General features: G+C 39.9%; 5 protein-coding genes and 1 long non-coding RNA gene across 6 annotated transcripts; 1 reads left to right on the plus strand and 5 right to left on the minus strand.

Moving 5' to 3' along the window:
- Window positions 1-7177: 7177 nt before the first annotated feature.
- KRT40 (keratin 40) lies at window positions 7178-13162 on the minus strand. Its single transcript, XM_004450121.3, has 7 exons — window positions 12703-13162; window positions 12059-12141; window positions 11659-11815; window positions 9456-9617; window positions 9251-9376; window positions 7773-7993; window positions 7178-7277 (listed from the first exon to the last, which is right to left on the minus strand). Exons 1-7 carry the CDS (start codon window positions 13144-13146, stop codon window positions 7178-7180), a joined length of 1293 nt encoding a protein of 430 aa, XP_004450178.2. The 5' UTR covers window positions 13147-13162.
- On the plus strand, window positions 9084-15658 carry LOC139437263 (uncharacterized). Its single transcript, XR_011647001.1, has 3 exons — window positions 9084-9632; window positions 12823-12990; window positions 14636-15658. It is a non-coding gene; the product is annotated as an uncharacterized lncRNA (long non-coding RNA).
- A 4970-nt stretch (window positions 15659-20628) lies between these two features.
- LOC139437247 (keratin-associated protein 3-3) lies at window positions 20629-20925 on the minus strand. Its single transcript, XM_071210900.1, has one exon. The coding sequence runs from the start codon at window positions 20923-20925 to the stop codon at window positions 20629-20631; it is 297 nt and encodes a 98-aa protein (XP_071067001.1).
- Window positions 20926-27671: 6746 nt separating this feature from the next.
- LOC101415615 (keratin-associated protein 3-3) lies at window positions 27672-27968 on the minus strand. Its single transcript, XM_004450123.4, has one exon. The coding sequence runs from the start codon at window positions 27966-27968 to the stop codon at window positions 27672-27674; it is 297 nt and encodes a 98-aa protein (XP_004450180.1).
- A 15149-nt stretch (window positions 27969-43117) lies between these two features.
- LOC101418973 (keratin-associated protein 3-1) lies at window positions 43118-43420 on the minus strand. The gene has a single exon (XM_004451267.1). The coding sequence runs from the start codon at window positions 43418-43420 to the stop codon at window positions 43118-43120; it is 303 nt and encodes a 100-aa protein (XP_004451324.1).
- A 19038-nt stretch (window positions 43421-62458) lies between these two features.
- LOC101440088 (keratin-associated protein 1-1-like) lies at window positions 62459-67993 on the minus strand. The gene is made up of 3 exons (XM_012530275.1): window positions 67932-67993; window positions 67656-67730; window positions 62459-62804 (listed from the first exon to the last, which is right to left on the minus strand). The coding sequence occupies exons 1-3, from the start codon at window positions 67991-67993 to the stop codon at window positions 62459-62461; spliced, it is 483 nt and encodes a 160-aa protein (XP_012385729.1).
- Window positions 67994-71541: the final 3548 nt, after the last annotated feature.

Genomic DNA, 71541 nt, shown 5'->3' on the forward strand with positions numbered 1-71541 from the left:
CCATATCAACAACCTCTTTCATCAGTGTGGCACATTCATTGTATTTGATGAATACATTTTGGAGCACTGCAACACTGCATGGATTATAGTTTACACTGTAGTTTACACTCTCCCAGTCCATTCAGTGGATTACGGCAGGATATATAATGTCTTGCATCTGTCCCTGCAATATCATTCAGGACAACTCCATGTCCTGAAAATGTCCCTATATCACACCTCTTCTTTCCTCTCCCTGCAACTCCGGTGGCCATTGTCTCCACATCAATGATACAATTTTTTCCATTGCTAGAGTCACAATAGTTCTATAGTAGAATACCAGTAATCCACTCTAATTCGTACCTAAAGAATTCTTAATGTGACAAAAAACAAACTGAACTTTTAGGGGAAAAAAACCATTATCTTACATAAACTCTGTTTCACATTTTTAAGGATTTATCTAAGCCTAATATCAAACAGCTTATTTTTTTGGTAGGTCTGTGGGCTTGACTTTTCTCTAAAAATTATAACTGGAGCTCTTCCAGAGATTAACTTTGTTCTGCTTTCCCATGGCTAATGTCTGTGCCATTAGAAGAGAGAAGATTAGAAAACTAGGTAAGTTATTTCTTATATCTGAGTACTTCAAACTGATCATTTTTGTTGTATATGTGGCCCATTTATAAAGAAGACAGCATTAGAATTAAAATCAGTATTAAAATTCAGAAGATGAATCTAACCTACAACCCAGAACCTCAAAACACTAAAGTACAAGCACAAATAGTATCTTGAAATTTCTCTCTCTCTTTTTTTTTTAAGATTTATTTATTTATTTAATTCCCCCCCTCCCCCGGTTGTCTGCTCTCTGTGTCTATCTGCCGCGTCTTGTTCCTTTGTCTGCTTCTGTTGTCATCAGCGGGACGGGAAGTGTGGGCGGCACCATTCCTGGGCAGGCTGCACTTTCTTTCGCGCTGGGCGGCTTTCCTTATGGGGCGCACTCCTTGTGTGTGGGGCTCCCCTACGCGGGGGACACCCCTGCGTGGCAGGGCACTCCTTGCATGCATCAGGACTGCGCATGGGCCAGCTCCACACGGGTCAAGGAGGCCTGGGGTTTGAACCGCGGACCTCCCATGTGGTAGACGGACGCCCTAACCACTGGGCCAAGTCCGTTTCCCTGAAATTTCTCTTTATAAACATATTTATTAAACAATGAAAGAAACAAAATGTTCAGGAGCAAATTTCAGTGATTAACTAAAAAAATGATCTATTTTAAATTTTATAATGATCAGGTTTTTTAAAGGATTGCATAAATGATTATTATAAATCAGTAACTGATCTGAAGTCCCAGTATTAAACACATTATCACAAATTAAACATTTATACCATCCAATTTATGTTCAATTTATTTTATTGTTTAATAAAAACTAAAATAATTACTGACTATTTATAAAAGATTTTTTCTAGTTGGTATTGTTTTGATTACCTAAGAGTACTTAGTGGAAGGCTAATGTTCCAAGTAAAGCAATACCTTAAAGATATGAAAAGGTATATAAATTCAGTTTCCTTATTAGAACATACCTTGTAAGCTATATGTTTCAGAATGTGTAACTGGGAAAGTATTAAAGTTCTATCTTTGAAATTATTTCATAATAAAAGTGATTCACATAAGTGGATGGATGATTTCTCTAACCTTTTATCAGCTTAAGGGAAAAAAAAGCAAAAGGCTATGTATGTAACTCAGCTCTGCCAAAGGTTATATTACAGCTCTGGGCAAATACCTATTCTGAAATTGTTTATTTCTGATATAAATCGTATAATTTGTAAGGTTACTTCTAACTCTAAAATTTCATGACACTTTGCATTTCATTAGGTCCATGCTACTTGATTTCTTTGCATTCACTTGCATTTTAGCTATCTAAATGGATCAGGTAAGATACACAGTAGAGCAAACCAAAATGCCTTAGTTGGACTAACAAGCAGAAAAGGAATACACATGCACATACAAACATTTTAGGACTATATATTTTAAAAGGATTCAATTAACCTAAATCAAAGTATGGCTACAGAAGGAGAGGAAGTATCTAAGCTATGGTCAACACATGTTTACCTAAGGCCTTATATTTTTACTTGTACACATACCATATCACAATGTAGAAATATACCCCCATCTAGCTCTATTAAGGTACAAATTAAATCAGATTAATATATACTTCTTGAGTGGTATCATCTCTGGATGTTTGTATACTGGGTTTGAGTATAGATTCCAGGTTTCCTTGGGTCCCTTTCAAGGGATCTCCTTTCTCTTTAGTATTTTTATTTAAAGAACTACCAATCTTAATAGTTAAATACTCGTTTTCATTACTTGATCATGTCAGTTCTTTGAAATGTTATTGCCATGAACCATGACATGCATTATTTATAACAGAAGTAGAAGCTTAAAAGATGTAGATATCACATATTTTAATTCAATGGTTATTTTAAAAGTAGAAAAAAATGATAAAAATCCAATTGCGAGGAGCAGATGTAACTCAAGCAGTTGAGTGCTTGCCTCCCACATGGGAGATCATGGGAGGTCCTGGGTTCCGTTTCTGGTGCCTCTTGAAAAAACAAAGACAGACAACAAGCAAAACAAATGAAAAAGCCAACTCAGGGAAGCCAGTGTGGCTCAGCAGTTGAGTGCTACCTTCCCACATATGAGGTCCTGGTTTCAATCCTTGGCACCTCTAGATATCATGAAATTTCCTATTTAATAACCATAGTCTGAAATTTATTTCTCACTCAAGAAAACAGATTTATTTCTAAACATTTATTATACCTTTTGCTGGAAACAGAAGAAATAATTTTTTCCTTGACAAAATTGTTCCAGGAGAACAAAACTGATGTTCCAAATTAGAGGAGGGGTCTTCCTGAAATGTCAGTATGTGATAATTAGGATATAACAACAGTCTTTTAGTTAAAGGTTCATAAAAGCTATTGTTCAGACAGTGGTTTAGGCTGTTTTGCAGATGCTTCATCTGAGTTAGTTCTGTTATCAATGTTATTTTCATCTTCTTCATCACGTTAATCACCGTCCAAGACCCTGTTTTGAGCTGCCGCCACCCGATCCTGCGCTTCCCGCCGTACCAGGGGCCAAGCAGGTTGGCTCGCCCCCTCATTTGGGCCACACCAGACAACAGATCCTGGAAAGGGTCAGCGTCTATGTGGGCTTCACAGGACAGGCGGAGCTGCTGCAGCTGCCCGTCTGGCCCGAAGTTATCTCCCAGCGTCATCAGGACTGCTCGATCCTCATGCATGCGCCACAGAGAAGCACCACCGGAAGCAGAAGACAGACTGTGTGTATACCTATACATACATATATAGAGGTATATATATTCATAATTTACTGGTGTATATGGTTATGTATATATTTACTGGTGTCAACATTTTATCAGTCTGAATGAAGTATAGAAATGTACCTGTCTTTGTCATCTCGTCTCTCCCGTTTTTTATTTATTTATTTATTTCTCTCCCCTCCTCCCCACGCCAGTTGTCTGTTCTGTGTCTATTTGCTGCGTCTCCTTTGTCTGCTTCTGTTGTCAGCGGCACGGGAGTCTGTGCTTCTTTTTGCTGCATCATCTTGTTGTGTCATTTCTCCGTGTGGGTGGCACCATTTCTGGGCAGGCTGCACTTTCTTTGGCGCTGGGCGGCTCTCCTTATGGGGCACACTCCTTGCGCGTGGGGCTCCCCTACACAGGGATACCCCTGCATGGCACAGCACTCCTTGCGCACATCAGCACTGCGCATGGGCCAGCTCCACAAGGGTCAAGGAGGCCCGGGGTTTGAACCGGGGACCTCCCATGTGGTAGACTAACGCCCTAACCACTGGGCCAAGTCCGCTTCCCTCTCCCGTTTTTCAAAAAGCAGTTTTATTGAGATATATTCACATACCAAAGTATGTAATCAATGGCTGTTAGTGTAATCACAATGTTGTGCATTCATCACCACAAAAAAATTTTAGAACAATTTCATTACTCCAAAAAGAAAAACTCCACACCACTTAGCAGTCACCTCTCAAATCCTTTATCCTTCCCCATTTCCCATTTTGATACAATTGTCTTAAATCTTTTCTCCACATACAGTGAGAATCACATCAGATGGTGTTACAATTTTTGCTTCAACCATGACACATAATTTAGAAATCTGAAAAGGAGAAGGATATTTATTGTATTTATCCTTATTTCTACTTTTTTTGTTGTCCTTCTTTCCTGATATTCCAAAAAATCCTTATTTTGTCATTTATTTTCTGTTTAGAAGCTGCCTTTTAGTCATTCTTTTAGGGCAGGTCTCATGGTGACAATGTTCCTAAATTTTCCTTCATATGAGAATGCCTTGATTTCCCCTTCATTATTGAAGAATATTTTACTAGATATAGAATTCTGGATTGATAATTATTTTCCTTTTAACACTTGAAAACTGTTGTACCACTTCCTGGTTTTCATGGTTTCTGATATTAAATATGCTGTCATTCAAATTTTTTTCTCCTTTAGAGAAAGAGCATGGTACCATTTCTCTCTAGCTACTTTCATGATATTTTTCTTTTTCTTTCATTTTTAGAAGTTTGACTCTGATTTGTCTTGTCATGAATTTTTTTTTTTTTTTTTGTATGTTGTATTGGGTTCATCTAGCTTCTTCAATCTGTAGGTTTATTTGTTTGCCAATTTGGGAAATTTTCAGCTACTATTTCTTTGAATACCTTTTCAGTCCTTCTCTCTTTATCCTCCCTCTCCTTATGGGACTCTGATGACATCAATGTTAGATCTTTTAATGTAGCACCATAATTCCTTGAGGAACTATTTTTTAAAAATGTATTAATCTGTCTTTTTATTTACAGTCTATTATCTCTTTGCTGTTTAAATTGGGTGATTTCTATTGTTCTACAAGTTTTCTGACTTTTTCCTCTGTCCTGTTCATTCTGATTTTGAGCCAATCCACAAGTATATATTTCAGTTTCAATGTATTTTTCAGTTCTAAAATTTCCATTTGGTTCTTTATATTTTCTATTTCTTTGCTGACATTCTATTTTTTTTCCATTTATTTCTAGAGTGCTTGTTAAAGCATTGCTCATTGAAGCATTTTTGTGATGTCTGCTTTAAAATCCTTGTCAGATAATTCTAACGTCCTTGTCATCTTCTCATTGCCATCTGTTGTCTTTTCCCATTCGAGTTGTACTTCCTGGTTCTTGGTAGGAGAAATGATTTTTGATTGAAATCTGGACAGTTTGGGTATTATATTATGAGACTCAGGATCTTATTTTAATTTTATGTTTTGAGCAGGTCTCCTCTACATCTCTTTGGAGGGGGAAGGGTAATGCTGATTCATTTCTGCCAGGTGGGGGTGGAAGTCCAGTGGCCACATTTTGTCTCCACTGACACCCACACCCAGGGAGGGTGGGAATATTGGGAGTTCAGTCTCCTTACCTGGCCTCTGCTGATACCACCCGGGCTGGGAGAGACAGGGGTGCTCCCCAAGTGACTTCCACTGACTGTGTAGGGCTTAGCTTTGTTACTGCTGGGCAGAGCGATGGAAGTCCTGACCAGGCCTCCTCTGACACCTGCCAGGTTAGGTATCAGTCCAGCCTCCCCATGAGGTCTCCCCTGACACTGAGGTAGTGGTGGTGGAGGGCCTCATTATCTCATGGTGGGAATGAAAGGCCCAGATCCCCCATTTAGCCTTTTCTGATCTGCTGCAATGTAGAGGTTCAGGTGTCTTGCTATGCTCTGGAGATGAGGAAAGTCTAGGCTCCCCACCTGGCCTTTACTGGCGAGGGTTGGGGATGGGGAGCACATCTCTTCTGTGGTATTTGGCTGAGTAGAGAGGTTGGTTTCTATGTTGCTGGGATGCCCCTTTTCTGATCCTTTAACTAGAGAGAACAAACTTTTCTTGGAGCTTTTTATTTTTTGTCTGCAACGGTTGGTATTTCTGGGTTGCTGTCTTCTCTAGCACATACTCTGGGATGTGTGGGAGATAAAGAAAACACAGGCATGAAAACTTGCTGAGTAAGAGCGGCAAGGCACATAAGGACAAATACTGTGTGACTTCACTTTTATGAGCTATCTAGAAACAGAAAATTTGTAGAGACAGAAAGTAGATGAGAGGTCTAATCTAGAAGAGGTAGAAGGAGGGGGGAAAGTAGGTGGTTGGTTAATGGGTATTAGCGTGTTTGTAAATTTTGGACATTTTTAAATTTAAAAAAAGAAAACATAGTGAACCCATGATCATGTTTTTCCTTGGGTTTCGAGGATCTTACTTGGTCCACCATCTTTCAGAGTCTTATGTTTGTTTTATACATAATGTTCAGAGATTTTAGCTAAACTTTGTAGGAGGAATAGGGAGACACATGTCAATTTCATCTTTTTGAAAGTGGAAATTCTATTCTTTGCTTTTTAAAATGTGTACGCGCAATTATTCTTATAACCTAAATGTCCACTATCAGACCATTGTACCGGTAATATTATGCAGCGATGGTTGCAAAACAATATTGTGCTTTTTTTAGGACTGAAAATGTTTAGATGACAAAAATGAAAAAAAAAATAGGTTATGTAACTGTATATAAATATGACTATAACTATATGGAAAAAATCTATCTATAAGAAAGAAAATTGGAAATTCCCAAAAATATTGACAATGGATGTTTCAGGGATGGAATTAGGAATGGTATTTTCCCCTTCCTGTACCAAATTAAAAAAAGAGAATCTAGTACTTTCATAATTAAAATACAACACAAGAAAATTTATTTTACTTTTTTCCTGTTCTCAGGAAGATACACACAGTTATTTTCCATTATATATGACATTTTGCATGGATTAGTTAAATTTTGCTTTTGAGGAGCTAAATTATTTTCAACCTGGGCTTATGCAAAATCAATATATGAGCGTTGGTTTTGACAAATTCCTGGGATTAAATGGCTGTTGGCAAAATAGATTTGCAAAGCTATATTTACCATGCTAAGGAATAAAAGTTGCAGATTAGCAAGAAAGCTTTATGGACCTCTAGAATACCCTGAATAAACAGGTAGCAGAGGAAATGAAGCAAAATATAATGAGGATGCTTAGAGGACAATTTTAGCATGCATTTCAGCTTTGTTCATCTCTGGTTGAAGCCCTATCTGTTTTCTAGGGCACTGCTGATTTCCACTCATCCATTAGCTGTGTTGAGTGTTTAACAGTCACACACAGCAGTTTCCAACTGTGCAAATGAAATAGGTGGCGCATGGCTCACAGGTGTTGCTTGATGTGCAAGTTGTAGAACCCGGGTTACAGGGAAGTCTGGGGGAAAAATTTCAACTAGGCTTAATAAGGGAAATCTTGATAAATTATCAACTGGGAAAAATTATGAAAATTTTTGCCTTACAAATTATGTTCTGAAGGGAACTCTCTGCAGAATAACACTTTAAGTCTATTTCATCCCTGGACCCGGAATTGTCACTTCAGAAGTGACATTGAATAATATTTTATATATTTTCTTCATTTTGCATATGCCATTTTGTGTATGTTCCTGATTTCCCTTTAGAAGAAAACAAGAGCAAAAGTAGAGCCGAGCATGAAATGTTACGTATGGTATTTATTCTGCTTTAGAATATTTCAGAACATTTCTATTGTCACGTGCTTAGCCTTAGCTGCTCTGCATCCCTCTTTTAAGAAGTTCCCTTAACCATCTTAGGGAGATTTGACCTTGGGGTAAGCAGGATTCTCTGATATCAGCCCTTCACTTTCAATCTCTTCGTGACTGAGAGAATTCATGACCAGTTGTGTTGTACTTGCCTGCTGTCCTCATTCTCAAGGAGGCCCTGGTATGTGCCAATCTCACCCTCCAGCCGGGCTTTCATGTCCAGCAGCACCTGGTACTCCTGGTTCTGCCGCTCCAGGTCACAGCGGATCTCCGCCAGCTGGTCCTCCACGTTATTGATCAGGCACTGCATCTGGGCCAGCTGGGAGCCGTACTGGGCCTCTGTCTCTGCCACAGTGCATTCTAGAGATTCTGTCTGTGGGAGAAAAATAAAAGGTAAACAGGACAGTGTAGCCCAGACCACAGGACCAGGATGCCTGTTTTCAGGCCCTGGCCCTGCCTTTTTCTAGTTAGGTGACCTTGGGAAAATTACTTAGCTTCTCTGAGCCTCAGTTTTATCATATATAAAATGGAGAATGCAAAGTATTTATCCCATGGGTGGTTGTGAGGACTAAATGAGTTAATATGTGTAACACTCTTAGAAGAGTGCCTGGAAAGTTTTTAGGGGCAATTTATGACGCTTTTCCCTGTTCAGCTTAGTTTAAAATTGCTTTTCCCCAGGCTTCCTTGAAATCCATGTTCTACAACCTGCATGTTAGCACCACCACTGCGACGACGGCAACCTACGGCCTACTTCTGCTGCTTAAGGAGGATCACCAGCCCTTGAGAGGAAATGTCGAGTTTGGGCTCCCAGCAGGGAGGGGCATCACAGTGTGGTTAAGAGAAGGGCTCTTCTCTCAACCAACCATTGGTTCCAGCTTCCACATTTGCCTCTTAAAGTTGCATGACCCCCTGCAGTTTGCTTAATCTGACATCAGTTTTTCTCATGTGTACCATGGAGGTATAGATGAAAGGTATCTACCCCACAGGGTTATTGTAAGGATTAAATCAGCATGGTGCCTCTCACGACACTCATGCTCAGCTATTAGTCACCACCTAGCATGGTGTGCACGTGGTGTTTAGAAGTGGCTGCCATACCTTTTTGAATGCATGGTGTTCTTGTTGCTTGATTGGGGTGGAGGTACATTGAAGGGTCAGGTGGAGATGTGAATCCTAGGGAACTTGAGGATAGTTGTAGGCTGAAAGAGCCTGAAAAGTCTTTTTTTTTTCCACTTTAGATAGGATGGTCATGTGGAAAATTGTTCTGAATCAAAAGCACTGGAATTCCTGAGAGCCTTTGGCTGAGAGGGTTCCCCCCACCCCCACTCCTGCCCTCTCCCTCTTTCTGTCTCTGGAAGTTGCTGCAAGATCATGTCCAAGCTTGGGAGCCAGGGGTGTGTGGCCAAAGCATCCTGTGGGGATAGCACAGGCTGTTGACCTTTCACTCCTGCTTCTAACTGTCTGAAAAGTGTGCTAAAGGCAAGAAACGCAGTCCTTGCAAACTGGAAATTCAGGTATTTTGCTGTGTGAACTGTTTCTCCCTTGGGTTATGGAAGAGAGGACAATATTCCCTGGGCTGTCTCAGGGCCTGATTCATCAGTGACAAAACAGGAGCTGTCTTTGCCTTACACACCAGACTTTGCTGAGCTTGGAGCTCAATCTCCAGACTGCTAGCCATACGTTTCAGTTCCAGGATCTCTGTCTGGCAGCCCTGCAGCTGCTCTGCGCTGGACAGTTGCTGCTGATTCAGCTCCTCCATCTGAAACACAGGCACGGATTAGAGAACACAAAGAAGGCAGAAGGCTGGAAGCCTGCCATTCTCCGGCTGCCGGGCCCACCTGAGCAGCTAACCATTCTTCCATATCTCTGCGGTTGTTGGTGAGCACTGTTTCATACTGACAGCGCATCTCATCCAGGACGCTGTTGAGGTCGATGGTGGGGGCAGTGTCTAGCTCCACACTGAGTCGGTCACCAAGCTGTTCATGAAGCAAGGCCACCTCCTGGAAGCGTAATGGGTAAGGAATGTCACAGAGTATTGGGAGAGAAAACCAACTGGAGAGGGTCTTATCCCAATGACATCCCCTTCTTGTTTTTTGGAGTTGTAGTTAAAAGTGTGGGATTTACATTCTGATCACCTGGCTTGAATCTCTTTTCATTACTTGTAACTGTCTTCGTTTCTTCATTTGCAATATGGGTATAATAATTGTACCTTTTCCAAAGTGTAAATGTGGGCTATATGAGTACTCATAGTCATTCAAAGAACTTATAAAAGTTCTGGCACATAGTAAGATCTCTCAGTAAATGTTAGCTATTATTCCCATCAACAAATGTGCTTTTTTCAGAGGGAAAATATGCTTTGTTACATCATTTTTCAACTTCGTCAATACAGGATAAATGCAGAACATTGACAAATATTGACCCAAATATTGCATGAGTCTTTATCCCCTTTTGAAGTGGATTTCATAGCCTGAATTTTGTAGGTTGGAGCTGGCATAAAGCCTCCAAGGAGAGCCTTTATAAAGTTGCTCACCTCCTCCACAAAAAACAATGGCACAAACTCAGCTTATAAATGCACTATCTTCCCCCCAGTATGGGACATGACTCCCGGGATGATCCTTCCTGGCACTGAGGGATTATTACCAAGTGCCAAATAGCTATGCATCTGGAAAAAGACCTTGTCCAAAAGGGGGAACTATTAAATACAAATGAGTTTTTATGGCTAAGAGATTTCAAAGTGAGTTGGGAGGTCATTCCAGAGGTTTTGCTTATGCATATCTCAGCAGGGTCTCATTGGCTGCCACAGTAAACAGTGCCTCAAACAGTGGGGCTCCTCAGGGCTTTAGAGATATCTAGACACTATAAGCAGGGAAGACAATTTCAGGAGTTTGGCACCATGTCAGTGGGCCTTACTTTGGAATTTATGCTCCCCAGTGCAACAGAGTTAGATTCATTTATAATTTCCCTACACAGGGCTCTTCTGTCCCTTTTATTTGAACCTATAATTAGCACTATACTCATTAAATGTATGTCCTGGAGACTTACATCTTCAGTCTGTTCATATGCTGGTTGAGCCCTGAATCTCAGCAGAGTTGCAACACCTGCTCTCCAGTTCTTTGAACTCACCCAGGACAACTAACAAAATGATAATGATGAATAATGCCCATCCCAAAAAACAGAGTATCTACAACTGCAAACAAGACAGTTCCATCCATCTGCTCCATGGGATCTTAGCCCCCTCTCAATCAGAAACAGAATGGGCATCACCATCTCAAAATCTTCAAGATTGAAGAATGAACAAACATAAGGGGGGAATGCAACTATGCACTAAAATAGACTTATTCTAGCAATGGAAGAACTTGTATCATTGATATAAAGACAGTGGTCACTAGAGGTTCTGAGGGGAGGGAGAGAGAATAGGTATAACAAGGGGGCATTTTGGGGACATTAGAATTGTCCTGCATGGCATTGCAATGATGGATACAGGCCATTATACATTTTGTCAAAACCTATAAAATCACATGAGGCAAAGTTTAAACTGTAATGCAAACTGTAGTCCATGGTTAGTAGCAGTGCTTCAATATGTGTTCATCAATTGTAACAAATGTACCACACTCATGAAAGATGTTGTTAATGTGGTAGAGGGAGGGGGTGGAGTATATGGGAAGCCCCTATATATTTGATGTAATATTTTTATGCAATCTAAAGCTGCTTTATAAACAAACAAACAAACAAACAAACAAATAAATAGCTTGCAGTATTGTAGCCAATGAGGTTTATCTGAGGCACACTTATTGATAACTGAAAAAGGAATGGCAAGAGGAGAGTTTGGATCCTTCATCTGGCACAGGCCAGGGACTATTTCATGTCCACATTCAGAGTCAAACTGGAATGATCAGACTGCATAGTAATAGTGCCCTTGAGTAATTTGGTTCCAGTTTAAGCCGCATCAACTCATGATCAATTTATACACTTTAACATGAAATCTATCAGTTCAACTTTGTCTCTCTCAGAGCCCTTCAGCCATTTTGCCACTTTCCTCACCTCTTCATGGTTTTTCTTAAGGCAAAAGAGATCCTCCTTCAGAGACTCCACCTGGGCCTCCAGGCCGGGTTTGCACAGGGTCAGCTCGTCCAGGATCCTGCGCAGGACACTGATGTCAGTCTCTACTAGCTGGTGAAGAGACAGCTCAGCCTCGTACCTGTTATAACCAAAGAGATGCAGATCCAGTGCTACCATGCTAGGACTGTGCAAAGTACTGGGGGCATAATGATGAATCACATGTGGACTCAAGGGAGCCACTTCCGTGATTTCCTTTATATCCCAAATAACTAAAAAGTCCAGCTTTGCTAACTTAAAAATATTATATAGAAAATATTGGTGCTGAATGTGTGTTTGTGTAAGAGAGAATCATAAATTAATTTCAAATTCAAATTAAACTTACTTTGACCTAAAGTCATCAGCAGCCAGTTTGCAGTTGTCGAGCTGTACAGCAAGTCTAGAATGCTCTGCCTTCATGCACAAGATCTGGAAAGTAAGTTATCATGTAATAAATGATTATTTGCAAGAAACCTATCTATTCATTTAACATTTATGCAGTTATTTATCTTTTAAAAATCTCTATACTAAAGTAACAATAGCTTTCAGCCTGCTTTTCTGATTAACTGTGCCACTCAGGACTGTATACTCATCCATGATAAGAGAAATTCATCAGTAAGAGAAGAGAAAGGCTACTAGGTCTTTGATAAAAAAAATGACAGTTAAGTTTCTGTTTTAAATATAAATACACAGTGTTAAACACAGAAATAGTTTTAGATATAATACAGTTTCCCCTCATTTTATAGAAGATAAAGGTAAAGCCTGCAGGTAAGTGACTTTATTACAGTCACTCAATTAATTAGTGGCAATGTGGGGGCTAGTGCTAATGTTTCTGGACTCTTAGTGAAGAGCTCTTTCCACTATACCACATTAGCCCTTGGAATTTCCCTCTCTTTTGATTTCCTTTCATCAAATGGCCTCTTCTAGTGTAAAGATAAAGCAAATCACTGATTGGGTAGGCAGAGGAATTACGGCAACAAGACACCAGACCTTTTGTTGAAGATCTTCAATGGTGTTGAAGTAGCCCTGGTAATCGGGACACACCAGTGGGACCTCCTGCTCACACTGTTCTCGGATCCTGCACTCCAGCTCTGCATTCATCTCTTCCAGGCCGCGCACCTTCTCCAGATAGCTGGCGAGTCTGTCATTCAGGAACTGCATTGTCTCCTTCTCGTTGCTGTTGAACACCCCATCCTCATACCAAACACAGTTCCCCACCGCGCATGGCACATTACAACTCCCAGCAAAGGAGCAGGGGGCGAAGCAACCAGTTGGCAGGTGAGCCCTGGATGGGAAGCTAGGGGTCTGGCATCTGGATGTAAAGCAGGTACTGGGGAGACATGTTTCCATGGAACAGGTTGAAGCAGATGGACATTTGGAAGCCTTGACACAGGACTCGGTAGAGCAGCGAGTGGGGGAACAGTCAGAAGTCATCCTAGTAGAAGCGAAGAACAGGGACTTACTGCAAAACTCAGATGGACTGACTCTAGAAGTCTCTCCCTTTCCTGAGACTTATATATAGGCCCCAAATGGGTATTTACAGGTTGCACCAAATGTTTTCTTTATCACTGTTTATGCCAGTTTTCATAAGAACATTTCATTAGTCTAGGTTATTTACGGAAGAGTTTTATGCCTCATAAAAGAGGGATAACTTTAGGTTACTGAATCAGGACTTAACACCATTTTCATGTGCTAGTAGGATAAAATACTAGCTTCAGGAAATTTTCCCAGGAAACACTGTCCTTTTGATAAAATCAAGAAAGAAAGAAAATTTGGCCAATTAGTAATTATTTACAACTGAGGAAAATGATATCCCCATAGATTCTGATATTGTGCATTTAAAATGTTTGAATCTTTAAAAATTAATATTACAATATTTTAAATGCCATTTATTTGTTTGTGCCACTATCATGAAAAGGCTCAGTGTGATAAGCCATCTTTGTAATGCTTTTTGTGATTGTGATATAGCCTATGTGTTTATATGGTAGAGGAGTGAGGTGTGTACTTGGATTGAAGTGTCTGTGTGTTAACCATATCTCACTGTGTGAAAATGATAAGACCACATTGCCTAACTGTTTGGCGTAATTTGTGCTATTTAACCAAAATATAAATTGGTTAGCTGGGGCTAGAGTTGTTATCCTTGATTTGTTAAAGCTTGCCTTCTCCACGTTCTTTATGTCTCAGTTTTAGATCAGGGGAACTATTATTATTTACCACGGGAGTACTTATAGGTTACTCAGGTATTTCTAATAAGAGTGCCATGAATTGTATACTTTACAATGGTAAATTTTATGTTATGTTTATTTTGCTACAATACAAATGTGTTAAAAATTACATATGTGAAACAAAGAACATTAAGTGAATATAAAGCACAATCCCATAGTAACATAATGAGTTAAAAGAAAAATATCTTTGAAGAGAATCCATTGACCTGGTTGTCCAGTTAATTATATGCAGCAATGTGTCATTATTTTAAAGTATCAGGTAAAATACGGCATATTTTCATTTGTCTCAAGCTAATTTCTATTTGTAAAATGTTGATTACTGGTTATTATATATATACACCAGGAAGGGCTATTTATTTTTGCCTTGGCTAGTTAGCACAGTGTTGTATAACTATCTGTAGCAATTATTCCTATCTTAGAATAATGGGAAATTGACCAGCAATTGTTCTTATGGCATATCATCCTAAGAGGAAGGGACACTGGAAATAGAGAAAAATAAATAGATGCCATGGAAGGTCATGATAAAAACATATAGTTATTTCATTTTGTAATATGCTCTTATCCCAGAACATCCACCAACTGCTGCTCGAATATCTGAAATACAAATCTGTTTTTGTGACTCTTCACTTATGAAGTCGAAACTTCATAGCTTGGCATAGAATACCTTCCTCAATCTGGTGTCCATTTACTTTTTCTAGGCTCATTTCCTGAAACTCCTTCTCACCAATTCCAAACTCCAGCCATACATCCATGCTTTGCAGGTGGTGTTTCCTTTGTCTAATCCTCAAGACGCAGCTGAAGTGGCATCCAACTGCTTCACATTGAGATGAGGCTCTACCCATAGCAATGTGTATGTTCCTGCACTTAGGCAGCTGACACATTGCATTGCAATTTTTAAATGTATTTTAATATTTACTGATCTTATTTGACAATGCTCCTTTAAAACCTCATAGCCCCAGTGCATGGGGCCTAATAAAATAGGTTCTTATTAAGTGTTTGCTGAAAATATATCCCTTATTCTTGATAACGGTTACTGTTCTGGTACATCATTCCTGTGAAAATAATTTAATACTAAAGACTAAGGAAAATTGGTGGAGAAAAAAAGAATCCTGTCCTGGGTTCATAATAGATTCTGGTTCCAACATTGTTATCTATTAGCTGTATGGTCTTTATCTAATCGTGAGACCCCTTTGGGACTCAGTCTCACTGTAAAATGGGGAAAAAAACACTTGCCCTTTTATTGCATAAAGTTGTCAGGAGTTAAACAATATGATTATCCATCACTTTATCAATGGTAAAATGCAATGCCGATGTAGGTCTCCAATTGATGAATCTTGCTCTCCAGTAATTTCATAATTGCCAAATTCAGGGACATGCTCTTTTTGTTTCTCCAACTTTTGTTTTCATTGAGGTAAACTTTATGTATAGTGAAATGTACAGTTTTGCCAAATGTATATACCCATGTAACCAGCACCCCAGTCAAGATAGCAAACATTTCCTTCACACCAGAGTGTGCCCTTATGTCCCCTTATCCCTCACATCCCCCCTCCTGTAGGCAGCCACTACTCTGATTCCTATTCATCAATTTAATAAGTGGAAGCATACTTTTGAATCTGATTTCTTTTACTCAGAATAATGTTTTTAATTCATTCACATTGTTATTTCTATCAGTAGTAGTTCATTTTATTGTTTAATTGATGAGGACCATTTCATTATATGAATATACCACAATTTATTCATTCTTCAAAATTTGGATTGTTTTATTTGGGAGCTATTACAAATAAAACAGCTATAGATATTCTTTTACAAATCTTTTTGTGGATATATGTTTTCACTACTCTTGGGTAAATAATCTAGGAATAAAATTGCTGAGTCATAGAATAACTGTATGTTTCTTTGCATAAGAAACAATCAGACTTTTTTTCCAAGGTGATTGTATGTTCTCACCAATACTGTATGAGAGATCTAGTTGTTCTGTATCCTCATCAACATGTGGAGTTGTCAGATTTTTAAATTATAGACATTTTAGTGCATGTAAATTTCATTGTGGTTTAATTTGCATTTTCTTGGTGACTAATGATATTGAATATATTTTCATGTGCTTATTTGAATATCTTTTGTGAAGCAACTATTCAAGCCCATTTTTCATTAAAAAAATCTTTTTACTGCTAACTTGTAGGAATCCATTTTATATTCTGGATTCATGTCCTTATCGTATATATATACACCACGAATATATTTTTCCCTGCCATTAGCTTGGCGTTTTATTTTCTTAATAATGTCTTTTGAGGCACATGAGCTTTTAATTTTGATAAAGTCCTGTTTATAAAGTCTCATATTAGAGCTTTTTGTGCCCTCTCTAAGTAATATTTGTTTACACCAAGGTTACTTCTAAGTTTATAGATTGCTATCCTAACTCTTATTACAGAAATGTTATAATTTTAGCTTTTACTTTTAGGACTATGAACCACTTTATTTGTGTGTGTGTGTGTGTGTGTGTGTATGTGTATGAGGTGAGGTGGGGTCAAGTCTCATTTTATTTCATGTATTTATCTTATTACTCCAGCATCGTTTGTTGAAAAGACTTTCTATCTTCAATGATTAAAGTGACACATTCATTGAAAATCAATCAACTCTGCATTTGTTTTTTTATTTCTAGACTCTCCATTCTGTTCCAATCATCTGTTATCTATCCTTATGCCAAAAGTTAACCTAGATTTATGAGCTTGATATCAGGAAGTCTGAATCCTTAACTTCATTCTTTTTTTTCCAAGATCATTTTGGCCATTTAGGTCCTTTGCATTTTCTTAGAATTTTAGACTTAGCTTGTTGTTTTCTTCAAAACCCCCACTGACATTTTGATTGTGATGACACTGAATATATTTGAGAAGGAGTGCTATCTTAACAATAGAATCTATATTACTTCATTTATTTGGGTCTTCTTTAATTTTTCTCAGCATTGTTTCGTGTTTTATAACTTTATAAAGTAACTTTATTCCTAAAAGTTTTATATTTTGATGTACTGTAAAGGCATTTAAAAATGTTTTTCCAATTGTGTTGCTAGTATACGTATATACAATCTATTTTTGTACATTTATTTTGTATCCTAAGACTTTGCTGGATTTATTACTTCTAGTAGGTTTATTAATATTTTTATAGATTCCTTTGGATTTTCTACAAATTGTGTCTTTTGCCAGGGGAGATAGTTTGCTTAATTCTTTTGTTTTTCATTTCAATTTTTTTCCTTATTGCATCAGTCATTAGTAAAATATTGAATGAAAGTGTTGAAAGGGAAGTAGACGTGGCTCAACTGATAAGAGTGTCTGCCTACCGTATAGGAGGTCCAGGGTTCAAACCCAGGGCCTCCTGGCCCATGTGGTGAGCTGGCCCGTGTGCAGTGCAGTTGCACTCAAGGAGTGCCGTACCCCACAGAGGTGTCTCCGGCATAGGGGAGCCCTACGTGCAAAGAGTGTACCCTGCAAGGAGAGCCGCCCCACATGAAAGAAGCGCAGCCAGTCCAGGAGTGGCACCGCATGCATGGAGAGCTGACACAGCAAGATGGCACAACAAAAAGAGACAAAGATTCCCAGTGCCACTGAGAATGCAGGCAGGCACAGAAGACTACACAGTGAATGGACACAAGAGAGCAGACAATGGGGGCGGGAGGAGGGGAAGGGGAAGGGGAGAGAAATAAATAAAACAAATCTTAAAAAAAAAGTGTTGGAAGCAAACATCTTTGCCCTATACCTAACCTTAGGAGGAAAGCGTTCAGTATTTCATCATTATGTATGCTGATAGCTGTAGGATTTTGCCCAGATATTACCAGATTGAGGGAGTTAGTTATTTTGGGTTCTTCATCTCTCTGTCCCTTACCCTCTTGGGAGTTGTGTAGCACTGTCCTAGTCTGCTGATCCCCAAAGGAGGTCCCTCAGACAGCTTTTTGCCCTTTCTCTGTTGTTTTTGTGAGAGAGTTGAGCCCTGCCTGCCTACTCTGATGCCATCTTCCCGGAACTTCCCATGGTGAAAAACAGCTATCCTTTGTTTCTATGTAGTATGGGCTTTCCCCCTCTTAGTTCTTTCTTTCTTCCTTCCTTCCCTTCCCTTCCCTTCCCTTCCCTTCCCTTCCCTTCCCTTCCCTTCCCTTCCCTTCCCTTCCCTTCCCTTCCCTTCCCTTCCCTTGATCTAATTGACAATTATAAGATCATATTTCTTTTAAGATATTCTGTTTATCTTTGTTATTCAGTAGTTTGATATATCTAAGTGGTGTGTGTGTGTGTAGGTTGTGTTTATCAGCAAATTGAGATTTACTGAACTTCTTCGATCTGTGGATTGATGAACTAGATCACCAGATTTGGAAAGTTTTCATTCCTTTCCCCCCAATATTTTCTACCCCAATTTCCTCTCCCCTCTTATTCTGAGACTCCAATTGCATGTATATTGGGACACTTGATATTGTCCCACAGACCACTGAGGATCAGTTCACTTTTTTTTTCAATATTTTCACCCCTCTGTTCTTCTGGTTTGATCATTTCTATCTATATTAGACTGATATAAATTTATGTTAAGTTCACTGATCCTTCTCCTAATTTTCAGTATACAATCTGCTTTTAAGTCCATTCACTGAATTCTTTATTTCAGATATTGTATATTTTAGTTCTAGAATTTTCCTTTGCTTCTTTCTTAAAAATATTTTTCACTTCCTTGCTGAAATTCCTCCATCTTGTTCATTTACTATTTCCATCTTTTCCTTTAAATCCATGAACATACTTATAATACTTATTTTAAAATCTTTTTCTACTAATTCTTTTTCTAGGTCTATATTTATTGGTTGCGTTTTCTTTTGATATGGATTATATTTTTCTGCTTCTTCACGTTATGTTCTGCTCATGTTTTAGGAAGTCTTGATTATGTTGCAGAGTTCTGAGTGTTAAGTTTTGTTCAGGCAGGAAATTATATTGCTGGTAGACCCTCTTAATCTTCACAGGTTTAGCTTTACACAGGCTTAGCTTTAGGCTTTGTTAGGGCAGGTATAATTTGGTGTGTGTTCTTTACACTTTTGATGTGTCCTTTCTTTAGGATCAAGAAAAATGCCAGAGATGTTTTTCCACTCGAGTGTTAAGTTTTTTTCAGGCAGGAAATTATACTGCTGGTAGACCCTCTTGATCTTCATAGGTTTAGCCTTAGGCTTTGTTAGGGCAGGTATAATTGTGTGTGTTCTCTACACTTTCGATGTGTCCTTTCTTTAGCATCAAGAAAAATGCCAGAGATATTTTTCTGCTCTGGTTGAACTGGAACTTCAATATTTTATAATACTAAATGATCTTTGTCTTCTCGGTTCATCTCTCAATTCCCAAGCAGTAACTGTCTTCTAAGCTTCCTGGAATTTCATGCTGCATACATGAAACCCAACCCTCTAAAAGTACTTAAGAGGACACCTTACACAAACTTCTGCATACTCCCTCATACCTCTCTGGAACATTGTTCTGCAAATTCTAGCAGCCTTAACTGCATTCGGATATGCCACTTGTACCTCAGGCTTGATGTGTTTAGAGCAAAACATAGTATCTTACTCTGGAATTCTCTCCTTTTCCTCTGTCCCAGGCTCAGTTAGTGACATAACCCCCTTGCCTGGGCTAACTTTGCACCTTCGTTTCCTTTATATCCTTTTGACCACAAGTTTCAGTTCATTTGTCTTTGATTATGTCTTTTTCCTCTTGTTCCCATGACAGCCATTTTAATTGTTCTCAATTTTATTGTCCCCCAGCTCTTTGATAATGCTGCCAATAAAACACATCTAATTTTAAAATTACAGTACATTTTCTAAATTCAAGGAATAATTTATAAGTCTATGAAGTAAAAAATGAGTATTGTGTATGCATCTACCTCACCTGCCAGACTACCAGCTCACGTTGAGCAGGGCCAGTAAAACACAGGACACACAGTAGGCATTAATAAATATTTTTGAATGAAAAATTCATTATTATATTATTAATTTTTGCATAGCTAGATCAGTTGGACTAGTTGATATATTTGTCATATTTGGTCTTTGGGCCATGTGAAACATTTACCAACCTACCTTAAACCTTTTATTGTGGGGGGGCAAATTGGGGAAAATTCTACTTCTAATATGTCAATATATTGTATCATGTTCTACACAAAGCCAGTGAATTTTCTTAAAACAACAAGAAAAACGAAAGCAAGAAATATTTGTCCTTACTCCCTCTGTTGTCAGTTTTGAAGATGTTCATAGTTTTCCTTAAAATTCTGACATTTAGAGTTAAGAAACACATTTAAAGAATGGACAAAAATAAAAAGTAACTGTAGACATTTGAGCTATGCCAGAGATGTGGAATTTATTAGGTTGATCATGAAGAAGCTCCTCAATTTCCAGAATGATACCCAAGACTAGAAACTAGAAACCCGAGGTCCTCAAAGAAAGATATGCTTTAATATGAAGGAAGTGAATAACTATGGGAAGCCTATTGGCACCCACCTGTACAAATTTCACTTGGTTATTGCTACCAGCTACATGGCCTTTGAAAGCCTCTTGGTTTCTTTTGGGTGGTGATAATTCCACCCCTGGTCCACCTTCTAAAGCAGAGGAAATTAGTTGCAGGTACTGACACAGGTGAACACTAAAGCTTTTGTGTGGACCCCTTTAGTGTTGGGAGCTGGGCAATGCAGTCACCGATCAGCAGCATCTTGGGAGGCAGGGCTCACAGCAGGGCTGAACGAAGGTTGTGAGGTCAAGGGTCTCCAGGCCTGGGGTGGGCTGGGAGGAGTTGAGCAGGAAGCAGGTGGGCACACAGGGCTGAGGAATGTGGCAGGGTGGGGGGCAGTTGTCACAGCAGGTGGGCTCCAGTAGCCAAGTCGTGTGTTGGCAGGTGCTGGGCAGGCAGACTCCGCAACGGCAGCACTTGTCAGAGGAGCAGATAGTGGTGGCCGGGCCAGTGGGGACGCTGCAGCAGCGGGGGACACAGCAAGCCATGGTGCTGGGAGTCTGTTTTTTAATGGGCTTGACTGAAAAGATAGATGAGATTTCTGAGGTGTGACTGTCTGCCCTCACTCTGGAGCTCTTATATACCCTCCCCAGTGGGTGTTGGTCCAACCAGAAGGCTTCTTTCCTGGTTTTTGTTTATGTTGGTGTACTCATTATCTTTTGATTGGTTTGAACTTTAGATGCTTGTAAAGAGTCTCTAGTCTCATAATTTACTTTTATTGGAGTTCATTGCTAAATATGAACTGATTACTCTCGTTATTTGTCACTGGAACGCAAGCTTTAGGAGGTGTCGTCAAAGCTTCATCTATTATAATTCCACCACCAGCTCAGCCAGGGAATAATGAGTGGCAGTGGACCTATAGTGTATAGGTCTTCTCTCCATTACTGTTCAGTTGTTATTCTCTTTATTGTTATCTGTGTCAATTTGTGTGATGAAGTGTTTTTTTTTAAGAGCTGAGCTTAATTTTATTTTTATTTATTGTTTTTCTCTTTCTTTTTGAGCTTAATTTTAATAAATTTCTTTCAGCTTTGGAGGTTTTGAAGATCAAAGTCACATTAATGGGGGGAAATTTACTATTGGTAAGTAAGGGAACACTTAAAAAATGCTTATTAATCCCTTCCCTGACTATAAAATATTTCATTTTTGAAAATTTAGTCAAATCTTAAAAAGTATCAAGAAAACAAATTCACAATTTTGCCATTGAGAGAAATTCTATATTCATATAAATATATTTTCCACTAGTCATTTTTGTATGCATTTATCATATTACAGGAATCATATTATACCCATAGTTCTGTAGCTTGTTTTTTTACTTAAGCATACCTATTTTTTCATTACCTTATATTCTTAAATGTATTTGATATTGTTATTTTTTATTTTTCCTAGTATTCTCATAAAACACATTTATAAGTTACTTAAAATGTCATATTATTAAGCATGAAGATTATTTCAACTTTTAAAAAAGATGAATTGTGGCAATACAGAACTATGTATATAAATCATTTTGCTCATTTCTGATTATTTCAGAAACAAATAATTAGTGGCTGGATTATTGGGGTTAATTATCAATATAGTAAAAAAACATTTTTTATTAGAGAAGTATTTTACAGAACAGTCATGCATAAAATACAGGCTCCCCATATACCACCCTGTTAGTAACACCTTGCATTGGTGTGGAACATTTGTTATAATTGATGAAAGCACATTTTTATAATTGTACTTTTAAATATAGTCCATGATTTAACTTAGGGTTCACTGTGCATGTAGTTCCATGGATTTTAAAAAAAAATTCTCTTGCTGTATATACAACCCAATATTCCCCTTTAACCACATTCAGATATATATTTCAGTGCTGTTAATTATGTTCACAATGTTGTGCTACTGTCACTACCATCCATTACCAAAATAGTTCCATCATTCCAAACAGGAATCCTGTACATTTTAAGCCTTAACCTCCCATTCCCTATCCCCTCCATGACCCCTGGTAACCTATGTTCTAGATTGTGACTCTGTGAGTTTGCTTATTGTATTTATTTCCAATCAGTGAGATCATACAGATTTGTCCTATTGCTTCTGACTTACTTTATTCAACATGATGCCTTCAGGGTTCATTCATGTTGTCTTATGTATCAGGACTTCATTCCTTTTTAAAGCGGAATAATATTCCATTGTATGTATATATCGTATTTTGTTTATCCATTCATTGGTCAATGGACACTTGGGTTACTTCCATCTTTTCCTAAGAGTGAGTAATGCCACTATGAACATCGGTGTGCAAATATCTGTTTGAGGCCCTGCTTTCAATTCTTTAGCATATATACCCAATAGTAGGAATAATTACACATGTTTTTAAGCCTTTGATATTCATTGCCATACTTTCCTCCATAATGGTTTTTTCTATTTACATTCCCACCAGCTGTATTTGAGAATTCCTTGTCCCTATACATTTAGGGACATTTCATTTTAGAAATCTTTGCCAATTTGAGGTGAAATATGAAATATGAAATATCATTGTTTTATTTGTATTTATTTTATAAATAGTTTAAAATATTCTTTCATATGTGTGTTGGCTATTTTTTATATTTCAATCAAGAACTCGCTTGCTTTGTTTCCTATCCTAAATGTGAGCAAGTTGAATTTTAATTTATGTTCATGCAGATAAGTAGAAGGGTAATTTAAGACTATGTTCTTAAATTCAAGTAAAATTTTTGTTAATGTTATTAAATTCAAGTAAAATTCTTCTGTTAATGGGAGGTGACCTTATGGGCCTAAGTTCTCTAGATTAATCTATTGGCATTTGATTTCAAATTTTTCTTCGTTGTCATGAATTCCCCTCGAATAAAATGTAGCCATGGTAGTTAGGAAAGACATGGATTCTAGCTCCAGGTAACGCCATTTTGACGTCAGGCATGTTTTAGTATTTAAGAGGGAGCATAGGGTAGCCTCCTGACCAGTATCATCCTGATACCTCAAACCATTTTCTGGTCAACTTTGACTTACTCATCCTTTAAGTCATGGTCCTTCTCACTGACTTCCCATTGCTTCTTCTTTTTTCTCCTCTTTATTTTTTTAAACGTTACATTAAAAAATATGAGGTCCCCATATATCCCCGAACCCCCTCACCCCACTCCTCCCACACCAGCAACCTCTTTCATCATCATGGCACATTCATTGTATTTGGTGAATACATTTTGGAGCACTGCTGCTCCACATGGATAATGGTTTACATTGTAGTTTACACTCTCCCCCAGTCCACCCAGTGGGCCATGGCAGGACATACAATGTCCAGCTTCTGTCTCTGCAGTACCACCCAGGACAACTCCAAGTCCTGAAAATACCCCCACATCATATCTCTTCTTTCCTCTCCCTACCCTCACCAGCTTCTGTGGCCACTTTCTCCACATCAATGCTACAATTTCTTCCATTATTAATCACAATAATTCCATAGCAGAATATCAGTAAGTACACTCTAATCCATACTCTATTCCTCCATCCTGTGGACCCTGGGATGGTTATGTCCACTCCACCTTTATATCGAGAGGAGGCTTAGATTCCACATGGATGATGCCATTGCTTCTTTTAAATACCTGTTATGTCAATGTATAATGGTGGACATGTCTGTTTCAGAGAACGGTGTAGAATCGAAAGGACCATGTTTGGAGTCAGCAGAACTGTTTATTGGCCCCAGTACTGCTGGTTATCTTTCTTGTAATGGCAAGAAACTCACTTTTTTTACCCCACCCCTTTTCTCCTCTGCAAAAATAATACATTTTCCCAGTCAGATGATTATTGTAAGGTTAATGCGAGATAAAGTAGGTGAAAATCTGTAGGCAACCATGAAGTACTATAGAAGGAAGAATTATCATGATCATAGAAGTAAATTGCAGAATAAAATCAAGGCAAGGTTAAGATAAAAGAATAGACAAAAGAAGAAAAATACCTGTAGATAAGTAAGAAATAGCAGCTTATAAGACATAGCAAATGTTTTTCTAAGAGTCCACACCTACAATTAGAATAAGTGGCTGATACTTAAATTAATAAATTAAAAAATGTTAAAAAGGTCTCTATGGCTTTATTTGGAAGAGAAGATTCATGATTTCTGCAGGTGTCCCTTGATTTCCCTCAGATTTATCTTTGAGTGTATTATGATTATAGTTACTTACTATAGTTACCTGCCAAGTTGTTCATCCTTTTTTTAGGGCTGATTAAGATTTCATTCATTCATCCAAAAGTAATTCAGACGTCTTTTGTTGAGCAGTTACCATGTGCCAGGCACTGTGCTAAGTGTGGGAAATATAGCAGTGAACAAAACGGATGGACATGGGTCTTATCCTCAGGGAACTTATAGTCTGGTAAAGGAGTTTATCACACACATAATACATTACTATAAATTATGATTACTGTAAATTTTGTGTCAAGGACAAAGACTTGGTTCTATGAGATAAAAAAGGAAGGAAATTATTTTGACATTTAAGAAAAGGATTGCAAAGGAAAAATGGCATACAGACCATCAAAGTCAGAATCTCATGGCAGAGAGATGTCGATTTCTTATCTGGAATACAATGTTACTTTGGGACAACCATATAAGGATAAAGGAATTGTTACAGGTTCATGAAGAGCATTGTGTTTCCCTAATTAAAAGTAAGACTTAAGAATTACAGATTAGAAATAGTATAAAATAACAAATCTATGATAAACTCTTCTCTTTTACTGACAAGACTTGCAGTCCTTTATTAAAGTGTATTTTCTCTGCAGTGGTCTGACATGTCTGGAAATGACTCTCCTTTGTTTATAAATTAAGATAATGTGTATTGGACTGGTGACTTGTTATAAACTAAAAATAGGACCCATGGATATTGAGCTAACTTTTATGCTGTTTAAAATGGAAGTTTAAAGTAGATGTCAGAAATACCAAATATAACGTTTTTTTATAAACAAAGAGTGATCTTTTTTCATTTAAGCTAATGCAGGAAAAATACAGTGATTCTGACTAGATGGTACATTTTCAAGGTGCTAAAAATCTACACATTCCTGGTCCCCACCACCCAAGAACTTGCTCAGTTTTAATGACATCTTTCTGTTGTTCTTTGGGGCACCTGGGACAATGGAGATGTAAATCAAAGATTGATAAGAAGAAATTGAAGAAAAATATGGTTATATTAGTCCCTTGCTTCAAATATCCTGTTGCTTCCAGGTTTCAGTCCAAACCCTTTTGCTCTGAGGAGTCCCACCTCAGGGCCTATGCATTTCTCTCTTCCTTGCTTCATCATTTTCTTCTCGCTATCATCAGTGCATCCTTCACTCCCGTTATTCTCAATTTCCTCCTGTAACTTAAAAACACCATCCTGTCTGATGGCTCTCTGATTTATTAAGCTGCTACCTTCATACTGGAACAACTGCTCCCAACTCTTGTAATTTTTATTCATCTTCTAATGTTTAATCTGTATTGCTCAGAGACTTTCTATAACTATTCCTCATCCCCGACACTGAATCACTGAAGCTGGTTTTAGTTGTTCTTTCTGGGTGTTTTCACAGCATGCTATTTGCAACTCAGGTGCAGCAGAAATCACACTGCTTTATAATTGTGTACATAGAACATATATAGTGCACATGTGTGAAATGATTTGGTTACTTGTCTTTCTCCATCACCAAAATTGAAAGAATCCTTAGGGCACTTTAGGTGGTATTAATAACATTTCTTTTATCGTTAAGCTCCTAGCATGAACACGGTGCCTTGCACAGAGGCCAAATGAATGATAAATGGACGACATCCCTTGTTGACGGTGTCCTAGGAGGTGACCCATCTACCCCATGGCTTCTAAGTTCTGTTCACTCAAGGTTGAGCTACTTATAAGCCTGAGAGATCCTGTGTGAAATCCCTCTCCAGACCCGTAGGTGACGGGCACACTTAAGACATTTAAAAACATGTTTATTTAAGACATTGGCTTCTACCCTTTCTTGCCCTACCTTTTTTTCATATCTCAATGCTTTTGCAGATTTGACTTGTGTCTTTATATATCTATGTAAACTATAGGCTGGGAAAAGGATAATTTACACAAGATGAAATTAATTGGTTGACATGTTTAATCAGCATTTTAGCTCTCAGCCCATCACCTGAGAAGAATTGGCATTCTATTGATTACTGGGGTGGAACTTCTGGGGTGGAACTTCTGTGCTGGGTTATGGTGGCAAGTAGGGATATGTACCTAGTGCCCTGATAATAAAGTTGACCTGATAATAAAGTTCTCTCTGAAGGAAAATGAAGTGGAAATGAAGTGAAAATTGGCAGGCCTTCTAAACGACCCAGTTCTTAGAATTGAATGCCTGCTAATTTTAATCTATGAGCCAATATATCTTTTTTCTATTACAATTGGATATGATAGTTTTTTAAAGGAATTTTACACTTTCTGTTTCTCTTGCATATTTTAAGCTAATGTCATAGTTGTGCTCATTAAGCTTCTGGCTGTTTTAGTATTGGAGGGTTTATCATGCAGTAGAAAGAACTGGGCTTTAGAGTCAGACATAAAAGGGGCTGAATTCTGGCCTTCTCAGTAACACACTTAATGAATTTGAGAATGTTAAATACCATTCAGCATTTCATTTATCTTATCTCTTATCCCTTAATGATATTGTAAGGATTAAGTGAGTAAATGTATGTGAACTGCCTAACAAAGTGTAGGTAAGTAAGTGTTGGCTTGCCCCCAAATTGTATTTTTCTGAGGAAGGGGTAAGAAGAGAAGGTGAACATAATAGAAAATTTAAAGTTAGCAAACCCTATTATTAAAGCTAGTTCCAAGTCATTCCTCTAATAGTTCCTTTATAAAAATAAAATCATTATCTGATCTTTGCCTTTTTTAGATGAAAGAAACATACCAAAACACTAACATGAACGAAGAACATATCTTGCCAGAGGAACAAAGTTTATTGGGAAACCCGTCAAGAAATCATTTTGTTTCTACGAAAATACCCAGTATTAGATATAAGATATAAGAAACAATGTGACCAAGAATAATATAATATGAGATCCTAAAGATTTCAACAGTATTTTGATAAGAGATGACATCCACCTGCAAAACCAATTCTTGCTTTCCTTTCTATTAGAATGAAAGGTGGGTTTTCCGTATCTGGGCCAGCTGGACTACCTCCCAACATCTGACAAACAACTGGTGCAGGTGAATCTTGAATAGGTGACCTGGGTTCTGCAGTGTTGGGAGCTGGGCAATGCAGTCACCGATCAGCAGCATCTTGGGAGGCAGGGCTCACAGCAGGGCTGAACGAAGGTTGTGAGGTCGAGGGTCTCCAGGCCTGGGGTGGGCTGGGAGGAGTTGAGCAGGAAGCAGGTGGGCACACAGGGCTGAGGAATGTGGCAGGGTGGGGGGCAGTTGTCACAGCAGGTGGGCTCCAGTAGCCAAGTCGTGTGTTGGCAGGTGCTGGGCAGGCAGACTCCGCAACGGCAGCACTTGTCGGAGGAGCAGATAGTGGTGGCCGGGCCAGTGGGGACGCTGCAGCAGCGGGGGACACAGCAAGCCATGGTGCTGGGAGTCTGTTTTTTAATGGGCTTGACTGAAAAGATAGATGAGATTTCTGAGGTGTGACTGTCTGCCCTCACTCTGGAGCTCTTATATACCCTCCCCAGTGGGTGTTGGTCCAACCAGAAGGCTTCCTCTCCTTATTTTTTGTTTATGACACTCCTTTCCAGTAAGATCCTCTAATCAGTTTGGTATTTTATTGCCCACTAAGAGTTCCTGCCCTTGTTACATTAATCATGCTTTTGACTCATTGACCTGCCATTTTTGTCACAAGATCATCACATTTTACCTTATAGGGTCCTAATGCCAAAACGCACGTGAATCATGGCTAATCAGTCCAACCAACAATTCAGATATAGTTTCTGAGGTTAAATTCTTCTCCTTGATTGTTCTGCTTAAGTTGGAATAATATGCATAACAGGATGTCATTTTTAATTACTAATTTTAGCACATACAACTCAAATTATTTATTTGGACCATTTTCTACTCAATAAATTCAACATGAATGTGGCTACTTTTAGATGAATGTAGCATATTTCTATATGTATCTAGGCATATTTGTTTTATTTATTGGTCATATAGGTCAGGTTCTATTGATCAAGCAAGGTGACAGCCAGAATGGTATGGAGTGAGATCTGTTTTCATTGTTATTTATCAATCTATAATGAGTTTCAAAGGTTGTATTAGTCTGTTTTTTAAATTATTATTTATTTTGAAGGATCTCTATTCTCAAAACTATGCCAATCCTGTAGTGCGTCAAAGTGTGTGGTAAGATCCACCCAACAAGGGTGCTATCCTTTGTTAAAGGCACCATGACAAGAAAACCTCCTAAGTCTCCATTCATTTTCACATCAATGATGCATGTAGTTATAAATAAGATGAAATAGGAACTAAAAGGAGAAATCATAAGACTTACATTTGTTTGTCTTTTCAGAACAACAGCAGGTTCAGGAAGGGGATCTTACCCAATGTGATTTAGAACAATGGCATTCATAGAAATCATTTTTCATGGACTTACTCCCTAGTTTGCATGTTTATTTGTTTTCCTATATTGGGTCTTCAATTAGATTGTAAATTCCTTTGAGGAATGCCTCATAGGGCATTCTTCACCTCAGTCTACCTTGATTTGCCCTTCTGGAGTCTCCTTTGATCAGCACAAAACTATTCAGATAGTTGAATTTAAATTACATAATTTGTAGAATAGCAAATGATTGCTGAATAAACACAAAGTACAGATTCCTTGGTAGGTTATTTCCAAGGGTATACTACAGAAAAACTTTTTAACCTGTTTAAAAGAGTAGAAAGCTGACTAAACCAAATTAGTGGAAAATCCCAAATGCCATTGGTTAAGTAAGTTTTTACATTTCAGGCAAGAAGAATATTAGTGCAGTTGCTTTTGTTTAAATATTGATGTTTATCATAAAGCACATAAAAATGAAAATTAGAGTCCCCTAGACATTTCGCCTCTGTGATTTCGTCTGGATTGCTTCTTTGGCCTAAAGTACCCTGCCCAATTTTTGCCTCTGAAATCCTACTTATCCCTCAACCACTAGCTCAAATATCACCTTCATAAATAAACTTTTGATGATTATTCTGTATTTTTATTCTTTGTTCTGACAAAATATGTTGCCTATACTTTCATTTAGCCCTAATTTCCTTCTACTTAAATTAAAATTTATCCTTTACACTTGCCTTCTTCACTATAATGTAAGATTCCTGAAAGTAGGGGTCCTGTCTTACTCTTCTTTGTCTCTCTCAAGCACCTAGGACAATGCATGAAACATAGTAGACATTCTACACATATTAATTGACTAGGATTAAATGGAAATGCAGATTAGAATGAAGAAAGTATTTATTTCATTTTAGAATAACCTGGTATAATAATAACCCTTTCCGTAAGCAGAATTATTCATTCCATCTGTGAAGTGCTTTATGGTTGTCAAAGTAGTTTTACATTCAAAGATTAACTTAAATGAGACAATGAAAAACTGGCTCATCTCAAACGTGGAGGTCCCTTCTGTGTGTGTTGATTCCTTATTTGCCAGTTTCTTAGACTCTTTAAGGACATATGTGAGTTTGTTTGAACAGGCAAGAAAATAATAAAACTAGGTACTGAACTTGGAATTTTAAATGATCTTAAGCTTAGAGCCTAATGTATTTTATTACTAGACAATTTTCTTCAGATATTTAAATATCCCATTGAGACTCCTTTTAGCTATGAGATTTATGTTGATGTCATCAGAAAGTGTAATTCTGCTGGACATATTTATAGGTTCATGATGCATATGTCAAGAGTCATTGAGTAATTGCAGCATTAAACAAAGAGACACTGTGTGGTTTGAAGAGCAGTGGTGTGTACGGAGTTTTAAAATAAGGAGGTCCATGATAGCAGTTTTTCCACCTCTCAGTTAAATCATTTAAGTCTTCTAAAACATGAAAAGAACACTTTCACCAAACTGAAGTCACAGAGTCAGAGCCTTTTCTTCCAGAACTTACAGTTCTAGGCCATTTGCTGTGCAGCCCTTAATGATGACTGAAGGTGCTTGGGGCAATTTGGACAAGCTCTTTGACAAATCTTTGGTTAGCAGCAAGGTGTTTCACACTCACAGGACAGGATACAGGTTGTGACAGAGAACCCACTCAGGTTTGGTGTAGGGCGGCTATTACTGAGTAGCCAACACGATGGCATGTAAGTCAGGCATGTAGCAGGGTGGGGGGCAGGTGTCACAGCAGGTTGGCTGAAGGAGGCTGATCCCATGAGGGCAGGTGCTGGGCAGGCAGACTCTGTACCGACAAGACTTGTCAGAGGAGCAGATGGTGGTGGCAGGGCCGGTGGGGAGGAACACAGGACTCACGTCGAGACACAGTGACAGTAGAACAGGTTGATGTTTTCTTGCAAAGGATTACTTTCTTCTAAAAAGTTGTCCTCTTTGGGTCTCTTATATTCACCCACCATAGGGACATGCCTGCCATCCATCAGAATGTTTCCTTCTTGTGGTTCGTATATTCTCACACAATTAACTCATGAACTTCTTTATCAGCCATGGGAGGAGCTCTCCTTCAGTTTTATTGGGTTGTGCTGCTACATTCAAACTTCCTTCTTGCTGCAGTTTCAAAATGGTGTCAAGGGAGTTCTTCTGTTTGCTCAATCACATGTAAATCACATGTAAATACATCCGTATCTCCCTTGGCTTCCTAATTTTTCACCAACCAGAATTTTAACTGCTGAGTCTAAAGAATCAAGGGAGGTTTTCCTGGGAACTAGGAAATAATCCTTCTCAAATTGTGTGCCCTGACTATATTTTGGGAAGTTAAAACCTGTGTGACTTTTCCTACCAGATTCACCTTGCTATCTTTTCACGGATTTGAGGGAATAAATGAATGTTGAAGATACACAGCATGATCTTAACTGTATAATTTTCTATGCTGATCCACTCCATTGTTTATATAGGGAATTACATATGAACATAAATGCACTTGAAGTCTTACAAAGGATTTTTGTTTTTTTAACTAAAAGTGGGATTGGATTAAAGTATAGGTTAATGGGGCTGAATACAGGCTGAAAAATGAGCTTGCATCTCTTTGCAAAACAGCATGAAAAGTTCTTTCTTGTTAGAAAAACTCAAACTACTGGTCTGCCTGTTTCATTTTCAAAATCACTGCTGAATTTGATGATCTACCTCCTGTCAAGCAAACAACCCTTTTTATTCTTTCACTTCAATCCAATTATAGTGTTTCATGTCATGGCTAAAGTAGTATATAACTACAGTAAAGAAGACTGATCAGCAAATTCATTCTTTATGAGCCAAGTATTTATGGAATCCCTGTTATGTTCTGAACAATGAGGTGGGGACAGAAAAATAGAAGATATGGTCCTTGTCCTCTAGGCTTACATGGTATAATGGAAGTGGCTAGGAGTTCCTTTGCATATGATTCAAATGAATTATTGCATGCTTCTGTGTCAAGTTTAGTTAGGGAACAAATAAACTAGCAAAAAACCCACACAAGGTATTTCAACAAAGACAATTTTAATATAGGGAATTGGTTAAACAGGTGTTGGAAGACTGAAAAAGCGAAGAAGGAAAACTGAGGTAACACAGGAAGCAGCTACCAGTTCTAGGGCTGAGAACAAAGAGAAGAGTTTGGGGTTATCTGGACTTGGAAGCTTGGGAGAGTGTCCTGCAGAGCCGAGCTCTGCCGTCTAGTGGGGGGTGCTGCTGAGCTGGTGCTCTTCCCTCAGAAGCTCAGTGGACAGGTCCTGTGGACTGGGGTTCAGAACTTGGGGCGGGTGAGGGAGGCCATCATGGAGTCACTGCCCTGCTGATGCTGTTATTTCTAAGGAGGTACAGGGAGGCTTTTTGGAGTGCCAATAGAAGTTGTAGACTAGAACCAACTGCTGTTGTGGGATAAAGGTCTGTTGCTGGGCCAAAAGACCCTTCTTCCTTCCTTGGCCCTAGAGTTTCCCTCTGGCTTTCTCTGATGGTAGAATCTAGTAGAAACCAGCCAAAGGAGCAATGTAGAATTCTCACCCGAGAATCACAAAGCAGAGTTTAAGATGGTGGGTTTAGAGGTAAATAACTAGCACAGATTGCTCTAAGGGTGCTACATGTTTTAATTAATTTAATCCTCACACATACTGTTGTTAGTCTTAATTAACAGCAATTTTATGACACACATACTGTTGTTAATCTTAATTAACAGCAAAGAAACCTGGGGCATAGAGAAGTTAAATGACATGACCAAGACCAAGGCAGTCTGATTTCAGAGACCACTCTGATTAGAGTGTAGGTTACGCATTGCCCTAAAATGAGTAGCAGGTAATAGATGATGAGAATGATTGAAGCAAATTACTGAGGGTCTTAAGAGTCATCTTGAGGAGTTTAGCCTTAATTCAGCAAAAACAAAAATCTTGAGTCATTCTAGCTTTTATAGCAATTCAATTTAATATATATTTATAAAGGACTAGAAGCCTGGTCTGACAGAGGTATAGTTTGGATAGATGAAGAAGTATAGAATACTTGATTCAAGGTTATCAAGGAGACTGTGGCCATGATCAAAGATGTGATGATCAGGGTCTAGTTTAGGCTAGAGTCAGGGAGGATGGAGAAAAAAGCCTGAATGCTAGGAACAATTTGAAGAATAAAATGAAATGGTTTGTTTTTACCATTCTAATATCAATGATAAACAATTAATAACTCTATCAGTAGTTTGTTTTACCTTGACGTAGGTAACTGCAGCTCATCAGAAAATTGAAAATGTGTTTGAGATGACAAATATTTTACATTTCAATGCAAAGTTAATGATCCAGATGAAAGGAAAAGGTTAAGTTTAATAACACAAAGGGGAAGCCAGAGCCGGCTCTGCAGTTGGAGGAGGGAGGGAAAGGGGTTCTAGGGGCTTTGGTGCCAAGAATTTGAAAAGTGGGGCCAAAGTGAGGGGGGCCAGTGATGAGAAGTGGTGGCAGGGCCAAAGTGAGGGGGCCAACGGTGAGAAGCTAGGGTGGAGAGAAAACGAGGGTGAGGTCAACAGTGAAAGTGGTGCTGAATTTGGAAAGCAGACCTGGGAGTGAAAGCTATACTCAGCTGCTTTGCCCGCTGGCCTGTAGGGAACGGGAGTGGCAACTCAGAGCACGAACCATGTTGGTTAGTTGGTTAGATCTCTTGAATAGGTTGTAACCCCTGAAGTATCCAATCAGTGGAGCACAGGGGAGGGACCTGTGTAGTAAGTTTAAGGTATAAATATCAGTTTCTTGCTGTTTGGCCTGGTGGCCATTTTATCCAGGTTGCGCCTTTCTTGCAAGATTGTTAATAAAATTCTTTTCTCCTCCACAATTGGGTGAGCTTTTGTTTTTTCATGTGTGCAGCTTTCTTTCTAACAACTTTGGGGGCTCATCCAGGAACCTAAGCTTATGAGGCAGACCCCCCAGTGTGGACAAGGGGAAGGCTCACTCCAATGATTGAACGGTCTCAGTCTCCACTGTTGGCGGCCCACCTTTGACAGCTGGAAGGACCCAAGACCAGACACTTGGATCTGCCAATTGTGGATGAGAAAAGGGGAAGGGAAAACCTGTCTCTCACTGACCAGGTAACCCTGTGCATGGGCCAAGGTAAGAAAAGGGACTATTAAGTATTGCCTTGGTGGTAGGGAAATTATGATAAGTCTGGGCTTGAAAGAAACTCAGACAAGACTCAGAATGGGGAATATAGGCAGTTGGTTGACTGGGGAGGGGGTATCTGTAATAACCCCCAGGGACATTCCTCCAGATAGTCCGTTAGGGAAGATATTGAAACATTGGACCGGTGATGATCCGACCAAGGGAAAGGAAATGACCGCCCAATGTATTCTCGCCAAAATATGGGGCAGATGAGGATTAGCTCTCTGCAGACCTTGCTTTCATAATTCTTTTTGTGTTTGTTTGTTTAGTGTGTGTTTTAATACCTCTGGGTGGTAATATTAAATTGACAATGAAAATTCTTAAAGGAGCTCTATTCAAATGGCTAAAAATAAAAAAAGCACTTATACTAATAAAGTATGGAAATCTTTGAAATGCCTAAATCGAGATGAATAGTTTATTCTTTTCCCACATAACAGAATGAGGGATATGAGACTTACGTAGATACAGAAATGTGTATAAGGTTTGTGGGAGTGCTGACTAGAATTTGGTAAGTTTGTTTAAAGGACTGTGTTTTTTCCTAGATATAGTAGCTGGTTTTCATAAAATCAGATTGGAAGTGTGTAGGACAAAACTTGAATGCATATGATAAGTTGTAGAAGGTATTGTAGAAGATGGTATTAAGTAAGGGAATGTGTTTTGTCAAGGCGGACTTTGTCTTGAGATGAAGCAACTATTGTCTGTGGTTATGGATAGTTATAAGAAGTTTATAGAAGCAATGTTTAAACAAAAATATTTGAATGGCTAATTCCGGAAAGTCATTATTAAACAGAAACCGAGTTGATTTTAATAACAAAAAGTAGCTTCATACCAGGAAAAACTGTCAGAGGCCACCTCAATCTGAATAATGAAGTGGTGGTAAAGGAAGATAATCTTGATTCCATTGAGTATCTGTACTGCTGAAGTGTGATCCTGGTGAAGGTGTAGAAGTAAAAAGCTCCATGGTGCTGAAGGGCACTATGCACCAGGTCATGGAATACTGGAGCCTACCTTTGTAGCTTCTCTCTAAGGTCAACAGTGCTGCAGCATGTTGGCTTTGTGAAGGACATGCAACGTGGAGCAGTGATTACCAGAATACTGTGAGTAGAACTTAAAAATAATTGGCATTATGGTCTGCTCTCATGTAGAGACAACTTGTGTGGTGTTGCAAACGTGGACCTTAGATCTATTAATTGCAACTCAAAAAGGAACTTATGCATTTGTTAGTGCATTGGTTGGTATTAAGTACTGTACTTATATCTCTCCTATTCTAGACATATGCTTGATGATTATGGTGATATCTTTTCTAGATCATATGGAGAGGGATACTGGACATGTTAAAAGGTCCTGGTATACTTCACTTTCTAAGTAGTTAATGAACATGTTTAATCCAAGTCTCCCTCCTAGTCCTTATTCTAAAACCTGTCCCGTTCATATCCTGGGGAGAACTGGCAAACCCACATACCATCCTGCCAGGGCTAAGCATTTTCCCACCGGGAAGCAAACAGTAAATGGGGTGGCTGGGATCCATTTCAGCTTAACCCCTTCAAGATACTCTATGAGTAACCTTTCCTCACCTAGGACCTGGAAATCAATTTCTGATGAAAACCTATAAAATAAAGCCCATCAGCTTTGAGAAGATGCAGACTTTAGGCACCTGGTCTTTTCTATTTTTGTGGCCCAGTGTCCTTTCAGTGAAACTATATATACTCAAAATTATAATTAAGTTTCTTTCTTCCATCTTGTTAGCCATACAGGGATTTCAGCCAGTTTCACCCAGGGTGCCATAGTCGTTTTCTTCCAATCATGATAAAATAGCAGGAGGGTTTTACATCTTGTCAGGTAAGGCCTACTGCCCCTAACCAGTGGGAAGCAGTTACAAAAGAGTGACTATCATCCTTCAGCATCCATTTAGGAATGAAGGTGTAAGTTCTCAGGGGGAGATAGAGACTTTAGAGGAGCTCAGACAGGCACTGGTGCAGGCCCCTGTTCTAGCCCTCCCTTCCCTTTAGAAACCTTTCCACCTGTTTGTTGCAGTAGATAAAGGGACAACCTTGGGGGTTCTGATCCAAATCTGGGGAGGTCAAAGGAGACCTATAAACTTGATTTCCAAAATCCTGGATCCTGTCTCCAGGGTATGGTCTTGATGCATTCAAGCTGTGGTGGCAACCCCTCTCCTGGTAGATGAGAGCAGGAAGCTGACTTTTGGAGGAGCCTTAGTCAATAGCCTAAACCCAGCCTCCTTCCTTTGGAAGGGACCGACTAAATGGAGGCTCCTGAGCATGATTGTTTAGGCCTGATTGAGTATCAGCCCCATGTCCAGTCCGACCTAGTGGAACGTCCCCTGGACTCGGGGGAAAAATTATTCACAGACGGATCCTCCAGGGTCCTAGAAGGAAGGAGGCACAATGACTATGCAATTGTAGATGGACTAACTTGCGAGGTGAAAGAAGCTTGTTGAATGCCCAATGACTGGTCAGCCCAAACTTGTGAATTGTATGTGCTAAATCAAGCCCTCAAGTTATCAGAGGAAAGGATGGTACAGCGTACACCCACTCTAAGTATGCTGTTAGTGTAGTCCACACCTTTGGAAAAATTTGGGAAGAGAGGAGATTGATTACAGGAAAAGGGCTAGTCCACAGGGAATTAATAAAACAAGTATTGTCCAATCTACTCTTTCCAGGGAAATATCAGTGGTGCATATAAATGGACACAAGAAAGGTCATACATTTGAAGCATAGGACAATAGGTTAGCAGATGAAGAGGCTAGGGAATGCTCTCTTAGTTCCCCTTTGAAGTCTGTGATCCTGAAACCTTCCATTCCCAAACACTTTGGGGTCCCCACATTCTCTGAAAAGGAGGTGAAAGAGCTGGAGCAGTTAGGAATGACCCTGGATGATCAAGGGAGGTGGCTTCTCCTGTATGGCAGGCAAATGTTTAATAAACAAGAAATGAGAGAGGTCTTAGCAGTCTTACACCAAGGGAGTCATTGGGGGGTACAGGTCATGTGTGATCTGGTTCTTAAATATTTTGGATGCAGGGGCCTTTATACTTAGCTAAACAAATAGGTGAACGATATATGCCAAAAGATCAATAGATAAGTCTTAAGGAAGCAAGAACAAGGGGGAAAGGGGTTAGCCCTCAGGCCATTCCAGAGCATTCAGGCTCTGAAATGCCCCCAATGGCTAAAGTATGTTCTGGTTATTATAGATCATCTGACAGGATGGGTGGAGGCATATCCTCTGGCCTCAGCTATCACATCAGGAACTACTTAAATTATACTTGAACAAATCATTCCTCCTTATGGGTTAGTGGAAAATGTAGACTCAGACAATGGTAGCCACTTTACCTCCTGTGTACTCCAGAATATTATGCAAAGCCTGGGTGTCACATGGTACTTCCATACCTCTTGGCACCCGTTGTTTCAGGGAGAGTGGAGAGAATGAATCAACCTTCAAAGAAGCATCTTTCTAAGTTGGTCTTAGAAACAGTTACCCTGGATTAAGTGCTTACCCATAGCTCTATTGAGGATTAGAACTGCCCCTAGGAAAGAGCTGGGAATTTCTCCTTATTAAATGCTTTTTGGCTTGTCTTTTCCTAGGAGGACTGGAGACCTCCCTTCCTTAGAGTCAAAGGATAGCTTCCTTAAGAATTATATATTGGCTTTGTCCTCTACTTTGTCATCCCTCAGGCATCACGGCTTGCTTGTCTGGACCCTACCTCTAGAATTAACTGTCCATCAATACCAACCTGGCAGTTGGGTCCTAATCAGGTCATGAAAGGAGTCCACACTTCAGCCAACCTGGGAAGGACCCTATCAGGTTTTGTTGACAACTGAAAGTGCAGTCCAGACAGCAGAAAAAGGCTGGACCCACTACTCCTGAGTAACAGGACAAGTACTTGAACTGGACAACAAGTATCCAACAACACGTCTGAGTCCTGGGAAATAACTCCAACTCCAGATCCCTAAAGGATCACTCAGAGAAGGCAGTAGTTGGGAGGGCATATCAGAAAGGGGGAGGGACTGGTCAGACTCTGAATCAGTGAACTTTGCAGGAAGATATCCCTCCACTTAGAAGGAAGGCTCTTATCTATATCCACCTTGTCTAGTGCCTTAAGAGACTAGATTTAAAGTTTCTGAAAATGAGAATAATTTTATTGACTATGTTGAGTCAAATTTGGTTCATGACAAGCCCTATTAAATTGATAATAAATATAACCAAAGGCCTAGAGGCTCAGACTGTGTAATTTGACACCTGCTAAGTGATAAAATATGGGGATTTAGGACATCAGTGGTGGTTGAGTGGGTGAAATAAATATCTATGCCCTGGTTCATCAAGAGGTTATCTCAACCTCCTTCCCATCTCGACTGGGGCTTTGTGTGGTGGACTACCGAGTATAAGCTGTAGACCACCAGGAATGGCAGAGGCCATACTCACTGGAAACCATTGGAGGACAAAATAGCCTTTTATAAAGGTAATACCCCAGCAGACTGCAAAAACTTCCAATGTAACCTGGTGGTATAACCATTAGAAAGGCAGACAAATTCAGCAATAACAACCATTATTCTTCCTCTGACAGAGTCTATGGGTTGCAGGTAGATGTTACAGGTAAAGATCCCCTGGGAAAGTTCTGTATTCAAGTCTTTCCTCCTTCTATATATATGATGTCAACAACACCCCCTGCAGCTAACCCTTCAGAGATACCAAGGGAAAAACCACCAAAGACCAGTTCCCCAATGCAGAATGATCCCAAAGCAGTCAGGCGACTTAAGGTAGAAAATTTAAAGCAGACTATAGAAATAGAGACAGGATATGGGGATGCAAATACCTGGGTAGAATGGGCCAAATATACAGTCCAGAGTCTGAAGTAAAGCAACTGTTATGCTTGTACAATAGGCTGGCCCACTGCTCATATCGTACCCTTTCCATTAGGCATGGAAGAGCATAAAAGGGAGTTTAAGTGCATGGTGCTCCTCTTCCAGAATGCTACTCTTGGTAAAAGTTGTAGTATGTTGTCCTCTCTCTTCCCTCCCATCAAAAAGGGAAACATCCTAGTATGGCTTCCCGCATTAGTCCAGGAAGTCACTCTCGCTATCTCTCCAGATGGGGAAAAGAGCTCCAGGACTTTGGGACCATGGCCTTGTGTACACAAGTATGGAAAGTGAGTGAGGAGAGTACTGGCAATATCTCCAGTTTGGCCATACCCCAAGCAGACCTTTGGTGAACTGTGGAAAGGGTGTCCTCTGATCAGTGTTACCTGAGAAGTGGGGAAGAACCTGTGGTTCAATTGGCCATCCCATTTACCCTGGCATTTGAAAAAGAAGAAGAAACACAAAACCAGGGAAAAAGAAAAGAAGTTTACCTAGTTCCTTTGATGACTGAATATATCTAGATAGTATAGGAGTTTCCCAGGGAGTCCCAAATGAATTTTTTTTTTAAATTTCTTCCTCTTTATTTAATGTTACATTCAAAAAATCCAAATGAATTTAAAGCTAGAAATTAGGTAGCTGCAGGATTTGAGTCATTCTTGTTCTGGTTCACTGGTAACAAAAATATGGATTGGATTAATATATATATTATATATGTTATAATCAACAAAGATTTATCAATTACACTAGGGATGCAGTTAAGGGAATAGCAGAACAGTTGGATGCTACTAGCTGAATGGCATGGGAAAATAGGATAGCCCTAGACATGGTGCTAGCAGAAAAAGGAGGTGTCTGTATTATGATTGGAGGTAGTTGCTGTACCTTCATCCCCAATGATACAGCCCCAGACGGGACTATCACCAAGGCCTTGCAAGGTTTATCAGCCTTATCTGAAGAGTTAAAAGAAAATTCTGGCATTGACAACCTGCCCACCGGCTGGTTAGAGAGCTGGTTTGGAAAATGGAAAGGAGTGGCACTGTCTGTCCTAATGTCCCTAATCATGGCTGGGGCACCCACAGCAGTCGGATGTTGCATCATCCCATGTGCCAGAGGGTTAGCTAAAAAACTCAGTGAAATGGCCCTAACCAAACAGATGCCCATACAGTACAAGCAAAATAACTTGTACCCCCTTAAAGAGGAAGATCTCTATGAGGAAGAATGTGAGGGGGCTCTTAGCAGATCTGAGAAACTAAATTGTGAAAACTAAAAGGACTCTAAAAGAAAGAGGGGGGATTTGTAAGGAAAGGGTTAAGTTTAATTTTCACATAAAGGGGTAGCCAGAGCCAGCTTTCCAGTTGAAGGAGGGAGAGAAAGGGGCTTTAGAGGCTTTGGTGCCAAGAATTTGAAAAGTGGTGCCAAACCGAGGGCGGACAGTGGTGAGAAGTGGGGGCAGGGCCAAAGTGAGGGCAGGGCCAATAGTGAAAGCAGCGCCAAATTCGAAAGGCGGTGCCAGAAGTGAAAGTGGCACCAAGCCCTCCCAGCCTGCTGGAATGTAGGGAACAGGAGCAGTGACTCAGAGTGGGAACCCCGTAAGTTAGTTAGAACTCTGTAACCCATGAAGTACCCAATCAGTGGGGCACAGGGGAGGGACCTGCATGTTAGGTTTAGGGTATAAATATCACAGTTTCTTGCTGTTTAGCCGGCCGGCCATTTTATCCAGGTCGTGCCTGTTCTTGCAAGATTGTTAATAAAATTCTTTTCTCCTCCACAATCGGGTAAGCTTTTGTTTTCTTACATGTACAGCTTTCTTTCTAACACAGACAATATCAAATGTTGGCATTGCTAATCAGTATTTAAAATCTAACTTTGAAAAAGAATTTTTTCACTTAGAAACAAACAACTTTTTTTATTCTCTTTGTATACATACATTCATTTTTGACTTTAGCTATAATCACCACAGTGAAAGCTGAGTTACTATATGCAAACAAATAGACAATTTAGAGGGATCCAAGAGAGTCAACTAAGTGCCATATGCCTTTGACTGGATAAAGAGAGCCACATGCAACCCTATTTCTCTCTGACATATTGCTCTCTGCAGAGGAGTCAGAAAGCTTTGGGGTAGTAGAGAATGGACTTTGGTTTCTCATGTTTTAGGTTTAATCTCTGCTGTCACTTATTATTTGTGCAACTTGCTCAAGAAACTTAATCTTTCTCATCAGTTTCCTTGTCTATGAAATTGGGGGAGGGGTGGATAATGCTAGCACCTTCTTCACTTTGTTAGGAATAAATGAGACAATGCATATAAATCACCTGTTAGAGTGCTCAGTAGATAATCACCAAATGGTAACTATCAATAATGAAAGCAATAAAAATAATAAAGTGGAATAGGATTGCTTAGTGGCATGAGTAATTGTTACTTAGAATGCTTCTGGGTGACCTAGAACCACAGAAAGTTAAAACTGAGTGACTTTAGAGGTTCCCTGGCCAACCCACCCATTCTAGGGTTTGAGAACTGAGACTCAGAGAGCTTTAGTGACGTGCTCAGGGTCACAGAGGCAGCCAGAGGCAGAGCCAAGGTGAAAATGGGCATCTCCTCATTTCCAGGTGGGGCTTTTTAACCAGCTAAGGGTTCTTGCATGCCTTTTAGTGGTAGTAATAGGACACATAGAGCTATTTGCAGTATTTTTTCCAAGAAAGTTTGCATATTAATGTCACGTTGACATTAGTTATAATATAACTATAATATAATTATAATATATTATATAGTTATAATATATTATATAGTTATATAATATATAGTTATAATATAGTTATAATATAACTAATGTAAACCAAATCTCACTCAATAAATGCTAATACTCTTAATATCTTTCAAAATGTATATTTTCTAGAAGATAACATATGTCAAGAAATGGATAGATAAAACACATATATACACATAATTACACATATTTTACTCTCTAAAATTGCATTGCATTTTGAGATTTTGAGCCTGGAATTTCATTGATGACTCTTACTAAGGGAGTCAAAATTATTTCCACACACCAGCAAAATGATCAATTTGTTTGGAGACTTAAGGAAGAAAGAGAAATCAATGTTAAAACCGATGCAGGGAAGTGGGTTTGGCTCAATGGATAGAGCATCCACCTACCAAATGGAAAGTCCAGGGTTCAAACCCAGGACCTCCTGACCCTTGTGATGAGCTGGACTATACGCAGATGCACACAAGGAGTGCCCTGCCATGCAGGGGTGTCCCCCACGAAGGGGAGCCCCAAGCGCAAGGAGTGTGCCCCATAAGGAGAGTCGCCCAGAGCGAAAAAAGTGCAACCTGCCCAGGAATGGTGCTGCCCACACAGAGAGCTGATGCAGCAAGGTGACACAACAAAAAGACACACATTCTGGGTGCAGCTGACAAGAATACAAGCGGTCACAGAAGAATACAGCGAATGAACACAGAGCAGACAACGGGGGGGGGGGGGGTTTGGGGGGGCAGGGAAGGGGAGAGAAATTTTAAAAAACTTTCAAAAAAATAAGATAAATGGAGATTAAAATTAAATAAAATATTTTAAAAGCAATATATTAATCTCTAGTCTCAAGGGTAGCCCTTGGCACAGTGTATACCTTCCAAAAAATATTTATTAGAATAAAAAGATCTTATAAAATGACTGCTGAAGTTTTCACTTTTCTCTATGTAACAAGGAGCCAATACCTAATTTTTCAAAAATTCCCCCATGAGAACTCTCATTCTGCAGGCATAAATCTTGGGTAATACGATAATCAGCTGAGAAACTTCTGGGTGGCTGTTTAGATTTTGCTACTTCGGCTGTTCCCTAACAGGCAACATGGAAACAAATCATCACAAGGCCGTATTTTGCTAAGCCAGAATGAAGTTTATTAATGAATAGTTAAAATGGTTATTTCTCAAAGAGCGGTGAAGTCATCTGAAACAGAAAGAAGATCTCCAACCCTACCCCAAGGAAAGAAGGAAGAAGGTGAGCGAATTCATGCAAACATGGCCCTGGCAATTGGGTTGGGTTTAGCTTTGATTTAGACAGGAGCGAGTGTTGAGGGCAGGATGACAGGTGGGGCTCCGGGCAGCCCCGGGAACCTCTGCAGTCCTTCACTGGTTATTAGCAGGGCTCACAGGGGTTTACACAGCAGGGCTCAACGTGGGTCGTCAGGTGGATCCCGCTCAGTGCAGGAGCTGAGTACTGAGAGTTGAGCAGCCAGCAAGTTGGCACGTAGGTGTCAGGCACGCAGCAGGGTGGGGGGCAGGTGTCACAGCAGGTGGGCTGCAGCAGGCTGATCCCATGTGGGCAGGTGCTGGGCAGGCAGACGCCGCACCGGCAGCACTTGTCGGAGGAGCAGATGGTGGTGGCGGGGCCGGTGGGCACGCTGCAGCAGTACCCGTGAGAGATTCCACAGCAGGCCATGGTGTCAGGAGTTGGGCTTTTGTTTGTTTGAGAGGAGAAGTTCCTTGGTGTCTCAATGCTTCTCTCTTCTGACCAGGCTCTTATATACCCACCTTCCTGGGTGTTGGCCCATTACCAGGATTTTTCCCTTATGTTTCATTTTAGAGCTATCTCCATAAAAACCATCTAATTACTTCGGTGTTTATTACCTGGGACACACTCCTCACCTCATAAAAGAGATTTAGATTGTTTTGTTTTCAAATTAGGATTCTTCACATTGGCTGTTTGTCACTGCATGAAGAGATTCATTTCAACCTTCAAAGGCACCGAGTCATTTGCTTCTAATCATTAAACATCATTACTGATGGCTTGGTATGTCAGGTATCTGCAAATATATCTCACCCTTTTTGTCTACTCTTATGATGAAAAGGTGGGCTTTTTGATTGCTCTTCTTCTAGCAACTAAAGATTCTAGCGATAATTTAAATCCTCTCACTGAAAAAGTGATAAAACTTTAGATAGATTTTTAAAATTAATTAATTAATTAATTAATTAATTAATTAATTTATTATCTTTTAGGAGGTACTGGGGATTGAACCCAGGGCCTAAAAACATGCGAAGCAGGTGCTCATCCACTGAGCTACACCTGGTCCTCTAGATTTATATTTTTGTGGTTCCAAGTTGCTAAATTAAGATCAATGGATGGAATCATTAGAGAAATAGTTATTGATTCGGTGTCAAGGAGCACTTTCTAACAGGGTTGTCAACAATAATTTGTTCTCCATCATCTTTATATGTGCTTTGAACGATAACTTACTTGGCAGGGCATGTAGATGGAGGTCAAGGCCTGCATGGATGACAAGATGAACTACCCTTTAAAACTCCATCCAATCATGTAATGAATTAAGATTATTTGTGAAAAAAGACCATTTGTACTGAGCCATTTAAAAGTTAAGCAGTGAAGCGTTTCCCAAAGTCAGTCCCATGAGCACCCGTTCCCTGTGCCATTGAAGTGTTCCCTGGTAAAAAAGTTTGGGAAATACTGAGTTCTTTATTAGTGGGCTTTGCAGGGCCTTTTATATGCTAGAGAGCTCTATGGCTTCTTAAGAAAGATGTATAGCATGTATTTTTCCCCAAACTTACCTGACCATGGGATCTTTTCTGTTTGTTTTCATAGATTAGCTTTGTGATTCAGGAGTGTAATGGAGCACACTGTTGTCCAGCAAAAAAGAGAAAATTTCAAATTATATTCAGACTACTAAAATCTTAATAATAAGATTTTATTTTTAAAATCAATAAAGGAATAAAATTAAGGTGATGTAGAATTACTTTAGAGTAGGAAAAATATTAAACTGGTAAAAACCTTTAGAAATAACCTACTTTGAAGGGCTTAAAAACATGTACATACTTTTTTACCCCTCTTCAAATAAGATGGCTTAACCTCTAAAAATGAGTAGAAAATTACCCAACATAGAGGACCCTGAAATAAATCAATATAATGGTGGATCCCAAACTGCTTAACATTAAACTGCTTTAATTTTAGCTGTATTTTTACTAGAATAATTTTGCAGATTTGGATTCCAGTGCTAGAATTTAGCTTGTTATCCACTTTGCTTAACCAGATTCCTTAGTCCACTTGGACTCATTGATTGCATATTGATTGAGCGCCTACTGTAAACCAGGAACTGTGCAAACAGATTCTTGCCCCTGAGGAGTTCATAGAAAAGAAGAGACACAGGAGTAAACTGGAAAATTACAACACAGGGTTGTTCATTCAAGTTTTCTGTGCAATGATGGAGAAGTGCAGAGGTGGGACCCACTGACTTACAGTGCTAACCTGTAAGATGTGGGGCGCACTTCATGAAAAGAGAACATTTGTGTGGGTCTTGCAGGGTGACAAGGAGATTAGCAGGTAGAATGGCACTGGAAGAGAGTTTCAGCAAGTGAAATAGTTAAGAGAAACCAAATACAATGAATTGTTCATGGGATGGCGTAAGTGTTGGTTGGATGAAGCATAGATTCTGAATCTGATTATAGTGAGACTCTGGAGGACAATGAGGAGAGATGAAGTTGAAAGGTGGGTTAGCACCACAGTATAAAGAATTTGTATTGTGGTTTGTATCCTATAGGTTTTTGAGCTTTCTGCCATAGGCAATGGACATTAACTAAAGGTTTTTGAAGAGCTATATGGAAAGATTGAATCTGTATTTTAGAAAGATAACTGTAGTCCTTGAGTTGAGGGCCATCATTATCATCGCCACTTAGGTATCAAACATTGCGCTGAGAGCTTTGCTTGTATTATCTCCTGGAATTCTCACAACAAGTTTATGATGTTTATTGTATTATTAGCCTTTTCATTTTACAGATGAGACACCTGATATGTGGAGAGGATCTGTAACTAGATGGAGCCGGCACTAGAAGGCAAGCAGTCTGGTTCCTGAGCCTGCGCTCTTAACCACTATGCCATATTACCTTTCACTCTTGGTGTGTTGTTCTGACTGGAGTGAATATTACTCTTAAGATTAGTTGTGCATAAGATTTGTGGGGAGAATGGGACCAGTTAATTGATGGTCTTGATACCATGGGGGGGGCGGTGATGTTACAGCCTATATTCTTAATCAAAATACTATGCTTTGGAGAGGAGATCTTTTAAAGACAGGGCAATGGTTGGGAAGCTACTTTGGCGGTGTAGGTGAGTGATGAAGAGGCTGTGATTTCTGTCTTAGAGAGTAGCCTAGTTTGATGGGATTGGAGAAGAGGGAACATATCTTGGACTTTTCATCATATTATTCAATTTTCAGGAGACCAGCAGTAGCATATTGGTTTCCACAGTAAGACTAATATTCTTGTTTTTTTTTTTATTTTTTAAGATAATCAGAACATAGTAATTTTATCTTCCACAAATAGATAGGGCTTATTGAATGTATACCATGTGCCAGGCATTGTGCTAAGTAATTTAAATGCATCTTCTTTCTTATTTCTTACAATCCTATAAGATCAAGAGTATTATTATACCCATTTCCCAGATGAAATTGAGAGTAAGGATGTAAAATGATTATTCTAAAGTTACACAGCTGGTGAATGACAGGGCTCATTTAACAGCATCTGTTAGCTCAGACTTTTAATAAGATAAATATTTTGTGAAATTGAATTTTATGCAATTGTAGATTATGTTAACTCATTCATTTGTTCATTCATTTTCATTTATTCATTCAACAAAATACCTAGCACTGTGCTAGATGCTAAGCATGTAGAAATAAACAGGTCAGATAAAGTTCTTATTGTCAATGCATTCAGTCTAGTGGGGGAAACAGAAAAACAACAAGTAAATAAATGAATCAATAAGAACTGCAGACAGTGATAAGTGCCTGAAGAAAATAAGACAGGATAATATGACAGAGAGTGATTGGGGAGATAGCGCACAGTGTAGCTTCCTGAGTTAAGGTGGTTAGGGAAGGTCTTTGCCAGGGTGGCAGGGGTACAGTGAAGGAGGAGTGAGACAGGAAATGAGGTCAAAGAGGTAGGCAGAATCCAGGCCATGTAGGATTTAGAGTTCATATTGAAGGGATTGAGAATCTACTGGATGGTTTAAAGCAGGGGATGTTAAGCTGTGATTTATGTTCAATGGGAAACAAATTGCAGCAGTAGTAGTGGTTACAGGCAGAACAACTAAGTGGTTCAGATGTGAGGATGAGCATTGATGCTAGTGGTAGAGGAGCCAGTAACAAGTGGTAGAGTTTGGGAGACAATTTTGAAAGTAGAGGAGGTAAGATGAGTGCAGTAGTTTAAAGCTGTATGTACCTTGAAAAACATTTTCTTAAATCTAATCCATTCCTGTGGGTGTAAACCCACTGTAAGTAGGACCTCTTGATCAGGCTACTTTAGTTAAGCTGTGACCCACCTCATTCAGAATGAGACTTAATCCTATTACTGGAGTCCTTCATAAACAGAATGAATACAGAAGGAGAGAAAGCCATGGGAGCAAGAAACTGCAATCAACAAAACCTAGCATAGAAGAGAGACCAGCAGACTCCATCATGTGCCTTGCCATGTGGCAGAAGAGCCAAGGATCACCAGCATTTGCTCTTTGGGAAGAAAGAATTGCCTTGATGGTGCATTGATTCATTGATTTGGAACATTTCCTGGCCTCTAACCATGAGCAAATAAATTCCCATTGTCCACCCCCATTTCATTGTATTTGCTTTGAGCAGGCTGGGAAACTAAAACAACATGCTAACTGAAAGGATGTATGTGGAAGGGGGGCGGGGGGCGAGGGGAGATATAAAGAGAGAGAGAGAGAGAAAGAGAGAGAGAATGAAAGAATGAAAATATATCATGTTTAGGTCTCTGATTTATTTATAGGTGAGGGGGGACCTGAACAAAAAAGCTGTCTTCTGTAGTGGTAGGGAGGGGGTTGATGAGTTCAGTTTGGGACCTGTGGAGCATGAGCAGACTTGGGCTGTGTCCAGCAGACATTTGGATACACAGGTCTGAAGCCCATGAAAGAGAAGAGCTAGAGATGAAGCTCAGGAGGCTCCAACACACAGATGAAAATTTTGCATATTATGAACTTCCTGGAATGAAAATAAGATGATCACTTTTATGTATGTTAGTCATGGTTTGTTGTAAGCCTTTTTGTGCCTTACCAACATCTGCCTCCCAACAACTCAGTGGAGTCTGGATTGCTGCTGGGAAAACCCTCCCACTACTCACCTCCTGAGTCAGCAGGAGTGTCACTGTCATACTCCAGGGCCACTCAGTTTTCTTTAAGTCTGATGGAGTGCTTCATCCCATACTAGAACCAGAATATAGGAACCTTTTTAGTTTGTCATCCTAATAAAGATGCCAGTAAGTAAAAACATTTTGTCTTTATTTTCTGAATTGCATGATTTTAAAAATTTCTGCCAAACTCCTTTTTAATATAGATTATATTATATCAAGAGCTGGCCTCAGGTCCACCATTGGCATCAATCCATTCATTGCAGAATGTCACTTGGCTTTTTGCTGAGCTTGCAATCAAAGGATTCTGGGTTTGGGCTAAATGGCAGACTTTGGGGGCCTTTTTTAGTTACCACAGAAGATTTTTTCTAATTTGTAGTTATAGTCATGTCTGATGTAACTCATGCTAGTTTAATAACCTGCATGGGAAATGACTCTCAAATTAATGGAAGTAGTGTTGTTTTGCCATTTGAGGACAGCTGTTTTTGGCTATAATTGGGTAGTTGTGTATTACTTAAAGAGGGTGACACTTCCTGTTTCATGTGGACATGTATAATCCATTGCAACATGCCAGAGTTAATCTTATAGCAGTCTCAGTGACATGGCACATGCAGTAGTCTTAAAGTTGTTGCTTGGCTCAGCTTCTACTGTCTGGAGGTGTTCCTATTTTTCTTGGGACCACTAGATTGCCAGTTTAATTCTTGTGTAGAGTACACAAGTAGTAAATGAGACTTTCACAGTTAAGTAAGTTACAAATTATATTATCATTTGAATTATACAGTTAAGTAAGGTATAAGTGTATATGATATTTAAAATAAACCTGGTTGGGAAAATGGCCATTCAACAATAAAAAAATGTATCTGCTCAATATATGCCAGGCATGGGGAAATACACTTTTCAGCTCTTTGCTGTGTGAAGCAGAATATTGAGGTATTTAAATGAAAACTGTTTTATAGTAAACTTTGGATTTTTCATCCTTGGAATTATTAACAAGATATATCTTATAATTTTATTTTGAATCAAGATGTCTTTGTCCATTAGAAAAGCACGATTACTCGACTGGATTAAATAACTACTGATTTTCCAAAGAGATTCTGTAGAACTATAAGTTTGTGGTAATTAAAAGAGTTCAGTGTTTATGTATTTAGATGTTAACAGTCAGTGTGACTGTAAAATATATTTTGAATTGTTAGTTTACTTATGTATTCAGTTGGTTATATAACAACAGCAAACCCTTATACAGCATCTACTATGCAGCAGATATAGTTGTAAGTACTTTACATACGTCTTTCAATCCTCACAACCCTGTGAGGAAGGCCTTAAAGCTATCTTTATTTTGCAAATGAGGGAAACTAATGCATAGCAGCTTAAGTTGCCCAAGGTCACACAGCTGGTAAAGTGAGTGGGGAAGCTTGGGATCTGGCAGAAGCTGTGGTCTTGATCACTATATGCTAATCTTTAATAGGTGCATTGTTTGATTATTATTGGATTTTTCAAAAGATAATATTATAATTTGTTTTCCCTGCCCAATCTTTGTTGAGCACCTCCTATTTGTCTTGCACTGTGCTAGGAGATTTAGGGCATTCAAAAATGAGCAAGACTCAGGTGTACTTTCAAGTATCCAAGTATCTTAGAATCTGCTGGAGTTGACAAGAGCACATAGCACTTGCATACCGGGGACTAGGAAAGGCATTCCCATAGAGAACAGTGGCAATAAATGCACAGAAACAGAAAACCAACTGTTGCCCGGAATTAGTGAATAGTGCTCGGTATCTAGTAGAATAATGTGAGCTAAAAGCTAGACCTAGAGGGCCTTGACTCCCAGTTGAGGAGTTTGAGCTTCATTAGATAGACCATGGAGAGCCACTGGTATATATATTTTAAAGCAGGGAAGTTACTTCATTAATCCCCTATTTGTGAGATGGGACTATTACTATCACATTGATAGAGTACTTAAGAAATAAATTGAATACTGAATTTTAAAGGTTTAATTCAGTGTCTGGATCATAGTAAGTGCCCAATAAATGATTCTAATAGTGATTATTGTTAAATAAGTTAAGGGAAGTTGGAGCTCTTTTTTGTCCTTTTAGGGTCTTCTTTCTCTTCAGAGAGCTGGGGGTAAATCAGGGAGATTAGTCTTCAGGCCTCTCTTGTCTGGAAAGCATGTGCCTGCTCATAGTCTTCACTGTAACTTTTATAACCAGTGGAGACCCTCCTAATAATCCGCAAAGGGAGGGCTACTGTGCCCCAGGCTCAGGAGAGTGTCTGCTTCTCAAGTACCTTCTGCCTTGCCAGTATTCCCCCACCATCAGATGTCCTCCACCTCCATCTCTTTGGAGACCCCATCCCTAACCATATGAGAATTTCCAGCTGTCCCATCTTGTGTGTTACAAAGCTAGACTATGATTGGATGCTCCTGGACATTTTCCTCTGATCAGGATTTGTTTGCTTTGGAAACAGGGATAGGATCTGCTCTGGATTGGAGAGATGTGGGCTGCTCCCACTCCAGCAGTGTCTCCACCAGAGAGCGGCAGATGATTGCTTACAACAAGCACATCCCATCACAGTAAGTATTATTATTCTTAACACTACGCAGTTCAGTTACTTATGAAAGACCAGTGCCAGGAGTCATGAGGGCAAGGCTAGATTACATGGAAAAGGAAACATAGCCACTTCAATGGATCCTGCAACTTTGAGTTGGTTAACAGCAAGGCTCACAGTGACTCCCTAACAGAGTCCAGGCATTCTCTGAGTTGGGTGACTGGAGCTGAGCAGCCAGCAAGAAAGCAAGTAGGTTCCAGGCATGCAGCAGGATGGGGACCAGGAGTAGCATCAAGTGGGTTGAAGGAGGCTAATCCACATAGGCAGGTGCTGAGCAGGTGGGCTCCACATCAGCAGCCCTTGTTAAGAGGCCTAGATGGTGGTGGTAGGGCTGGTGGAGTTGCTGTGGAAGCAGGGAGACCTTAACGTGGGGCCATAGGCATAGGTAAGAACTATTTGTCAATGGTTTGGAGTGAAGTTAAGTGCCACAGACCTGTTTCCCGGGTGTGAGTGCAGTTCTCTCCTTGGGGACTTCATATATTTGCTATAGAGGATGTGAGTTCCAATCCATAGGGCATTTTTCTTGCTGCTGGTGTTACTTATTTACACAACTTAAAACTCATTATTAGACTTTTTAGTAATCTTGGGAAAAATTCTTCGTAAGTAAATGCTTCATTTCATTGGTTGCTAAATATGAAATCATCGCTACTGCTTTTTGCCAGCTTGTAAGAATTTATGTTGCTTTTCTGAGGAGCAGTCATTGTCAACCCTGAGTAGGATTTGTTACTCAGAGGGGACTGAAGCAAGTCTCTGTCAGCCTGGGTATTGAATTCTCCGCCATTCTGTGTTTTTCATTATATGAAGTGCTGAAGTCCACATTTATACACAGAAATTTTAGCTGGTGAATAAGTTGTGTTGGGACAGCTCAAAATCTTAGTCTGGTCAATGTTCCTCAGTGGAAATTTGGCTTCTTGGTCAATTGGGAAAAAGTGTGTGAAGAAAGAACAGAAAGAAGGGAGTATGAAATGAGGAAAATATTCTGACAAATAATGAGTGTTTTAATTTTTTAAAGAGTGCTGATGTGTTGGAAAAAGAAGGTCCAGCCACTCAAATGGAATAAAATGTCACCCTGTGAGGCCCTTTTCTTAGTTTTCCCAGCTATTTTCCACACTTGGGTATCAGGCTGTTGCTATTCTCCCAAAGTCCAACAGGTTTTCTCCTCCTAAAGACATATACTAGGGAGAGGAAAACATATTTATTGAGCGCCTAATATATGTCAGGCATATTACGATTGATCATATTGTTTGATAAGAAACACTGAGGCAGATATTGGAACCCCCAATTGATAGACCAGGTAAAAGCCGAGCATCAAAGAAGTTATGTGACTTGTCTGTGGCCACACCGTGAATCAATAGGGAAGTTACGGATTTCAGGTCAGGTCTTCTGATTCCCGCTGTCATTCCAGTCTTTTATACATTCCTATACTTCACAATGTCTTTAGAGTGATCAAAGTATACAAATTATACTCAGATACAACACAAGTTATTTGTTTTACTTAGTGTGTATTAACACATAAAACAGCTCTTATGATAACTTCCAATTTTCAGCTCCTGGTTTGCTCTAATTTTTTCCCCATTCTTTGTACAGATCTCTCACATTTTGGTTTCTTCTAATCACTAAAACATTTAAGTGTTGGGGTAAAGTTTCAAAGTAGTGACTTCAGAGTTTCCAGAATGAGGACTGTTACCTTGACTTCCCCCTCCTGAGTGGAGAATCTTGAGTTCTTCCAGCTTTGAGCCCTTCAGGGATGATGCTCTAAATATCCAGCGCCTCTGACATTTCTCAAACTTCCTCATGCTCTCTGACCTCGTTTGCTCTCAGAATCCTAAGTTCCTTCACCTTGTCACCCCACAATATCATCAACCCATTAGGTTGTTTCCAGGTTTATAGATCTCATCTTTTAAATAAATGAGTATTATCTTACAGGTAACATGATTATGTTTCATTACTCTTGCCCCATGCAGACCAAGTTGCCTCTGATCCTTTTGGAAAAAAGATTTGCTTTGTCTTGTCCAACTAATATAAGTACTATATTAAAAACTTGAGAAACCAAAAGGCTTGACATTTTAAGGATTTTAAAGATTAACTTTTTAGAGCCCAGAAATCTTGATCTTAGGGTTATATAGCATGTCGATCTTGTTTCTCTGCTTGTGTTTATACTGCAGGAACAAGCAAGGAAAAAATAATAAAAATTAATAGGCTCAATATGGACTAATACTGGTGCTTTGGATTAGCCTCTCTCAACCTCACAAAAACCATTTTACTCAACTCTCAAATCCTGTCTTACCTAAGGCTTTCATCCTTCAATTGATGTGATGACTCAATATTTTCTCCCTTTAGTTTCTCAAAACCCATTTGTATCCTGGGGAGTTTTAAACTAATTTTTCCCATTGACATTTAATAGAAGAGGCGTGATGGAAAGCAAGTTTCTTAAGCCAGAGTTATGGCTTTGGGGATAAGTCAGTAATTAACATGGCCTACTTTACATGAGTAGCTCTAAAAATAAAAGGTGGACTTTCTTAACTAAGAGCTCAGTGGTGCTGAGTGATCTTTCTAGTTCCTCAGCCAGATTCCATCAGGCCTAACATGCTGTAATTCTCTGTCTTCCATCTCCAAAGCTCAGGGACTAATTCTTCCCATAATTAACTACTGTGATCAACCAGAGGGAGTAAATGAGAAGTCTGAACACATGGTTCACCAAATAGTCTGGATTTTAAAAGGTAATATGAGTGTAACAGACCGGGTCCATGTAAAAGATAAGAATCACACATGTTATTTGAATAGAGTGATTTTTATATGAAGAATTTTAAAGTTCTTAGCGAGGTAACTGGAAGTGTAAAAAGACACAAGGTATCCAAACAGGGCAACCTCAGAAAGCCCTAGGTGTAATAGCTGCTTTAAAGGAAAGAGAGAGGATCTGGAGTAATTAAAACTTAGTAACTTAGAGAAGGGTTACCCTGCAAAACCGAAACTCAGACCTTTTAGGAGAGGGCTGGCTGGCTGGTGCCGGCACTTTAAGGGAAATGCCACGAGGCTGGTTCAGCAAGTGTTGGGAAAACCACAAACTGAATTCAGGGGCTGCTTTGGAAAGGTTCTGCCGCTGCTGGAGTGAAGAAGTGTACCTGGGGTGCCAGGCACCTGCCCCACTAGCAGAGAGGAAGCCCCTAGTTAAGGAAACAGAAAGCAAAAAGGAAGCAACAAGGCTTCTCAAGCCTCCTCCAGCTTTGCACTTTTCCTCTACCGCCCCCCAGTGGCAAAGCTACTACAGAGCAGCTGACAAAGCAGAGAGGTGGTTTGCCCAGTCCCGTCTTCAGCATCACAGATGGAGAAGGGAGCCGAGAGACAATAGCTTAATATCTGGCACAAAGAGTAACATTTTAAAAAAAGTTTTTTTATTATTTACTTCTCTTCCCTTCCCCTCCTCCGTTGTCCGCTCTCTGTGTCCATTCACTGTGTGTTCTTCTGTGTCCACTTGCATTCTTGTCAGCAGCACTAGGAATCTGTGTCTCTTTTTGTTGTGTCATCTTGCTGCATCAGCTCTCCGTGTGTGCGGCGCCACTCCTGGGCAGGCTGCACTTTTTCTTTTGCACTGGGCGGCTCTCCTTACGGGGCGCATTCCTTGCACGTGGGGCTCCCCTACGCGGGGGATACCCCTGTGTGGACTCCTTACATGCATCAGCACTGCGCATGGGCCAGCTCAGCACATAGGTCAGGAGGCCCTGGGTTTGAACCCTGGACCTCCCATGTGGTAGGTGGATGTTCTATCAGTTGAGCCAAATTCACTTCCCAAGAGCAACTTATTCTAAACCTCACACCTTTCTTTACTTCCAAGACTTCAATTTCATTTTCTCTCCATGAGTTTTGGAGTCAGAAGAGGGTTCAGATTTCAATTTTACTTATGAGCTATGTGATTGTACATAAGCTATGTAATCTCTTTTAGACTTGATTCCCTCATCTACAAAACCATGATAATACTATTTCACTGGATTGGTGCCAGTGTTAAATAAAATAAAGTTCATGTGAAGTATATTTAGCCTGAGGTACAGCATATGGTACTAAAGAAGGAAAGGAGGAAAGAGAAGAAAACAAGCAACAAAGAAAATATACATGATTTCTACAATACTTATTTCTTATTTAGTCATGAGGCTGTGGTTAATATTTGACACTTCTTCCATTACCCATTTCATGTTTTCTTTACCCTCAGGCAGGACCTCAGCTGGTTGGGGTCCTTTGTCTGGTGGGTTGATTTAAACCCCTATTCCTGAAGGGTCTGAATACACAATAGTCCTGGCTCTTTTGGTTCTTCCATTAACTTTTACAATTGAACATGGAAGTACCAAAAGAATACTCTGAGTTCCAAAGACATTCCTTTCTACCCTCATTGTATGGCAGAAACAAAATTTTCTTTCGGTAATTAGGATCAATGATCCCAGCCAGTAGAATAATCCCCTTCTTTACCTGTGGTTCAGTGGCATGAAGAGCCCCAAATGGATAGGTGGTGGTCTCGACTTCCAATTCATTGTTTTGCCTCCTGATGGGAGCACTGTTCCCTTGGGAACCAAGACCTCTAAGCCAGCAAAGCTCAAAGTTGTAGGAGCAAGAAGAAAAAAAAAATCTGCAACTGGGTTATTAGGTTTAATGGTGAGAGGAATCAGTCTCATTTCTACCCTTTGACTCTGGCTGTGGGAGCCATAGCATTATAAATTGGTCTGGGAGTCAAAGTACATTCTGCATCCTGTAAGGAAAAATCACATCCTTGCAGTAAGTTGTCTCCCAATTGGTACTGTAATGGAATCTTGGGGAGGCCATTCAACCTTTCTGTTAAGCCAGCAGCTTTTAGGTGATGATGTATGTGATAAGACCAGTTAATTCCACAGGTATGAAATCTATTGCTATAGATATATGGTTTTGCTATAAAGTGAATTCTTTCATCAGAATCACTGTTGTGTTGAATACCACTTAAGCCCAGTCATGGTACTGGCAATGCATATCCATATCCAAAATACATGTCTATTTCAGATAAGTCAAATTTCTCCCCTCTCCATAATAGAAAATGCCAAATGTAATCAACCTACCACCAGATATCTAACTGTTGCCTTCAAGAAATAGTTCTGCATCAGGAGCTCATTGGTGGTTTCTGCTATTGGCAGGCTAGGTGCCCATTAGTAGGGATACCTAGGTCAGCACTGGGGAGGTGAAGTCTGTGTGGTTGAGCATAACCTCTGTCTCTGCTGACATAGCTACTCTGTACATAGGCCCGTTGAGCAAGCACTGAAATGGCTGTGGAAAGGTGCTGAATGTCGTGCACAGAACATGCCACTTTGTCTGAAGAGAACCTCTTCTGTCCTGGCTGCCCTTTGGTAAATATTCACCTGGGACACTAATATGTTCAACCTCTATGTCCATTTATGAGAGAAGTCCACCCACAAACCTCAACCCTGGAACTCCTTGTCCCTAATCTTCTAATCCTGTTCTTTTCAGGTCTCTGACTCTCCAGCCAAACCATTAGGAATTGTCTATATGTCACTGTTTATCTGTATGTATGGCCATCTTTCCATACATCCAGAGTAATCAACCAAAACTACCACCCAAATGTTCTGCCCACAGAGAGAATTTCCCTTCACCACTGTCCTATAGAGACACTCTTGAATGGGGCTGTAATGATGAAGCTATCCATTTTCAGTTTGTGCCAGTGTGTCATTAAGAACTATTTGTAAACGAGAGACTGTTTTTCCTTCTTAACAAACCAGTCAACAAGAACTCCCCAGGAAGCCAGATACGTGGATTGAGGAAATGGAGACAGTGCACGTGGGGCTGGGTTGAAAGAGACTGAGTCATCTGCTTGCTCAACTCACCTGTGCCATTTGGCTATGCTTGAGCCCTATCTATAATATACCATTTCCATTTTTTTGATAGATTGCTCCTGTGTACGCCTAACCTTATGGCTCGGTGAATCAGATAATACTCAGTTCTTGATGGGAATCAGTTTGCATAGACATTCAGTCTCTTTCAGGGCATGATAGAAAGCCAGAAGCAGTTTAGCAAAAGAAGAATAATCATCTTCAGAAGAAGGCATGGATTGTCTTCAAAACCCCAGATATCTTCCCTGTAACTGGCATTTCTATTAGTGCTTATTGGAGGCTCCATAAAGTGATTCTATTTGTCATAGACACTTCAAGTATCATTGAAGTCATAAGGTCCAAATGGAAGAGAAGCTTGTACTGTAGCTAGGACTTTGCTACAGAACCTTCTCTTGCTCTTGCCTCCACTAAATACTGGCAGCATTTTGAGTTACTTAAAATGGATTGAAGTAAATGTGGCCAGTCTCGAAGCCAAACTCAGCATGTAGATGCAGTGCATTCCCCCCAGCGTGGGACATGACACCCAGGGATGAGCCTCCCTGGCACCGAGGAATCACTACCAAATACCAGCTGAAGATGCAACTAGAAGATGACCTTGAATTAAAGGTTCAACACGGACCAGCAGAATATCCCTGTCTACATATAATAACATGACTTTAAAATGCTGTTTGACCTAATGTAAGGGGGAAATGGAAAGGAGAAATGAGTTTATATGGCTATGAGTCTCTAAAAAAGAGTCTGGAGGTTGTCAGAAGGATTGCCCTTATGCACACCTGAGCAGAGTCTCAGAGACAGATAAAGTAGATACAATCCCAGGTATTGGTTCTTTTGAGGGCTAAAGAGACCCACAGGTTCTATGGTCATGGCAGATGGGGTTCACTGCCATGTCAGATGGCCCTTCTTTGGAGCTGGTGTTTCTGCGTGATGGAACTGGACTCAGATGGGATCTCTTTTCACAAGACTTTCATGCTACTTTACTGGAATTGTAGTTGGTGTTGGGGTTTAAGATATATTTAGGGGATTTGAATCTCTGGACTGACAATATGATAGCCAGGCCTGAGCCTCAACAGACTTCAACTCCTACACTCTGATTTATTGGACTTACCCCACTCAGCTAACATGGAGTTGAAGAAGGTCAACCACCACACCATGGAGCCTAGAGTGCCTACAGCTGAAAGTAGGAGGATTGCATCCAGTATCCATGTGAACTCTAAGCCCCCTCTTGACGTAAATGTGCAATGGACACAACCAATCCAAGGTCCACAGAGAAAATGTGGCAATGGTGTGGAAAGGGTGGCCATGGTGGCTGCTGGGTGCGGGGAATGGGAGGAAGAGATGAGATGGGGAGGCGTTTTCGGGACTTGGAGTTGTCCTGGGTGGTGCTTCACGGACAACTATGGGACATTGTAGATCCCCCCAGGGCCCACTGGATGGAACGTGGAAGAATGTGGACTATGAGGTGGACCATTGACTATGGGGTGCAGTGATGCCCAGAGATGTACTTACCAGGTGCAATGGATTTGTCATGATGATGGGAGAGAGTGTTGCTGTGGGGGGAGTGGGGGGTGGGGGTGGTGGGGTTGAATGGGACTTCATATTTTTTGAATGTAATATTTTTTAAAAAATGAATAAAAAAAAAAAAGGAAAAAAAAACCACACACACACACAAAAGAAAGGATTGAAGTAGCATACACAAATATAGTATATGTTGACTTCTAAATAAAAGAGAAGGAACACCAAGTGCTGTGCTTTTTTAGCAGAAGGTGGTCCAAGGTGCAGTGATATTTCTTTCACCTTGAAAAGGAGATCTCAACATGTTCCAGACAAATGGAATCCAAGACACTTCTCAGATATGATCTCCTTAATTTTTGTGGAATTAATCTCCTAATCTGGTATTCACATAGGTTTCACTAAAACATCTAGAGTACTTGCTACTTCCTGCTTATCAGAGCCAATCAACATAATGTCATCAGTGTAGTGGACTGATGTGATGTTGTGTGGAATGTCAGGATGATAAAGATCTTTTTTTACTATATGACAACAGGGAGCTGGAGGGTTGACATAGCTCTGAAGCTATGCTTGGAAGACTGCCCTTGGTCATATCAGGTAAAAGCAAACTACTTCTGGTTGTCCTTGCAAACTGATATGGAGGATAATGCATTTTCCATGTAAATAATTGCATACCAGTTGCCAGAAGCTGTGTTGGTTTGCTCAAATAAATATAATACATTAGAACATCAGCTCTAATTGGGATCACCACCTAGATTAGTTTAGACTAATCTACTGTTATTCTCTAAGATTTGCCTGCTTTCTCTGCAGTACAAACAAGTTAGTTAAATGGGTAGATGGTAGATATTAACACCCCTGCTTTTTTCAAGTCTCTGATAATGGCACTCTTCTTTGAAAATTTTGGATAGATAGAGTATTGTTTTTGGTTTACTATCCTTGTAGGTAGGGGAAGTCCAGGAGCTTCTCTTTGGCCCTTCCTACCATAATGCTCTTTATTCCTCAGGCCAGAGTGCCACTGTGGGGACTCTGCTACTTGTCAAACATGATTATTATACTAATTATATGTTCACAAACTGGAGAACTGGTCTGTAGACCTATTGGATCCACTGTGCTTCAAATGTGAGATAAGATTCCAACTATCATCTACCTATGGGAAGCCCCACGGTCATTAGTGGACCAGTGTGTTGTGGAATTAGTGTCAACTCTATCTAATAATCTCTGTAGTAGGCAGAATTTTCCATTCCATGACCTTGAGGCCTGGTGTTGTGCCCATGAATCTATTATATTTCATGGCAAAAAGCACTTTGCAGATGTAATTAAGGTTATTAACCAATTAACTTTAAAATATGGAGAGTAGCCAGTGTAATCACATGGTCCCTTAAAAAGCAGGTTTTCTCCCTGCTGGGACCAGAAGAGGTGGTGGCATAGAGATGTGGCAGAGGGGAGAGTCAGAGAGCTGCTAAGTGTAAAAAGAATTCAACCTGCCATTGCTGGCTTGAAGATGGAGAAGTCCACATGAAAAGCATTAGAAGAGAATGATTTCTGCCAACAGCCATTGAGCTTGAAGAGTGCCCTGAACTCCAGATGAGAACTGGCTGATGCCTTGATTTTCCCCAGTGAGAACTTGAGCAGAGAACCCAGCCATGCCCTCTGGACTTTTGACCTACAAAAGCTGAAAGGGTACATTTGTGTTTCAAGCAGCTAAATTTGTGGTGATTTGTTATAGAAGCAATTTAAAACTAAACAATCCCTAAACATTTGGGTATAGAGATAAAGTAACATTTTAGTAGGCTTCCTATTTATTTCATTCCTAGGGATACCATGATCAATTAACCCTTGTCTGAGGTCAAAGAAAGCTTTCTGATTACCACTCTATCTTTGATGCCCTTTACAATAAATGCATTTTTTCCCCTTTGTTGTTGTTATTGTTAGTTAAATGCTGCCATTTATCCTCCACTGCTCTGGGAAAGAGTTCATCTCAATGGTAATATCTTCCAGAGTCTTCCCTCATGAATATATTTCTAAATGCCTTAAATGAGGGTCGTTTTCTCTGGGATCTTTGGGGGATTGGTTGGTGTGCAGTGCCATGTGATAAACCTTTGCCAGCATTCCTATTTCCCTAATTCTTTGGATTCTTTCAGGATGTTCAGTTAGTATGAGAAGAGCATGGATTTACCATAAATTCTGAAGATAGTCCATGTGAGAGTGCACCAAACCTTCAAGATGGAGGATATAATTGAGATCCATAGGCCAGCTCAGGGTGAAGGTGGCAGTCAGGACATAGGACACAGAAGTCACACTGAGTAGATGGCCACACGTAAAAGTCTCAGTCAAGAGTATAAGTCAAGGTACAGGGTTTAAGACAGGAATGAGAAACTAAACAAGGTGATGAGGAGTAATACCTCAGGGCTGATTGGTAAGTTCTCATGGCAGAGCAGAAACAGAAAATACCCTCTCTGATTTTAAGCAATCTTTATAGGGAGAGCAATTGAGAATTATTAGACAGGTATTACCTCTTGAGAAATGTTGGGGCTCATGGGAGCTAGGGATTATAGCAACAGCTCTGATACTGGTTATGGGCAGACAAGGGCTGCTGGCTGGCTATCTTGACTTTCACTCACCACTCTCTTGTCTTTACCTCCCCTTTATTTAGCATGAAAAGACAGAACACTCACTTTTTAGCCTCTATTCAGAACATCACAATCCTGACCATTGAGAAGAGATCGAAGAAAGATCCTTGTACACAGTGGAGTATGGAATATCTAAACTTCTGTCTGAATCTGGAATAAATTTATTGATATATTTTAATCCATTATCCATTCACATATGTTTTTCCAAGGTTATCTACAGGGAATAGGTAGAAAAGGCCACAAAGTTTCTTTGTTGTTGATTGGGCTCTTTTTATTCACTCTTTTCCTTCAACTAAGAATGACCTTCAAGGCCCAACTCAAAGGTTACCTCCTTTGTTATACATTTCCTGATCCTATCCTACTGCATAGCCCCTACTGGTCCTGAAGTGATTGCTTCCTCTTTGAACTCAGGTTTATGGAATTCTTCTTTACATTCTTAATAACTAAGAATTAATTTCACAGCCACTCACAATTCAAAGCCTTCCCATGATTTCTGCCATTCTTAAGGAGTTACCTTCTTATGATTCTTGCTCTCTGGATCCTGGGCTGTCTCTTTCTTTGAACCAATGCAGACATGAAACTCAGCCCTTTCACTGAGTTTTCACAAGAAAATTCAATGACCCCAAGGGTTTTGTGAGTTTGGTAATTTAATGGGGATGATTCATAGCAAAATGTATGGTCTCCTGATGAGGTCTATCCTCTCCTCTTTTCTCCTTCCCCCCTTTACTCATGTATAATTGTTTCACATCCATCTTTTATGTTTTGGGGGCTGCCAACATGCATGTCCCATGAGAATTCCCCTACTTCAAGTTGGCCTATCAAGGTGTATTGGCCACAGAGGCATCTGTCCCTCTAAGAAGAATTATTCTACCAACTGCTAAGAGAATATCCTTTAGCTCATCACATTTTATATAGTTCTGTAGTTATTTTCACACCTGTATTTTCTCTCTCTGGATACTAAGCTCTTCAAGATTCCTTTCTTCTTCATCTTTCTGATCTCCATAGTTCCTATTTTAGAAGTCAGTGGCCAATAAATTTTTATTAAATAGTAAATGAATGTACTATATATGACTTTAGACTCAAACAAAGAAACAAAGGAACTTCTTTCAAGTACACATTCTTGAATTACAAGCAGCTAACTCACTCTATGTACAAATTGAAACACAGACCATGGTTTTATTTTTTTGCCCAGTTCATAACATTTATTAAGAAATGACTGAAGACACTGTAACACAGATAACATTGATACAGCCAACAGGCAAGATCATTATGAATCAAAAAGCAAGAAAGAGTAGCAGATATTGAAATTTGGGAAAGTCCAGCATACTTAGAAGTTGAATGTTGGATGAATAGTTTCATTCTCCCTGGTGACACCTGAGGAATTTCACTTGGTTATCCTCTGGTGCTTTGGATATTGAGGGGAAATTAGGTATACAAACTGAAAACAGACCAAAAAGCAGGCAAAAATTAGCTTTGTAGACAGTTTTCTAGCATAAATACTGCAACATCATTGATTTTTAACCCTGCAGACAAATCATAAATATTATATCCAAAGCAATTTGATGATCAGTGATTGGGCTTGCAGCATTTCTGGGTCTGCAGAAGAGGGTCAAAGTAGTCATTGTAGAATAGAATCACATGGAACTTTGAGCCTCATATACTTGGTATCCCCATAACAAAGCTAAAGTGAAGTCTAAGAGATATTATGTCCTGAGCAAACAGGAAATCAGTAAGCTGGCTTTAGCAGGAGGGCTGGCAGCAGTAGCCGCAGCAGGCTGGGCGGCAGCAGGACTGTCCGCAGTAGGATGGGCGGCAGCAGGAAGCCTGGGCGTGGTGCAGCTGGCAGCAGGATGGGGGGGCGCAGCTCGCCACGCAGCAGGGGGGCAGGCAGGTGCCCTCCACGCGGCAGTCCGGGCGGCACCACCTGGTGCGGCAGCTCATAGCTCCACAGCCACCCTCCTGGCCACAGCCAATGCCACAGCCGGTGCCACAGCTGGTGCCACAGCTGGTCCTGTAGCAGCTGGTTCCACAGGTCCCACCGGTGGAGCAGCTGGGAAATCCACAGAAGCTGGTGTTGCAGCAGGCCATGGTGTCAGGAGTTGGGTTGAGAGTTGGGCTGTTAAGAGAAGTATCTGAGTTTTGGCTATGACTTCCACATCGGGCCTTTTATATATATCAGTCAGCTGCTATTTATAAACTTCTTAACATATCTTCCTTGCTTTTATTTAAGTTTGTTCCTCAATGGTCCTCTGATTGGCTTATATTGAAGCACTTACGACCCATTACAAGCAACAGTTTAGAAATTACTTCGTTTTATAGTTTCATTAGGACTCGTCATATCAGTCCTTTGCTCTTTGGAATACATTTGTGGTTTCCCATGTTCAAAGAGTCCTTCCATTTTTGTCCCAGTCAACAGACTCATTTTGCATAGGTAGTTATTCCATGAGACAATCTGTCCCTACCTCCAAGGTTAAGGTTAATTGTGCTCTTATTTTTTACCATCATTTTTTCCTTCTGGCTATATCGACTAAATTCTCTTAGATTTAGGGCATTAGAACATCCACTGAATTGAAGAAATATCTCTGAGCATGCATAATTAAAATTTCCAAGTCATTTTTTACAAAATCAAGTCAAATTGTTATTCTAGTTTCTTCGCTTTCTTTTTTTCTTCTTCTTCATTTTCAATTAATTTGAAACATGTAAAATATTAATCATTTTTCAGGCCAGAAATCCTTTCTTATGAATGAAATGACATGATATATATGAAGGTATCCAACATAGTAAATGTTTATTGAATCGATTTTGAATAGGTGGAGTAAAAGGCTTGGTTCATGGATACCTGTACCACTTATAAGTGACTGAAGAGAATTTTCAAGCTGTAGTACCTCTTATGAAGGAGTTCTTGCTATTTGTTGTAAAAAAGAGACAAGGAAATGTTGAATTGTATTTCCCCCCCTAGATTTAATAATTAAATCAATGCTTACAAATGCCCATATGGGCAAAATCTATGATAAGATGGAAGTGTGTAGTTGTACAGTGGAGGGACGTGACAGGGATGCAGTGATACTATTGGATTGGGCAGTGTAGGTTTGTGCAGGGTGGGGAGGGTAGGTTGGACTGTCCATGGAACTGGGGAGAGGGAGCGGGTGAACAGTGAGAATTGGTGGGTACATGGTTGAAACTATAATGTTGGAAATGCTCTTTTGGCAATATGGCAAGGGAGGGTTACTGGTTTAGGGTGTTGTGGGGGGCATTCAGGACAGGGCACACCTGGGCAGGCTTCCAGGGAGTGTGTGAGTGTTCATCTTGTCACAGTGTGTTATATAGTGGGTGGAGACCCACATAATGAACAGGAATGTGTTGGACTCCCATCATGGGAAGGCCCACTATGCTCTCAAATTGAGGGGTGGGAGTCTCTTGAGGGTAGGGCAGTGCCTAATATCGGAGAACACACCAGTCTGTTAAGCCCTCAGTGTTGTTGCAAGTAACTATGAATCTTGACCTTCAAGAAATGAAGCCTGGTTGCTGCCATGGGTCCCAAGAGGAGGGGGAGGGAGGAATAGAATAGATGGAATGGGGGGCATTTTGGGGGCATTGGGATTGTTCTACAAGATCTTGTGATGTTGGATACAGGCCATGTTAAATTTTATCAAAATTTCTAAAAGTGTATGGTCCAAAATGTAAACTGTAATGTAAACCATTGACTATGGTTTTCTGTAACCTAAAACTTCTTTGAAGATAAAATGAAAAAAGTAAGACAGTGGGGAAATAAATGGAAGAAAAGGTCACTGTACATACAGGACAACAGATCTTACAGTGATGAAAGCCAAAATGTCAAAAATTTTTTAAAAAATGTTTTTTCATTATTTTTTATTATCCCCCCAAATTTTAAATTTGTATTTATTTTTTTAAAAAGTTTTTGTATTTTATTTCTTATTTTTAATACTATCATTATTATTTCATTTTCTTATTGTATTTGGCCATTTTATTGGCTTCATTTTTGAAAAAGTTTTGGATCACAGAAGGGTTACAACTGTGACAGGGGAGGATCATTGGTACATGGTATCAGTGACAGAGGATACATGGGAGGAAGTTCACCTGGGCATATATATAAGGCATATAAATGTGTTCAAATGTTTGTGGGGCATTGTCATGGTAAATGGAGATTCACACAATAACCGAAAGAATATCAAATTCCTACCCTGGGGAGCTCTGCCACATTATCTAATGGAGCAGCAAGAATCCCCCAAATATAGAGGCAATGACTAATGTAGGAGGATGGTTCATTGATGGGTCCTTGATATTGATGACCCTTCTTATGAACCTTTACTCTTGAAATAGAAACTTAGCCTAGACTTATATGGTGCCTAAGAGTTATCTCTTGAGAGCCTCTATGTTGCTCAAATGTGGCCCTTCTCTAAGCCAAACTCAGTATACATATGCAATAACTCCTTCCTAGTGTGGGACATGACTCCTGGGGATGAGCCTCCCTGGCACCAAGGGATTACTATCAAGCACCAACTAGCAATGCAACTGGAAAAAGACCTTGACCAAAAGGGGGAAAAGGTATAGATAAAATGAGTTTATATGGCTAAGAGATTTCAAAATGTGTTGGGAGGTCATTCCAGAAGTTACACTTATGACATCTCAGCAGGATCTCATTGGCAGTCAAAGTAGATATTATCCTAAATAGCAGGGCTCCTGAGGGCTCTGAAGACATCCAGACACTATAGTTAAGGCAGATAGCTCAGGAGTCTGGTGCTTTGCCAGTGGGCCCTACTTTGGAATTTATGCTCCTCAGTGTGACAGAGCTGGACTCAATTGTGGTTTCCCTAAACATGGCTCTACTGTCCCTTCTGTTTGAACTTATAATTAATACTAAGTTGGTAAGTGTATGTCCAAGTGACTTAAATCCTTGGGTTGTCTGCCTGCCAGCTGGGCTCTGAATATCACCTGAGTTGCAATACCTACTCTCCAGTTCATTACACTTACCTAGGACAACTAACAAGGAGGAGATGAGGGACAGCCACCATACCAAGGAACTGAGAGAGTCTACAACTTCAAGCAAGAGAGCCCCATCCATCAGCAGTATGGGATTGAAGCTCCTTCTTAATTAGAGGTGGAGTGGGCATCACCATCCCAGAATCCTCAGGACTGGGGAATGAACTAAGGACTAAATTAGACTTACTGGCATTGATTCTACTAGTGGAAGAAATTATTTCATTGATATGGAGGCTGTGGCCACTGGAGGTTCTGAAGGCAGGGAGAGGGAAAAACAGGTGTAAATCAGGGGCATTTCCAGGACTTGGAAATCACCCTGAATGACATTGCAATGACAGATACAGACCATTGTATATCTTGTATATCTACAGAATTGCATGGGAACAAGTATAAACTACAATGTAAACTATAATCCTTACTTAGTGACAATGCTCCAAAATGTGTTCATCAATTGCAATGAATGTACCACACTAATGAAGGATGTTGTTAATACGGGAAAATGTGGGAGGTGTGAGGAGCGGGGCATATGAGAATCCTCTATATTTTTTATATAACATTTATGTAATCTAAGTATCTTTTAAAAAATAAATATAAAAATAAATGAATAAGTAAATGCTCAGACAAAACATGTAGGGGTTAATGCATTTTGAAGAATGCACTGCCATTTACTTTGTTCTTTGTCGAAGTTCTTAATCACATGTGTGATCCAACATTGCTACCAACTAAATGATAGAACTAAACTTAGAAAGCCTTTTCTCAGAATGTCATACATTTGCATTCAATTGTATCTTGCATATTGCATTCAATATTTCAATGAAGAATTGAAAAATTAAATGATAAAAGCTATTTTGTTTTGTTCTAGGTTTGTGCTGACTTCTTAAAAGGTTTTTTGCAAATTGGATTACAAAGTGAAAAATATAACATTGCTGTTCAGGTTTCTATAGCATCTGTCCCACAAATGGTGATGGTGGAACTCACTGAGTACTCTCTATAGCTGTTTTGTCTACTATCATTTAGGCAGGAAATACACCTTATATGTACTTACAGTAAACAGAGGTGAATTTTGGGAGTTGAAGCTGAGCAAGCAATTTGGGGATCAATGGGAAGAATGTGATAGATTTAGGCTTAATGCCTAAAATGCTCTTGGAAAATAATAAGTAGCTGGTGAATAGGCTTTTCAAATCTATTTAGTTGGTAATAAAATTTCTTTACATATTGGGCATGAATGAAGGAGAACATATAGCATATTAAGTGGAAGATGGTAAAAAAACCCACTTAGCTAGGAATCTCATAGCTTTGATTAATCTGAACATTTTAGCTAAAAGAGGACTTATTAGTCTATACCTAATTGTAATGTATTAGAACATGTAAGCACTTGAAGAATGAAAAAGACTAATGCATGGAGCATTTTATTAAACTCATGGACTCAAGCATAGTTTAATTTGTATTTAATCTTTCTGGTTTAGTTTTTATGTTTATGCCTTGGTATCGGTATAAAAATGCAAATCACTTTTCTTGAATTCCCGCCATAGGTGATCAAACTTAAAGGTAGAAAAAGGACAATGACTCAGTTTGCTTTGTACATTTAAACATTTTATTTGAAATTAACAGAGGAGAAAGGAGGTCTGAAATATGTGGGGACTAAGAAATAGGGAAGAGACCAGAGATGTCACTGAGCTGAAGAACTTCTCTGTCTAGGTTCCCTGCTGAAGCAAGGCAGGTGATCCAGAATACGCCGACTGATGCATCTTCCTCATCTTCTGTTATAAATGAATTTATATCCTAGGGATAATTAGATAGCTGTAATCAGAGGTGGCAAGCTGGGTTATGGTTATTGGAGCTCAGAAGTTTCGTTGGGATTCTACATAAGGCTGGTCGTTAATTTTGAAGTTCTATTTTCTCAGGATTCCCATCAAAAGCAAGTTTTCAACAGGTGGGCTGGCAGCAGTAGCCGCAGCAGGCTGGGCGGCAGCAGGACTGTCCGCAGTAGGATGGGCGGCAGCAGGAGGCCTGGGCGTGGTGCAGCTGGCAGCAGGATGGGGGGGCGCAGCTCGCCACGCAGCAGGGGGGCAGGAAGGTGCCCTCCACGCGGCAGTCCGGGCGGCACCACCTGGTGCGGCAGCTCATAGCTCCACAGCCACCCTCCTGGCCACAGCCAATGCCACAGCCGGTGCCACAGCTGGTGCCACAGCTGGTCCTGTAGCAGCTGGTTCCACAGGTCCCACCGGTGGAGCAGCTGGGAAATCCACAGAAGCTGGTGTTGCAGCAGGCCATGGTGTCAGGAGTTGGGTTGAGAGTTGGACTGTTAAGAGAAGTTTGAGTTTTGGCTGTAACTTCCACTTGGAGTCTTTTATATACTCCCTAGAACTACATATTTTCATAACAATTAGCATCTTTCCTTGAGTCCAATCGCAAAATCAGTCTGTGATTGGCTAACACCTGAGTTGTTTGGGAAAATTATAAATAGCATTTGAGTACCTTCTTTGATCATTGTTCAATTACATCTCATTATGTTTCTCCTTTGTCTTCCAGGCTAATTGGAGGTTCCTTATAGCAGCCAATCATGGCAGCTCTTCTTTAGGCAAGTCATATAACAGACTAGAGTTCTTGGGCCAAGCATTGCTCTGGCTCCCTTGTCATACTTATCTTTTGATATTATTTAGATAGAGTTTATCTAAACTGAACATTTTCTTCCTAAATAGTCACTCAATTAAGATCATGATTTCATTAACATTTTGTCTAGACTTTGGAAAGACCTGTATTAGTGTCATCAAAACCAGAGTTGTCATCTGATTCTTCAACACCTGCCTTAGTTTCCTGGGGCTGCTGTAACATGTATCATAAACTGAATGGCTTGAAACAACTGAAATTTATTGTCTCACAGTTCTGGAGGCTGGAAGTCCAAAATCAAGGTGTCAATAGGGTCTTGCTTCATCAGCAACTTGTAAAGGTAGGGGACTTTTTCTTATTTATTCTAGATTCTCGTGCTTGCTAGCAATCCTTGACATTTCGTAGCTTATAGATGCATCATTGAAATCTCTACTTTCTCTATCTTTACATGCTCTTATCCCTGGTGTCTGTCTGTCTACAGATTTCCATCTTCTTTTAAGGTCACCAGTTATATTGGATTATGGGCCACCCTAATCCTGTTTGGCCGCATCTTAACCAATTCAATCTATAAGGTAACTCCATTTCCAAAAAAGGCTATGTTTTGAGGTACTGGGAATTAGGATTTCAACATCTTTCCTGGAGTACACAATTCAACCCATAACTGTCTGCCCTCTGGCTCCCCAAAATTCATGACCTTCCCATGTGCAAAATACATTCACTCTATTCTTTTTTTTTTCAGTTTTTTAATTTTTATTTTTATTTTATTTCTCTCCCCTTCCCCCCCCCACCCCGATTGTCTGTTCTCTGTGTCTATTTGCTGCGTCTTCTTTGTCTGCTTCTGTTGTTGTCAGCGGCACAGCAATCTGTGTTTCTTTTTGTTGCGTCATATTGTTGTGTCAGCTCTCCGTGTGTGTGGTGCCATTCCTGGGCAGGCTGCACTTTGTTTTGCGCTGGGTGGCTCTCCTTATGGGGTGCACTCCTTGTGTGTGGGGCTCCCCTACGCGGGGGACACCCCAACGTGGCATGGCACTCCTTGCACACATCAGCACTGCGCATGGACCAGCTCCACATGGGTCAAGGAGGCCCGGGGTTTGAACTGCGGACCTCCCATGTGGTAGACGGATGCCCTAATCACTGGGCCAAGTCCGCTGCCAATTCACTCTATTCTAACAACCACCAAAGTCTTAATTATTCCACTATCAACTGTTAAGTCCAAAATCTCATCTAAGTCAGTTATGAATGAAATTTGGGGTATGGTCCTTCCTGGGGCAAATTTCCTCTCTATCTGTGGACCTGTGAAACCAGAAAACACCATCTTCTTCTAAAACAGTTGTGGAACAGGCATAGGATAGATATTCCCATTCCAGGAGTGAAAAATTGGAAAGAAAAAATGGGGTCATGGCTCCCAAGGGAGTCCAAAGCCTGTCAGTAGTCTTCTGGGGCTCAGTGCTCTGTACTCCTGGTCCACTGGGGCACATGTCCTTACTTCCTCCCCCAAGTATTAACAGGTCCCGTAGGCCCAGGTTTCTGCACCTATGGCTCCATCCTTAGTGTCAGTCTTCCTTCATTTCATCCCATCTCTGTCCCTTTCAAACCAGGATGACAGTATTTCTCCTGATATAAAATTGTCAAAGAAATTTGTTGGTTTTCTGTGCAATTCACAAGGTTCCAATTGATCAGACAACAGTGTCCTCCACAGATCTTTCCTAGATAACTGTATCTCTATTCCTTGCTTCTGCTGAGATGGTTGATTGGATCCATGAGGCACACACCTAATCTCTTTAGCAAGGTACCAGGGCTCTGTCCCCAGACCATATTATCTGGATAGGGTAAGAATTTTCCAAAGCATCAGTTGATCGTACCTTTTTGCTTAAAAGTTTATTTCTCAATTTATCTCTTTACTTTTGCATTTTACTATAAGCAGCAGGGAGAAACCAAGCAGCACCTTCTATACTTGACTTGGAAATCTCAGCTAAATATCCAAGTTGATCACCTACAAGTTCTGTCTTCCACCTGACATCAGAACACAATTCTGCCATGTTCTCTTCCACTTTTTCATATGATCATCTTTACTCTAGTTTCCAATAGCACATTCATTATTTTCTTCTAAGTCCTCACCTTTAAAACAAGTACCTTTAACATTTATATTTTGAGCAACATTCTGTACATGCCAACCTATATATTCTTGAAGACAACAGACACGTTCACTACAGTTCTCCTTATGTCTTTCTGAGCCCTCACTAGAACTGTCTTTAATATCAATATTTTTACCAACAGTCTCTTCTAGGCAATCTAGGCTTTTACTATCAAGCCCCTCAAAATTCTTCCAGCCTCAATCTATTACCCAATTCCAATGACACTTCCACATTTTTAGGTATTTGTTACAGCACCACCTCACTCCCAGTACCAAAAGCTGTCTTAGTTTCCTAGGGATGCCATAATGAGTACCACAAACTGGATGTCTTAAAACAACCAGAATGTATTATCTCACAGTTCTGTAGACAAGAAGTCTACTATCAAGGTGTCAGCAGGCCATCCTCACCTGAAACCTGTAGGGTTTCTTCCTACAGGTTCCTTCCTTGCCTCTTCTAGCTTTTGGTATTTGCTGGCAAACCATGGTGTTCTTGCCTCGTAGATGTGCCCCTCCAATCTCTGCCTCCTCTGTCTTCACATGGCTACCTCCCTGGTGCCTGTTTGTGTCCAAATTTTCTACTCTTTATAAGGACACATGGTTTGGCCTCATTTTAACTAATTCCATAAGCAACAACCTTATTTCTAAACAAGGCCACAAACTGAGGTACTGGGAATTAGGACTTCAATATACATTTTTTGAGTGGATACAGTTCAACCCATAAAAATATCCAAAGTAAGCATGCCTCGTCATGATCAGTTTGTACAAGTTAGATAGTACTTAGAGCTCTAACTGTTGTTATTGCCTTCAGTCATTAACTTACATATTTCTCAAAGATATTTTCTTCCACAGAAACTCTTATTTTGATATTAGGCTGTTTTTAGACTCTACTAAATATAAAAAATATATGCTAAAAATACACAGTGTAACAAGTCAAACAGTATAGGGACATGTGCAGGTATATCAATATTCCACTCCTTTCACCCCTTCCAAAATTAGTACTCCAGAGATAATAAATATTAATTTGGTGCAAATTCTTCCACACCTTCCACCATGCTCCTGCAGTTATAAACCAGCATGT

Source organism: Dasypus novemcinctus, chromosome 21 (genome assembly GCF_030445035.2).
Source record: "Dasypus novemcinctus isolate mDasNov1 chromosome 21, mDasNov1.1.hap2, whole genome shotgun sequence".
Classification (NCBI taxonomy): domain Eukaryota; kingdom Metazoa; phylum Chordata; class Mammalia; order Cingulata; family Dasypodidae; genus Dasypus; species Dasypus novemcinctus.

What these genes read in the sequence shown, in the direction of transcription:
- KRT40 (XM_004450121.3), bottom strand. Translation starts at nt 13,146, where the DNA reads ATGACTTCTGACTGTTCCCCCACTCGCTGCTCTACCGAGTCCTGTGTC. An exon ending in AAGAATGGTTAGCTGCTCAG is followed by an intron (nt 9,377 to 9,455) that starts GTGGGCCCGGCA and finishes CCTGTGTTTCAG; the next exon opens with ATGGAGGAGCTGAATCAGCA. An exon ending in TCCAAGCTCAGCAAAGTCTG is followed by an intron (nt 7,994 to 9,250) that starts GTGTGTAAGGCA and finishes TTTCTCCCACAG; the next exon opens with ACAGAATCTCTAGAATGCAC.
- LOC139437247 (XM_071210900.1), bottom strand. Translation starts at nt 20,925, where the DNA reads ATGGCTTGCTGTGTCCCCCGCTGCTGCAGCGTCCCCACTGGCCCGGCC.
- LOC101415615 (XM_004450123.4), bottom strand. Translation starts at nt 27,968, where the DNA reads ATGGCTTGCTGTGTCCCCCGCTGCTGCAGCGTCCCCACTGGCCCGGCC.
- LOC101418973 (XM_004451267.1), bottom strand. Translation starts at nt 43,420, where the DNA reads ATGGCCTGCTGTGGAATCTCTCACGGGTACTGCTGCAGCGTGCCCACC.
- LOC101440088 (XM_012530275.1), bottom strand. Translation starts at nt 67,993, where the DNA reads ATGGCCTGCTGCAACACCAGCTTCTGTGGATTTCCCAGCTGCTCCACC. An exon ending in TCCACCGGTGGGACCTGTGG is followed by an intron (nt 67,731 to 67,931) that starts AACCAGCTGCTA and finishes GCACCACGCCCA; the next exon opens with GGCCTCCTGCTGCCGCCCAT. An exon ending in TGCGGCTACTGCTGCCAGCC is followed by an intron (nt 62,805 to 67,655) that starts CACCTGTTGAAA and finishes TCCTGACACCAT; the next exon opens with GGCCTGCTGCAACACCAGCT.